The sequence below is a fragment of the Brassica napus genome, chromosome C9 (genome assembly GCF_020379485.1).
Source record: "Brassica napus cultivar Da-Ae chromosome C9, Da-Ae, whole genome shotgun sequence".
NCBI classification, from domain to species: Eukaryota; Viridiplantae; Streptophyta; class Magnoliopsida; order Brassicales; family Brassicaceae; genus Brassica; species Brassica napus.
This window is the reverse complement of record NC_063452.1, coordinates 46,790,610-46,862,223: the sequence shown is the minus strand read 5'-3', so window position 1 is coordinate 46,862,223 and position 71,614 is coordinate 46,790,610. Positions and strand designations below refer to the sequence as shown.

Genomic DNA, 71,614 nt, shown 5'->3' with positions numbered 1-71,614 from the left:
CTTCCAGAACACCAAGTGCAGAAGAAGTGGATGAGATAATTTCAGCCGAGCTCCCAAACAAAGAGAAAGACTCAGATGCTTACAATTTAGTCACAAAACACATGATCCATGGTCCATGTGGTCTCATTAATCCGAAGTCACCGTGTATGGAAAATAATATGTGCACGAAAAAGTATCCTCGGCCGTATAATGACAACACTTCGATTGACAAATCAGGATATGTATTATATCGTCGGCGCCGAAACGACAATGCGTATGCGGTAAAGGCTGGGGCAATCCTAGACAACACCTTTGTTGTACCTCATAACATTAAGCTTCTAAAAAAATACGAAGCTCATATTAATGTTGAATTGTGTAATCGTACAAGCGCGGTGAAGTACTTATTTAAGTACATAACCACGTGTGTTGACCGAGCAACAGTTGTTATTGAGAAAGGAAATACAGAACCTACATGTGACACCATGGCCTCTGGCGAATCAAAGGAGAGAGTCATCAGGCAACGCAATGAGATCCAAGACTACGTCGATGCTCGATATTTATCAGCTTGTGAGTCTATGTGGTGGACTTTCGTATTCCACATACACAAAAGAAAGTCATCAGTTGAGAAGCTTATCATTCACTTAGAAGGCGAACATAATATCACGGTTAAAAAAACTGATAACCTCGGCCGTGTAATCTGCAAAGCAGATATCAAGAAGACCATGTTCACTGAATGTATGGTTTTATGCAGAAGGTCAGAGTTTGCACGGACATTAACGTATGTGCAAATACCAGAATATTTTGTATGGAACAACAATGCTAAGGTGTGGACTGAACGTAAGAAAGGCAAAACCATTGGGAGAATCGTAGCTGTTCATCCATCAGCAGGTGATCGTTACTATCTAAGGATCCTCATTAATAAGATTAAGGGTCCTAGAAGTTATGACGAGCTCAAAACATACAACAGTGTGAAATATCATGACTTCAATTCAGTTTGCTACGCACGCGGCTATTTAGACAACGATGTTGAATGGCATGAGAGTATGTCAGAGGGTGCTAGATGGGCTACCCCATACCAACTCCGCGATATGTTTGTCACGTTCCAAAACAACTGCTTCGTTACGAGTCCTAAAAACCTACGGGAAAACTCATGGAGATCAATGAGCGAGGACATACTTCACAAGAGGCAAAGAATTTTAGGTCATACAAATCTGGAGCTGGATGATGATACCCTTGAGCAATACACGTTAATCGAAGTAGAAAAGTTGATGCGCATGCATGACCGCTCATTGGGTGATATTAAAGAGATGCCAAAGATTAAACATGTTTTGCTAAACGAACTGGGAAACAATTTTTGGAACCAAGAACTGGATTACGATATTGCCGAGGAAACACTAAGACATGACATGCAATTCAACAAACTTAATGCTGATCAACGTGCGATTTACGAATCAGTCTTAGACTCAGTTGATAAAATGGATGGGAAGCTATTCTTTGTATATGGCACAAGTGACACACGGAAAACATTCCTATACCAAACCATTATATCAAGGATTCGATCAAGAAAACAGATAGTTCTGCTGGTTGCCTCTTCAGGAATAGCCGCACTGTTGCTACCTAACGGTAGAACAGCGCATTCACGCTTCAATATCCCTTTAAAGCTCACCGAAGATAAGCTCTGCAACATCAAACTAAGAACAATGCTGGCTGAGCTAATCGAGAAAACGGATCTTATAATATGGGGCGAAGCACCTATGACACATAAGCATGCTTTTGAGGCCCTCGACAAAACGTTGAGAGACATAATGTCTAGAAAAAATCCTTCTACAAAGGATAAGACTTTTGACGGCAAGACAGTTCTATTAGGAGGTGATTGTAGACAGATACTACCAGTGAATCCACAAGGTAACAGAGCTGATATTGTCTTAGCTTCAATAAGTCACTCATACCTATGGGATAGTTGCCACAAGTTCTCTTTAAAAACAAATATGAGAGTCAATCAGGAAGAAAAAGAGTTCTCCGATTGGCTCCTTCTGGTTGGGGAAGGTCATCCACAATTAGAATCGCGATATGAGTGTGAAGACTACCATAAACAAATGATAACTGTCGATAAATCATTGATTCGTCAGAGTTATGTTGACCCATTAAAAGAAGTTGTTGATGCCGCATATGGAGAAGTCAACAAACATACAAATTCCCAGACCTCCTACACTGATAAAGCTATACTCACACCATGTAATGAAACCGTCGAGGAAATCAATGCTTATACCATCTCACAGACCGACGGGGTGTCAAGAGATTACTTCAGCTCAAACAGCTTTGAGATATCAGACACTAAATCAGATCAAAATGATACATTATACGCCGTTGAGTATCTCAATTCATTGGAATTCTCAGGGTTGCCTTCGCACAAACTAACTCTGAAAGTTGGTGCCCCAGTTTTTCTTCTGCGAAACATAAATAAAAAAAAAAGGGATTATGCAATGGCACCCGTATGATCCTAACCCACATTGGTGACCGCGTGCTCAACGCCGAAATTATCACTGGCTCACACATTGGAGAGGAAGTCTTGATCCCAAGGATTGTTCTTTTGTATGATGAAACAAAACTATCGTTCACATTACGTCGGCGGCAATTTCCTATCAGATTGTGTTATGCAATGACAATCAACAAAAGTCAAGCCAAAGTTTAAAAGAGATCATCTTATATCTGCCTAAACCGGTCTTCGCTCATGGTCAACTTTATGTGGCCCTCTCACGTGGACTTACACATGGTTTTTACCCAGCTATGCTAGGTATGAATCTTTTTATATAAATAACCATAGCTTGGTATTTACTTAAATTTAAGTTAGCTAACTTATTCTTAACCAATTTCAGGCTATTTCTTTCTTATGGTCCACAACGCAGCTTCTGATCTTCAAAAGACTTGATCTCTTTCTGACATTATTTATGATTACTTAGCTACTCTTTTTGTTTTTAAACAATTGCATAAACTCGATATTCACTAATTTTCCAAACATTTTGGAAAATACAATGCTTCCATTCCGAACAAAAACATTGAAACTTATAATCAAAAGTCGACTATCAACACACTTTTCCGCGCATCGCAGGGTGAGGATATGGTATCAATAATAAATTGTAAATTTTTGCATATATTGTGTATAAATTGGATTGCTCATTAGTTAGTAATATTTAAATATTTTTAGAGTTGTGTAACGTAAAACCATATGAATACATCTTGTAATATTGAAAAATTGAACCAATATGTAATGTACAATCTCACACGTAATAGTTTTTAAATATTCACAATATGTTGGATTATTCAATTTACATGGCCGTATTGAGACACAAAAAAATATTTGGACATGATTTATTTGACATGGACCATGCTTGTTGGTTAATCTTTGTAGGCCTAATAATTGATGGGTTTATCGTCGACGACATGTTATTGGCTCTAAACAATTGAGAACGAAAAAAATATCCAATTTCTTAGTTCTAATCTATCAGCAAGCAAAACAAAATAAAACTACTCATCTTGTCTATGTGATTAAGAAAAATGGATTAGGGTTTACAACGTAAAAATTCAACATGTTTGACGTTTCCAGAATCTTCTAATCAAATCTTACCCAGATGATTCTTCTATTAACAATTTGTGTTTCCTTGCTGTTGCTTCTTCATCGACATCAACCATCATCTCCTCCGACAGTCTATCAAGTGAATTAGCTTCTCCCACAATTTTTGGGTTCTAACCTTGTCTTATATAGGTTGAAGAACATACTCCGAGAATATATGCCTAAGATTTGCCAATTATTGGCATATATTTAGCTTGTCAATCACTCAAACAATTAATATTTTTATAAAGCATTACAAATTAATCCTAGTCATACATTCGTTCTTGACTTTAAAGCATTGTAAAGGTATGAAATATATTTAGGAATCACCCTAATATCATTGCCATATATAAAGATTATCGTTCAGTTGAAGTATTTCATATAGTTAATACTATATATATGTTTTCCTAAAATAAAAGATGACGGCTTACACTGTATTAACGGGATGAATACACAGTATTAGGCTATATTTATTTTTACCTTTCTTGCATACATCTGTATCAAATAGTAAACCAATTTCTATTCGGTATGTTTAACGGTTAACCACATTGTTCACATTACAATTCGGTTTGTGATAACCGTTTTTCAAATTTATGAATGTGACATTTACTGCATTTTTGTCTAAATTTTATCAATATAATTTTCCATTGAGTTTATGTGTTTACATAAAATGGTTTAATGGTCTTCTGTGGTCTCGGCAGGTTCTGATATCGTTGCACATAGTATGTAAAAAAATGTTTACAATAGTTTCTTATATACCCATATTTAAGTCTATCTACGGTTTAGATAGGTGCTCTTTTTATAATCTCATATGGATATGTTGCTTTAACTGCATGTGAAAGAGGACGAGTATGTATGGGAAATATGAAGTTTACGTGTTTGTAACGTGCGCAATGTTGGGTTTATTAGAAAATCTTGTAAAATTTAAATGTTTAATATTTAATTTTAATGTACATGGGGAAGACAATAGTAGGTTGAATGGTAGTGACATATTTTGTAAATATTGTAGTAAAGAAAGAGAAACTAGTTATTTAGGTTGAGAATCATTGTGAGATTGACACCTAAGCATGGCATGTATGTAGATAAAATTAAATACTAAATGTTACTCTTCCAAAATGTAAAGAGATTTTTTTTATCAAGACCAAAATCCAACCAATTTAATTTCCGTTGAACAATATTTACATACAGTCAAATCTAAAAAATGTTTCCAACAATAAAAAAGTTATAAAGCTATAAATAGGGATTGTTCATAGTAACTAGAGATATCAAAAAGAGACAAACATAGAAGATACACAAGACTAAAAAATAAAAGATGGAGAAGAAGTGCATGTGCATGTTGATGATTATGTTCATTGCATTGGCGTTGATGCCATTACCAGCAATGAGTGAATCATATGAAGCTTGTTATGAAAGGTGCATTCACTCGTGCCAAATATTTTTTTGAGGGAGTTGAAAAATGCATTCATGATTGTGTTGGTATCAAATGTCATAAAACACATGTACTCCCTCGGTATGTATAATTCATGTATCATATGTATATACGTAATGTGTGAGTATGTATGTATGCATGTCTAAATGAGTTTTGGTGGTAATGGATTTACAGGATGGCGACTAAAGAGATGTTTCAAGAAATTCATACATAGAGAGATATGTTATTAAACACACATGATGTTTAAATTTACTACTTTTTGAATTATATAATTTTGAATAATAAAATTCCATCATTTTTAGAATTCAGTTGTTTTCACAACATCTTCTATTGCACATTTTTAATTGTTGTGTTGTATCATAGATCTTTTTGGTTCATAGTATGTCTAAATTTACATATGGGCATGTACCATTTAGAGTTTCAGGCCATCCAAACATTAGATAACTCATTGCACCCAATCTAAGAATATAAAAGATTAAGAGTTTGATTGGTAGAATGTGACTTTATTTTTTCTTTATCTAGAAAGAGGCTATAAATTTTTGTGTTGTAATTGTTGCTGTAGCTGTAATTTCTATTGCTATATGTTCTAATTTAACTTTTATAACTTTTAATTATTTATTTAAAGCATGATTTGTAAATTGAAGTTGTAGAAAGCACTGAGATCAGTTACCAATAATCTCCTAAAAATGTGAAAATTGTTTTGTTTTATGTGATACTAGAAATCTTCTCTATTAAAAAAGAATTACAAAAAATCTAATGTACCAAAATCATAGGAAAATAATTTCATTAATCATTTAATATAACATATTTGATAGCGTAAGAATCATGTAAATGTTACGGTGTGTAACTTTATTAATATAGCACATATAATATAGTATAACTTTTATGAAGATTCTGCTATAAAGATTATAAATGCTTTGACCAATGTTGGCTAATTTTCATGACATAGACAAAATGGTTTATAGTTTTATATTATACTGTTTCGATCAATTTGATTATCTTAATTGCAACAAAATGTCATAACATGTGATATACCAAGCTTTTATATTTGTTTGGTAGATTTTTATTACAAAATAAGTTTAGTAAAAAGTTAAAAAATTCCATGAACATATGTCGTAAATCACATATATCTGGTTAGATAGATGGGCTTAGTAAAAATAAAATAAATTATAATTATATTTAATTAGATAGAAGTATAAGTTAGGTACAATTTTCCACAAAAATAGGATAAAACAACAGTGACTTTAATATTAATAACTGCATATTAATAGTCACGTATATGTATATTTTCTTTAATTTGTTAACTTTCTAATAAATAGGTTTAACAACATTTTAAAGTAGATTTTTAAGAATGCTTTTTTTTAATAGTATAGATATTTTGTTATGTGTTTTTCATAATTAATAGTTTTAAATTTTTATTATAATATTTATATGAATAAATACATAAAAGGTATAATATTTTTAAACCGAAAAATATAAATGTAAATAAATTTTAAAAATATAAATTGCAAAAATATTTATTAGTTACAAATAATAAAATATAAAAATTATTAAAAATGAAAATATTAAATAATATATAATATTACTTTTGTGTAATATTTGGTGTTATAGTTGGAAATGATAAAAAAAATATAACACCAAAACACCAAATTTGATGTAATTTTAACATGGGAAAATTTTATGTTTACCACTTTCATACTACCACTTTTCATATTAACCATCACTAAATGGACATTTTCAAAAATACATTCTTCATTAAATGGCAAAAGACTCTTATATCCTTGTTCTTCATATATATAATAAATAAATATTTAAATATATAAAAAATATTTAAAAAGAAAAATTATATTTTTAATTTTTTTCGAATTATACTATTTCAAAATTCGAACCCTAAACCCTAAAACTCAACTCTAAACCCTAAACCATCAATCCTAAACCCTATATTTTTTTTGAAATACGAACTCTAAACCCCGAAACATCAGCTCTAAACCCCGAAACATCAGCTCTAAACCCTAAAACCTAAACCTTCAACTCTAAGCCCTAAAACATCTAACTCTAAACCCTAAACCCTAAACTTCAAATCTAAACCCTAAAACATCAACACTAAACCCTAAAAATTAAACTCTAAAACCTAAACCCTCAAAAATTAACCCTAAACCCTAAAACATCAACTCTAAACCCTAAATCCTAAACTCTAAACCCTAAAACCCTAGAGTTGATGTTTTAGGGTTTAGATTTGAAGGTTTATGGTTTAGGGTTTTGGGGTTACGTTTAGGGTTTAGAGTTGATGTTTTAGGGTCTAGATTTGAAGGTTTAAGGTTTTAGGGTTTAGGGTTCGAATTTCAGAAAAATATAGGGTTTAGGGTTTACGTTTAGGGTTTAGAGTTGATGTTTTAGGGTTTAGATTTGAAGGTTTAGGGTTTAGGGTTTAGAATTGATGTTTCGGGGTTTAGGGTTTAGAGTTGATGTTTCATGGTTTAGGGTTTAGAGTTGATGATTTAGGGTTTAGAGTTGATGTTTTAAGTTTAGATTTAGGGTTGGGTTTAGGGTTTACGTTTAGGGTTTAGAGTTGATCTTTTAGGGTTTAGATTTGAAGGTTTAGGGTTTAGAGTTGATGTTTCGGGGTTTAGGGTTTAGAGTTGATGATTTAGGGTTTAGAATTGATTTTTTAAGTTTAAATTTAGGGTTTAGGGTTTAGGGTTTACGTTTAGGGTTTACAGTTGATGTTTTAGGGTTTAGATTTGAAGGTTTAGGGTTTAGAGTTGATGTTTCATGGTTTAGAGTTGATGTTTTAAATTTAGATTAGTTAACCATATGTTTTTTTGTCAAATGAGAGAACACAAATCTTTGTTGTAAACTAGAGAACACACTGCCCTTCACAAACTTAGAGCATGTTTATTGTATGTCTTTTAGGTTGGGGTTCTTAGCGTAATATAAGATACGGTCTATTAGCTTTTAACTAAAAAAGCTAAGAGACGTCTCTTAGAGCATCCTTATTGCTAGGACCAAGATGAAGTTTCTTAGGATAGTTTATTAATATATGTAGATTAAGAGATGAAGTTAAGATACTTGCGTAAAAGTGGAGATTATTGGTAGATACTTTTGTTGGTTCTTAGTTAAATAAAAAATTTATTTTTTTTATAGTAAGTTATTTGTGTTTAAAATAAAACATATAACATTAAAATAGAAAACATAAGAAATGTTTTGGATTTGGGCATGAAATCGCCGGCGAACTTTTGGGATGACGGAAGAAGAATGAGAAGAACGATTGGGATTTCGATTTTGCCATCTAGTCGGCGTCGAGAGAATTCGAGAGAAGAAGAAATGAGAAGAACGAGAGAGAGAGACACTCCTTTCCCGTACACAAACCCTAGACCCAACTAACATGTGACACCTGCCCCTGAAGGATGAGCCCGAGAACTTCTTAACTAAGAAATGAGATGGCCCATTTGCAAACGTTTTCAGTATTTTTCATTTTTATTTCGATCCATAATAGCTAAGAAATGGGCTTAAGATATGGCGATAACCATGCTCTTATATCACTTATTTAAGAGACGTCTCTTAGCTTTTTTAGTTAAAAGCTAAGAGATCGTATCTTATATTACGTTAAGAATCTCGATATAAAAGACCCGCAGTAAACGAGAAGTAGTCTCCTTTTAAAGAAAAGTAGAGTTAATTTCTTCAAGCTTGTACCATTAAAAAGAATTTAAAGAGAGCGATGGTAAGAAAGAGTGTGATCCTAGGATTTTTACTTACTGTTTTAACGACAGTAATAAAAGCTGAGGATCCTTACTTATTTTTTACGTGGAAAGTAACGTATGGCACGATTTCACCCCTCGGAATTCCTCAGAAAGCTATTATGATCAACGATAAATTTCCCGGCCCCAATCTTAACACAACTACCAACAATAACATCGTCATTAATGTCATCAACAATCTCGACGAGCCTTTCCTCTTCACGTGGTGAGCAAAAGCATATTTATATATTGTTTCTTGCACAAGTTAGGTATTGATATATATTAGTTTCTTGTGTAGCAAGCTAGGTTAAAAGAAAAGTATCTACAGATAGATTTGAGAATGTTTAACGAAGGTTTCCGGTTTTATGTAGGAGCGGAATGCAACATAGGAAGAATTCTTGGCAAGACGGCATGCCGGGAACAACATGTCCCATCCCGCCGGGTAAAAACTTTACGTACCATTTCCAAGCTAAGGACCAGATCGGTAGTTACTTCTACTACCCAAGTTTAGGTCTTCAACGTGCGGCCGGTGGATTCGGTGGCCTCCGAATCAACAGTAGAGCGCTCATTCCTGTGCCATATGCTGATCCTGAGGATGACTACACCGTTCTTATAGGCGATTGGTACACTAAAACACATGTAGCTCTAAAGGACAATCTTGATAGCGGTCGGTCAATCGGGCGGCCTGAAGGAGTTTTGATCAATGGGAAAGCAGGAAAACCGGATGGAACCGGTGAACCGATTTTCACGATGAAACCTGGAAAAACATACAAATATAGGATTTGCAATGTGGGTTTGAAGATGGCGTTAAATTTTAGGATTCAGAACCATAAGATAAAGCTTGTGGAGTTAGAAGGATCTCACACTCTGCAAAACTTATATGACTCACTTGATCTTCATGTTGGTCAGTGTTTTGGTGTTCTTGTGACCGCTGATCAAGAACCTAAAGACTATTACATGGTGGCCTCCACACGGTTCCTCAAAACCGTCCTCACGTCCACAGCTCTTCTCCGCTATGAGGGAGGTAAGGTTATGTGAACTCAATCTAGATGTCGCACTTTAAATTTAATCGGTCCTTGGCACTATCAAATGAAACATTCTTCTAGTTATAAGCTCTTAATTCTAGAAACTCTACGTGTCTACATAAAATAGTTGCATCTAAATGTTCTCATTAACACAAACATAGTTTGCCTAGAGAGAATAATTGACCATGCTACAAACGTAAAACAGAAGCTTGGGCCGACTTTACTACTTTAGTTATAAAAGAACTAAAAATCATTTTACAGTTTTAAGATCTAGCAAGTACAGTTACTGACGTTTCAATGGATTTTTAGCTGAGTTTATTCACAGTTCATATAAGTAGTATCTTGTATCATACTATAACTGAGTAGTATCTTGTATCATACTATAACTGATTAAAAATTTATTCGTTTATTTGAAAGTAATCTCTTCCATGGCATCTTGTTGAAATTTTCACTGAGTAAAAAAACTACTAGAAGTAGGTGTTATATCTATTATTAACCTTGTTGTACTTTTTTGTTGTTGAAATATTGGATTTATGGTTCAAATCCTAATAGGATCATATAAGACCCTAATAAGTTTCTGGATTATATCTCTGTGCCGTGCAGGCAAAGGTGCAGCATCTCCAGAGCTTCCTAAACCTCCGGTGGGTTGGGCCTGGTCACTAAACCAATTCCGATCATTCAGATGGAACCTAACCGCAAGTGCAGCTAGACCAAACCCTCAAGGCTCATACCACTACGGTAAAATCAACATCACACGGTCAATAAAACTAGTCAACACCGTAGGGAAAATAGAGGGAAAGAAGCTCAGGTACGCGCTTAGCGGAGTGTCACACGTGGAAACCGAAACGCCGATTAAGCTGGCTCAGTATTTTGGTGTAGCCGACAAGGTGTTCAAGTACGATACTATTAAGGACGAGCCGACCAAGGTTGACACTAGTAATATTTTGGTGCAGCCAAACGTTTTGAAAATCGAGCACCGTTCATTCGTGGAGATTGTGTTCGAAAATCAGGAAAGGACTACACAGTCTTGGCATCTTGATGGATACTCTTTCTTTGCTGTCGCGTAAGTATATATATCTACTATCTCTCCCGCGCGCGCACACACACACACACACAATTTTGAAAATGTTTTTTTATCAAATGCATATTAGGTAAAACTTAAAAAAAAAAAAAAAAAAAATATTAGGTAAAACTTCAGATAGTATATACAGATTTAAGTACATGATCATATATATATATATATATATATCTAAATTTACACAATATTCATCATTTTAAAATATAAACCGCAAGTAACACGTGTACGACTATATATCATTTTTTTTGGGTAAAATACGACTATCATTCTTCTTGCTTCTAATATAGAATATGACATATAAAACTGTATCATTCTTATTGCTTCTAATATAGAATATGACAGAAATTATAATTTATGTTAAAGAACACACACACGCACATATATTTATATTCTGCAGAAATTTCATATTTTAGAATCTGTTTCAGTATATGATATGATAAAATAACAAAGGACTAGAGAAAACGTAGCGAATTTGGACTAACATTTGCAAGTTAATTAGTTTTGGTAAGAACATTTGGTTCAAAGAGGACTAATGTGTGTGTGTAGGGTTGAGCCAGGGAAGTGGACGCCGGCGAAGAGGAAGAACTATAATCTATTAGACGCAGTATACCGACACACAATCCAAGTTTATCCCAAATGTTGGGGAGCCATCTTATTGACTTTCGACAACTGTGGCATGTGGAATATTCGGTCTGAGATTCTCGAGAAACGTTACTTAGGTCAACAGCTTTATGTTAATGTCGGCCCGCCAGACTATCCCAGAGGGATGAGTACAGCTTTCCAGCAAACGGTCTCCGTTGTGGCATTATCCAGGGCTTGCCTGATCCTCAGCCTCCCAGAGACTCGCTTTAATTTGGTTTGGCGTGGTTCAGCCTGGAGACTTGTAGCTCAAGGTTTTTTACATTCTTATATACGTATGTCCTTAAAATTTGGTTTCTGTAGGTCGATGGTGAAAGTGTTATGAGATGTCTGTAATCCATTACACGTTTATGATGCATGCTATTTTTCTGATTTGTTTAAGCCAGACGTTGCGCTGAATTCGAATATAGAAGTGATATGCTTTTGAAGCATGGTAAACATATACGTCAATTGGGCATATTCTACAACATTACGAACTATTCTATAAGAGCAACCATATTTCATACGGAGGTTCTGGAAAAATAATATTCGTATTTAAATAATAAATGAATTACCGAAATATATTTTATTGTTGCAATTTGCAAAAAAAAAAAAAAAATTGAGCCATTTAAAGGTTTGCATGTGATATGAATCATCACCAATAACAACCTTCAACTGCATGAAGAACCACTCTCATGAATAACTCCTACTTTTTTTCTACAGATCGGAAACTTCTGAAATATAATAAAAACATATAGTATATTTTTAATTATTTCCACTTTATCGAGTAGAATTAGAACAAAAAAAACTTTTAAGAACAAAAAATGCGTGAGATGCGGAAACGAACAAACAAGAGGAACACCTAACGAGCCCGTTCTCATTGCAAGTCGAGCATGTTCTGAACCCTAGCTTCTCCGTATGCACCTTATGGCTACCGTGACACACGTTGCACGGCACGAACCTGTGACCGCCGCACATCTCACACACACGTGGCTCAATCCTCGGCAACTCTTGCACGAGCTTCTTCAGCTCTCCGATCTCGTGAAGCTGTTTCACCTCCTCCGAGTACCGTCCGCCGATAAACACGCGCGGCAGCTTCGGCGCCTTCGTCTTGCTCTGGAGATCCTTCTTGTCGCCGTCGAAGATCCGCTCCAGCTCCGCCGCGAATGACGCGTCCATCGAGAGATCTCGCTCGTCAGCTAAGGAGGATCGCTGTGACGGCTCGGCATTCTTCTAACGTAGTACGAACCCCGCGGAGGCTGGTGAAGTAGACGACGATGCTGCTCTCGGCGCCAGGGAGAGAAATCCGTACGACATCTGGCTCGGCTTTGGATTGCTTCGGTTCAGGTTCCGGATTGCGGCGTAGATTGACAGGTGCGGAATCTGCGCGGAGGAGCTGGTTAGACGGACGAGTTGGCCAGGATCGGAGGATAAGCAGTTTTTTTAAGTGAAAAATGATAATATTACACGTAGTTTTTCCATTTTTTTTACGTTGTATGTTTACATATTATTGTTATTTTTAAATGTAAAATGGTAATCTTACATATGTTTAATGTAGTATTTCCATTTTTTATGTTGTATGTTTACATATTATTTATTATTTTCGAAATTATATATAATGTTTTTTTTTACAAAATAGTATTGTTACATTATGGAGATAAGCCGTCTTTTTTTAGTGAAAATGGTAATCTTACATATGTTTAATGTAGTTTTTCTATTTTTTATGTTGTATGTTTACATATTATTTTTTAAAAATAAAAATGTAAAATGGTAATCTTACATATGTTTAATGTAGTATTTCTATTTTTTATGTTGTATGTTTACATATATTATTATTTTCGAAATTATATATAATGTTTTTTGTTGTTTTTTTATAAAACGGTAATGTTATATTATGGAGATAAGCCGTCTTTTTTTAAGTGAAAAATGGTAATTTTACATATGTTTAATGTAGTTTTTCCATTTTTTATGTTGTATGTTTACATATTATTTATAATTTTTGAAAATTAGTAATATTAAAATGTAAAACTATATTTTATGTCATGTGTCATCTTTCGGGACTCCGTCTTTTTTTAGTGAAAAATGGTAATCTCACATATGTTTAATGTAGTTTTTCTATTTTTTATGTTGTATGTTTACATATTATTTTTTAAAAATAAAAATGCAAAATGGTAATCTTACATATGTTTAGTGTAGTATTTTCATTTTTTATGTTGTATGTTTACATATATTTATTATTTTTGAAATTATATATAATTTTTTTGTTTTTTTTAATAAAACGGTAATGTTACATTATGGAGATAAGCCGTCTTTTTTTCAAGTGAAAAATAGTAATTTTACATATGTTTAATGTAATTTTTCTATTTTTTATGCTGTATGTTTACATATTATTTATAATTTTCGAAAATTAGTAATATTAAAATATAAAACTATATTTTATGCCACGTGTCATCTTTTGGTTTGTTTTTTTTTATAAAACGGTAATGTTACATTATGGAGATAAGCCGTCTTTTTTTTAAGTGAAAAATGGTAATTTTACATATATTTAATGTAGTTTTTCCATTTTTTATGCGGTATGTTTACATATTATTTATAATTTTCGAAAATTAGTAATATTTAAATGTAAAACTATATTTTATGCCATGTGTCATCTTTCGGGACTCCGTCTTTTTTAGTGAAAAATGGTAATCTTACATATGTTTAATGTAGTTTTTCTATTTTTTATGTTGTATGTTTACATATTATTTTTTAAAAATAAAAATGTAAAATGGTAATCTTACATATGTTTAATGTAGTATTTCTATTTTTTATGTTTTATGTTTACATATATTTATTATTTTTGAAATTATATATAATGCTTTTTGTTTTTTTTATAAAACGGTAATGTTACATTATGGAGATAAGCCGTCTTTTTTTTAAGTGAAAAATGGTAATTTTACATATATTTAATGTAGTTTTTCCATTTTTTATGCGGTATGTTTACATATTATTTATAATTTTCGAAAATTAGTAATATTTAAATGTAAAACTATATTTTATGCCATGTGTCATCTTTCGGGACTCCGTCTTTTTTAGTGAAAAATGGTAATCAATGTAGTTTTTCTATTTTTTATGTTGTATGTTTACATATTATTTTTTAAAAATAAAAATGTAAAATGGTAATCTTACATATGTTTAATGTAGTATTTCTATTTTTTATGTTTTATGTTTACATATATTTATTATTTTTGAAATTATATATAATGCTTTTTGTTTTTTTTAATAAAACGGTAATGTTACATTATAGAGATAAGCCGTCTTTTTTTAAAATGAAAAATGGTAATTTTACAAATGTTTAATGTAGTTTTTCCATTTTTATGTTGTATGTTTACATATTATTTATAATTTTCGAAAATTAGTAATATGAAAATGTAAAACTATATTTTATGCAACGTGTCATCTTTCGTTTTTTTTTTTTTATAAAACGGTAATGTTACAATATGGAGATAAGCCGTCTTTTTTTAAAGTGAAAAATAGTAATTTTACATATGTTTATATGTTTAATGTAGTTTTTCTATTTTTTATGTTGTATGTTTACATATTATTTATAATTTTCAAAAATTAGTAATATTAAAATGTAAAACTATATTTTATGCCACGTGTCATCTTTCGGGAGAAGTTTTTTTCGCTGATGTGGACGCTCTATGGAGCCTCAAAAGGTCTCTTTTATTAGTATAAAATGGTAATCTTACTTATGTTTAATGTAGTATTTCTATTTTTTATGTTGTATGTTTACATATATTTATTATTTTCGAAATTATATATAATGTTTTTTTTTTAATAAAACGGTAATGTTACATTATGGAGATAAGCCGTCTTTTTTTTAAGTGAAAAATGGTAATTTTACAAATGTTTAATGTATTTTTTCCATTTTTATGATGTATGTTTACATATTATTTATAATTTTCGAAAATTAGTAATATTAAAATGTAAAACTATATTTTATGCCACGTGTCATCTTTCGGTTTTTTTTTTATAAAACGGTAATGTTACATTATGGAGATAAGCAGTCTTTTTTTAAGTGAAAATGGTAATTTTACATATGTTTATATGTTTAATGTAGTTTTTCCATTTTTTATGCTGTATGTTTACATATTATTTATAATTTTCGAAAATTAGTAATATTAAAATGTAAAACTATATTTTATGTCACGTGTCATCTTTCGGGAGAAGTTTTTTTCGATGATGTGGACGCTCTATGGAGCCTCAAAAGGTCCCTTTTATTAGTATTGATTCACAACAAGGAAGGATCCAAACCGTCTTCATCGCCATCTCTAGCGCTTTCTTATTTCCTGTTCACTTTGTCTCAAAACTTTCCGTCTTCCTTATAACACGCTCACACGAAATACCACACGGTGTTATTTCTACGCACGGCACGTGTCATTCTTAACGTCTGACATGGTTTAAGTCTTTTGATAACCAAGCTTTTTATAATTTGTTTGGTCCGCTTCCGGTTTATGCCGGTTTGCCTTTCTAATAGCGAAAACCAGTTTTTCTCTTACCGACATCTTTTTTTGTCACTCTCGTACCCAAAAAAATAACATTTGTATTACTGTTATATATCATATTGTGGATGTCCATAACCGGTCCGGTTCATAACCGGCTCAATGCTAGAGAGAGAGAATCAGCATTTTGCATTTTCCTTATTAGATTATGATTTGTACTCTTTCCATATCTGTATTTCCTTTCTTTAGTTTTTCCATTATTCTAAGACAGTGTAATTCCCTATATATAAAATTATCTCGAAGGTTTTATGCCAGCGGCTGAAAATTTATTTTCCATTGCTCATTTCCGAAACTCAGTCGGCTTTTGTGGCAGGAAGGTTGATCTCTGATAATATTCTTATCGCTCAGGAGATGTTTCGGAAATGATCTTAGCTGTTTCATGTTGGCTGTTTTTTCATATTTCGTTCCAACATAAACTTGTATCAAAATTTATAAAAGAAAAGATTAAGAACGATAAAATATTTAAATGGATCCAACTATTACAGGATACATAAATTTTTAGCTAGAGAGTTTTTCTTTGAAAATATAACAAATTATAAAATTTATTGTAATAGTTAAAAATTACAAAATAATATATAAACACACGATAAGAATAAATTTAGTGCTTTCTAATAGGTTAATTTTTTTCGGAAAAGAGAAGACGGTGACTCAAGAAGCGATCTAGGGTTTTGATGTTCTCTCGGCGATGGATCCCGGAATCGGTGAGGAGGTTTGGATTGGAATAGGAAATCATTAAGATAAGATTCATGGAGATACGGAAAAGAGATTTCTTTCAGATCTCGGGAGATTTGAAGTGATAAGAGGAAAAGGGGAATTGGGGACACTAAGGAAAATCAGGATAATAGCGAAGCTGATCTCGATTTTGGTCATCATCAAGACGAAATTGCAGGATAATAAAGGTATAACCTCTGATTACTTCACTACTACGACTTTCTTTTGTTTGGAAAGAATAGGGAGAATCAATCACGGATCTGGTTTCATTGGGGTATGGAGAATTGGGATCCATTGTGGAATTGGTAATGAAATATTATGGACGATAACGGATTCGCGATACAATTACGAGATTGAGTTTGAAAGTATCAATTCGGAAAGATATAGTATTATCGGGAAAATTCTCTGGTGTGGAGAAAGGGAAATTTGAGATCAATATAAAAGGTTGTGTTGGTTTTCTCTTTGTTGTTTGTTCTTTGGGGTTATGGGTATTATGGTTTTAGTTATTTCTTGGTCCTTAAGAGTCTTTGCGAAGCTTGATATTTTGTTTAACCGGTGGAATAATAATGGGCGTTTGGTTTGCTGGCACTTCGGGTCTTTAGAGATGGCTTTCATAATTGTCTATGTTATATATTCTGGCGTTTTTATTTTATATGGGATGTGTGGAAAGGTATTTGTGGCTATGTGGGTTGATAGCTTTAATCTCATGTGGACGTTGCTTTCTGTATGGGGAAGATGGTTATGTTATTTTTGTTTATACCAGGCACAGACTAAGCTAGTGTATAGTTATTTTAATTACAGGGTTGACCAAGTGCTCAGGCAGGAGTGGACAAGTAATGTAGTGATTATGGAATGGAGAAAAAGGCTACAAAAGTATGGCATTCTGGTCTACAGACAGAAGGACATGACAATTATTGATGACTTAATGAAGCTAAGGGATTACACTCTCTATGAAGATCGGGGGTGTGTAAACTTCAGTGGTTTGGATCTGTTATTATCGGTGATTTTGGTTGACAGTGGGGCTGTTACGTTTGGATTTACGGTGGATACTAAAAATGTTCTTTTATACTATCTTGGTGCGAATTTTTGTAATCATAGTAGTCTATTGGTAAGTGTGTGTAATGTTGGTGTGTTTATGTGTGGGACTAAACTGGATTCAGCTGAGTTTTACTATGTTTGTAATATGTTTTTTTCAAGAACATATATCCAGTGGTACTCTTGGTCATTGTATAATATTACAAATACAGGTACGTCCTATTCTTTTGGTCAAAATGGGAGAATGGGGTTTTCATTGGTGCTGCTGATGCAATGGCTGCATTTGGTCTCTTTAAACCAAATACAGTTTAGTTTGGGATGTACGGAAAGGAACATTACAAAGTGGTATAGAGGTGACTGGTGGCTCTCTCCGAGTTTTTATGGTGTTTTATGGAATGGTTACAAAGAATGGAATATATTTGGATGGGAGAAAGAGGGTATCATTACACCCGTAGTTTTGGCTCTCCGGATTATTTAAAAGATTATTTTCTTAAATGAGAGTTTTAAGTTGGAATTGTCGAGGAATGGGCAGCAAGTGGACTATAAGCTATTTGAGCGAGATAAGACATAAACATAAGCCGGATTTTCTGTTTTTAGCAGAAACAAAGCAAGAACCAGAATTTGTCCAAAAATTTCAAGCTCACTTTGGATATGATAATTTGGTCACAGTAGATCCATTGGGGAGAAGTGGGGGACTAGAACTTTTTTATAATAACAAGTATCAGGTGAGGGTATTATATTCTAGCAATCGAATGATTGATGTAGAAGCGGAGGCTCTTGGTAAAAAGGTTTATATTACCTTAGTTTATGGGGATCCAGTTCAAAAGATGCGAGAGCAAGTGTGGGAACGTTTAACTAGGTATGGACTAGCGCGTTCTGAGCCCTGGTTTATTATTGGTGATCTTAATGAGATTACAGGTAATCATGAAAAAGATGGAGGATCTTTGAGGAGTTCGGATTCTTTTATTCCTTTTAATAATATGATACAAAATAGTGGCTTACTCAAGTTCCCGGCACGGGGGAACAAAATGTCATGGCAAGGGAGAAGAGGAAAAGGCAAAGGGGCAGTGACAGTTAGATGTCGTCTAGATCGCGCTTTGGCGAATGAAGAGTGGCACACCTTATTTCCATGTTCTTTTACAGAGTATTTAGGATTGGTGGCTTCTGATCATCGGCCAGTGGTGGCTTATCTTGAGGATAAAGTCACTAGGAGGAAAGGACAATTTCGGTTTGATAAGAGGTGGATTGGACAGGCGGGTCTCATGGAATCAATTACAATGGGTTGGATAGACTATAACGAAAGACGAGATGAAGGAAGATCACAGAACATCGTGGAAAAAATTAGTAATTGTCGTCACAAAATTGCTAAGTGGCGGAAAGATAATCCCCCTTATGGAAAGGAAAAAATAAGTGAATTACAACAAGCTCTTGAAGCGGTCCAAACAGATAATTCTAGGTCTCAAGAGGATATTCTGGAGGTTTCTAGGAAATTACAAGATGCATATAAGGACGAGGAAGATTACTGGCACCAGAAAAGTCGGAACATGTGGTATTCATCTGGGGATCTTAATACAATATTTTATCATGCTCTAACTAGGTAACGAAGGGGTAATAGAATTGTTGGATTACATGATGTGGATGGGAATTAGATTACAGAGGATACTGGCATGGAAAAGGTGGCAATTGATTATTTTGAGGATCTATTTAGTACCACCTCCCCATCGGAATTCGATAGTTTTCTTACAGAGGTTACACCGGGAATTACTCCTCAGATGAATCAACATTTCTTGAGGATAGCGACGGAGGAGGAGGTTAAAGAGGCTTTGTTTATGATGCACCCAGAAAAGGCGCCAGGGCCGGATGGCATGACAGCTCTGTTCTTCCAACACTCATGGCATATTATTAAGAATGATTTAGTAGAGATGGTGAATAATTTTTTGGTCTCGGGAGAAATGGATACATGATTAAATATTACTAATATATGTATGATTTCAAAAACAGAGAGACCCACAAGGATGACGGAATTGAGGCCTATTAGTCTTTGTAATGTAGGGTATAAAATTATCTCGAAGGTTTTATGCCAGCGGCTGAAAATTTATTTTCCATTGCTCATTTCCGAAACTCAGTCGGCTTTTGTGGCAGGAAGGTTGATCTCTGATAATATTCTTATCGCTCAGGAGATGCTTCGGAAATGATCTTAGCTGTTTCATGTTGGCTGTTTTTTCATATTTTGTTGTAACATAAACTTGTATCAAAATTTATAAAAGAAAAGATTAAGATCGATAAAATATTTTAATGGATCCAACTATTACACGATACATAATTTTTTAGCTAGAGAGTTTTTCTTTGAAAATATAACAAATTATAAAATTTATTGTAATAGTTAAAAATTACAAAATAATATATAAACACACAATAAGATTAAATTTAGTGCTTTCTAATAAGAACCACTAAAGAGAAATTACATTCTTAAAAAATTATATTCTTACTAAAGCCATATATTTACTTACAGAACTTAAATCTACTGAAGTCAGAGAAACACTGGTAAAGAATTACTTAAAAACCAAGGCTTGTGGTCTGGTGGTGATTAACATGAGGAAAAAAGTCCAATACGGTGAAGCCACCAGGGTTCGAGTCTCGGCCACTGGGGAATTAACATTTCGGCATCGCCAGGGATAGGGGACCGACATGTGGCAGCACGTGACTAATCTGGACCACTTCTGTGGGGTCAGGATACCCTGTATAATTCAAAAAAAAAAAAGAATTACTTAAAAGTTTTATTTAACGTTTGTCAAGAACATTGTACCAACTATATAAATGTCTTTTAGACCAAAAAAAAAACTATATAAATGTCTTCAATTTAGGTAAACATTGTACCAACTATATAAATGTTTTCAATTCATGGGAAGAGATCATTCAAATATTAAAATAGATATGTATCTTTCTCGGATATTAGATTCTCTATGGACCTAAGATGACCGTAGAGAATAATCATCAAAGTAGGAAGAAGGAAAAAGGTAGGGGACCATAAGCATAATGAAAATAATAGGGACACATTTTTATAAAAGACGTAGGAGAAGATAACAAGCTTGGCTTTTGAGTGGAACTATGGAAAGAGACGTCCATAAATAACCGTGGCTTGTATGAAAATGGGGTATCTCGGACACCACAATAACGATATGTCATCGTCACAAACCTAAGAACTGATAAGAGTCTTCGAGTTTTAACCCGGAAACCAATTGATATATAATAATAAGTTTGTTAGCTCAAACATTTTATATACTATATATTGTTTGTCTATTCAAAATTTTGATGTGAAATCCTAACACATTCATTCACCTTAAACTGAGCCCCATTGGTAATAAGCATTTTTAGCAACTTTGGCTAAGTTAAAAAAGAAATTCTGATTAAAATTCTGATTTTTGTGAATATATAACAACAATATAAGTTTATTTTGAGTTTGCAAAAAGATATGTTTATTTTGATAATAGTTAGTGTGATAGTGAAGTAGTGTTATTATGCTACTATTAGTTATTTTATAATAATTTTTACTATGCGTGATTATATATGTGGTAGAAGATTTATATTAATGTAAAAAGCAGTTTCAAAATTTACAAACCTAAATTTTCATAGGATTCATTCAATTTTTTTTTATCTTTATTCATCTGTTTTATTTATTTTTAAAATATAAAAATTTCTATAGTGAATCATATAATATATGAATGACTGAAAATTGTATTTTTCTTTTAACTAATAGTATAAGTACTTCAAAAATATAGACATAATATTAATATTTTTAAAGAAAACTTTCAGTTTTTCAGTGATGAAAATGCTGTCCTACATGGTACAAGACGTATGACATATATTATGACTTGTCACATTAGTTTCATATCTTACTAGTATATCATCCCGTGCTAAGCACGGGTGAGGTTTTGTTTGCATTTAAATTATCAATTTTTGTTTGTCAATATATATATATATATATATATATATATATATATTTCTTTTTGCTTGCATATAAAATATCATACGTGATATAATTAGTTTTAACTATATTTTAATAAGTCGTTCCTGAAATATAAATTTCTTTAGGATTAAAGTAATAAAACAATAATATTAAACATGTATGTAATAGTCAAATTTAGATTAGATAACTTAGGAAAAAAATAGTTGTTGATACCTTTTTGTATCATCATAGTTGTTGATATCTTTTTCTTCGGTAGAGTTTAGCGTTTTCTGTTTTTCCACATCTTTGAAAGCAGCATCACATCTGTTAGCCACAAGATAAGATTTTTTCAAGGCTACAGAAACAAAATAGAAAAGTTTATAGGTTAACATAAGAGAGGTAATCAGAGAAGAAATAATGATACACTTGTTTTCAGATTATATATTACTAGGGGTTGGTCCGCCCTACGGACGGGTGAGTTTATATTAAAATATGTTTTAATTTTATAAAAAAATGAAAATTACTTTAAATTGAATATAATAAATATAATTTATTTTCTAATTAGATCATATATTTATTTTGTTAACATTTGACATTTGTTTATAATTCTTACATGTTTGAATTTTTATTTGTTATCAACTATATTTTAAGATATTGTACTATTTAATTTTCAGTATTCATTTCAGTTATTTTTTAATACAAATATGCTCTCTTTCTTTTTTTGCATTTGCATGAGATTATATATGTGTAGTATTTTTTAATACATTTTTAAATTGTGTGTTAAAGTTTTATGTTTGATTATGGTATATCTGAATGAATTCTATCACTGATTATGAGTGTCTCTAACAATGTTTTTATTTAAAAATTTCCTTTAACCAAATACTAAAATCCCATTGTCTTTGGCTAATCTACCAAATACTAAAATCACATTTTATTTTTTGGGTTTATACTCTTGTTTTTGTTTTTCAAAATAATTTTCAAAATATTTCTCAATTTTTATTTAATTCTCAGTTTACCAACCAAAAAGAAACAAATTCATTAAAATTCACTATTTTTTTAACATTTCGTTCATCTGGGTCTAATGAAATCTAGAAAATAATCTATGTAATAATCTTTGATTGTGGTTTTTCATCATTTTCAGTTTTTCCAATTTTATGTTTAATAACCAAAAAGAGAAATATTTTCACCAAATTCACTATTTTATCTCTTTGGCATGAGTTTAATAAAATCTGAAAAATATTGTAAGTACACTTTCTCCATCCTCTTTTGTTTTCCTTGAAATATATTTATTATTAAATTATATCATCTAATTTAACTAAATTATTATTGTATAATGTGTTCTTTCATCTGGAATCATATTTGTGGATGGTTGACCCCTTAGCGCTTTCCTCCTATTGTCTAATTCATTGTTTCCCGTCAACTGGTAAAAGGGAGCCGACTTGGTGGTAGTTATGGCCATGAATCCTGCAACTAAAAGGGCCCCGTGTCATGTGACTGTTTATCAACTTCAGCACCCATAGATCAAAGCTAGCATACCGTTGGCAACATGGATGTTGATTTGGAAGCTAGGAGTCTCGAGAAGCTCTTTCAAGGGTGATGGTGGCTCATGGACTTTCCATAGTAAACATCCCTAACCAGCTCCCATTTCCCTGCTTTTGTTGTTTGAGTGATTCATGCAAAGGAATGTAATTAAAATTTTGTTACTAACGTAGAGCTGGGAAGTCAAACAAAAGATGGGTGTCAGTGTTGTCTTAAAGATAGCAGTATTTCAATATTTTACTAAATTCTGGGGAAGTTAATCTAACTTGAGATTTTGGAAGCATATGCATTGAAGGCACGAATTGGAAGCCGCGTTGCTCGTTATCGCGTGCCGTACCTAAGAAGTAAATTTAAAGTAGTCAAATTTTATACACACATCAAGTTCAGTTAATTTACCCGTTTGTTTAGGTTTCTACCGTGTCTAGTGGCAAGATCGATCTGCTATAACAATGCGGGAACCATGTGATTAGGTGAGGACCAGAAGCAAATACCGGGGTGCAGTCATTTGATACACCGCCTGTTAAGACAGTCGAGAGTTTGTATTGTTTAAGTAAGATATGTTTCAAAAATAGTTCTGTAAGTATTACTTAAGAGAAAGAGAGAGAGAGATGGTAATTTACCTTGCGCAGCTGAGTTATGATGTCTCATTGATGTGTGTTCCTCAGCATGTTTAACTGCAACAGTTTTATTGTTGTTAAAAGGTTGAATGCATGCCTGCAGCCTGCAGGGGACTGGGTTTGTGAATGAATGGGAAATTTCTCTTTTTTGGAAACACAACTAACCTTATGTTGCGTTTTAGAAGCTTGGCGTTGCGCGAAAGCATCCTGTTGGTGCGGGGGAACTTGCTCAAAGCATCTACATAGTAAGACCGTAAATTTTATGAGACGGTGGTGAAAACCATAAATTTTCTACACTGACCTGATTATTGTTTGAACTTACTCATCGCTGATATAGTAGCTTTTGTGACATTTACAACTGGAGTGCCAGTGCTGCTCAGATAGTTCTCGTATAACCACGGCCGAGTAATATCAGAACCTGCGTTGTAATGTTTTTGAAGCAAGACAAATGTAAGTGTTCTCTGAAACCCGTAAGACTAAAAAACAAAGTAGTTATGCACCTTGTTCTGTTTTTTTTTCAGAGAGAGATGAAGAGGGGCGACAGAGCAATGCAGTTTTATACTCACCAGCTTCATTATAATTTTTCACTGAGTGTGTGCCTCAGCCTGTTCACCTGGAAAAGATTTTGGTTAATTTTAATGTTCAGTGTCTGCAATGAATGGGGGTCTGGATGAAGGGAATTTGTTGTTTGTTTTGGAAACACAACTCACCTTTCATATTGAGTGTAAGAAGCTTGGATTTGCACAACCACATCATGTTCCTTCGGGCCATCTTTCTCAAAGGATCTACATAGTTAGACGTTAATTTATGATATGGATGCGAGAACCATCAAATTCTACACTGTCCTCTGTGGCGTGTGAACTAAGTGATGAGTACCTTTTGGGACATTTACAACTTGAGTGCTGCTACTGCTCAAAACGTTATTGTTTAACCATGGCCGACTGACATCACAACCTGCATGTTATGTTGGCAAAGCTAGAATAATTTAGCTGTTCTCTAGTATCCGTAAGAATCAACAACGAAGTAGAAACATACCTGGGTCTGGTTTGTCGGAGCGTGATAAAGAGGAGATTTTGTTAGACAATCTCGAACTTTAAAACTTTGGAGTCTGTTATACAGGAGCTCTGATTTGGGAAGACGAATCAGATTTGGTTGCGGCTTTCAGACGATGTTTCTATATGCTATATGTCCATCAAACCGCTGGGATTAAAGGAGGAAATCAATGGGATTTGCAGACTGCTTACGGTGATATTAATTTTCTTAGCTTTCGCTTCCTCCTCTATTGTGCCTTTCAACAAATGCATTGTGGCATGTGTTGTTGTTGTTTGCAGGAGCTGATGGTATAATCTGCAAGGCTGGAAGTAAGCATGCGATTATAAGCACGACGGGATTAAAGTTGTTTCATATAGTCCTTCAGATGTAGCGTTACATGTAGTAAGCAAGAGCTGTGAGACCACTGTTTTCTTACTTGGTTTGCAGGAGAGACCTTACTATAAGATCACTTCACTATCTTCCCCAGGAGCTTCACCAAGTGTTGGAACCATCATAGTTCCTTTTTTGGGAGTTTTGATGGTTGGTTGCAGGTCCAGGGAGAGTGTAAAAGTAAACCAAACAGAGATCATTAAACTTTGTCATTCTGATTCTATTTTACAGGAAATTTGCTAACTTTTTCATCAACGTATAAATAAAATAAAAAGATTACCTTGGCTGTGCTTCTCATGTCCATTCCAGTACCACCAATCCTGTTCTGAAAGATCGTAGACACCCCAAATTAAAAAGTAAAAAAAAAACAGAACACATAACTCTTTTCTTTGTTGTTCAAGATGAAATTATCAAGCAACAAACCAGTGAGAATGACAAAACATTGTCTTTTAAATCTGAACTACATAAAGAGAGATGAGGAAGAAAAAGTTACTGATATTTTGAGTACAAAAGCCAAGAAATGACAAAACTAATTCATATCACCAAGAAAAGAGTAGGAAGTTTCCATTTTTGGAGTTAGTAATCACCAGAGACAATACTTCTAGATTTCACAGAGATGGAGCTGTATAACGCTCGGAGCGTTGAAATTTATAGGAGGAGCCCTCCCGTCTGTTGCATATGAAGATGGTGAGGTCGATTAAATGCTATAGAGTGGGAGGCGTGGACTAAAGCTAGTTAATGAATGGATTTAAGGTATAAATCAATGGAGAAAGAAGGCGTTACAGGAAGTTCATCGAAGGAGGCTTCAGGTAAGGGAAGGGTCGGCGACGATAATCTATTTTGATATTCCTAATGGGTCTAAGCACTAAGCAATGATACGTTGGGCCTGAATAAAAAAAGAGAACAGAAGTGTATACATAACCTGGTTTGGGTTAAAAGTCAGAAATTGCAATGACCCACTTAGCGTTCGTTAACGAAAAAATTGGAGAATAATTAAAGTGTGACACGTGTCCAAAAATGCCACATCCTGAAAAATGATGTGGAGGGCTGTGAAGACAGACAAGTCTCTTTTATATATATAAGATTCACTATGTTTGTTGCAGAGAGAGAAAGCTCTTTCATTCTCATTAAATCTTAGTTTTTTTCTTTTATCTTCTTCCTTCTCTGTTTCAGTTTTGGTGAATGCAAAAGCAAGATAACAGTTAATTTCTTAAAGATAAGCCATATAAAGAACATATTTGTAAATACTAAATACCAATGTTACCTTGATTGTTGACGATTAAAACAGGAGTATATTCACATGTCATATTCAACCTGAAATTAACAATTAAAAGATTATTACTTGTATGATATTTGCATCAGTCGAAGCTTTGAACAGAGAGAAAATAAAAAATATGATGCATTGGAGAAGAAGAGATAAATGCAGTTTTAAATCTGATTATATCACTGAACGTGGTGGTGATACCGGGAGAAAAATTAGGAATGTAGTTATTTGAATTTATTATTTTTTAAAATTGGATCGAATTTTTTTTTAGGCAATTAGTTTGTTTTGATATTTATTATTATTGTTAAAGTATTCTATGTGTCAAAATCTAATTGTTAAAGTATTCTATGTGTCAAAATCTGTATTTATTTAAAGCGCAAGTCATATAATTTTTAGATTAACCAAATGATAGTGATTTATTTATTTTTATATCAAAACTATATACCATTTTAGTCACATTTGGTAGCTGGATAAAATAGAGACCAGAAATTAGGCGTGTAACATTTGAAGCAAAACATTTAGAAGGGTAAAACAATTACGGTTTACAAAAAAAATACAATTATTATGAGTTTTCCAAAAAGAGATATCTATGGAAACAACAATTTCGTTGATAATGATAACCCTTTTTTCAAAAAAAAAAAAACTTCATTGAAGTTACATTTTGGGTTTCTTCTCCATAGCTTCCTTCTTTAGTCATCACTAACCTTGAAATTCAAGGGTAAAACAAAGACAAATATATAATAGTTAGTTGAGTATATTCTGTTATAGAAAACATATTTGTAAAAAACAAACTGATTAGTATATTTACTGTTGTGAAACAATAGATTTAGAGCTGAATGTTTCTGTTCTTTCATTAATCATAAAGTGTTCCCTTACATAGGGGTTTACAAGATAAGTAAAAAGAAAAGTATCCAAAACCTAAATCCACTAGGATTAGGAAAAACTACTAATACATAATAATGAAAAGATTACAAAGAAAGAAAATCATAATCATACAAGGAAAAGAAAAACATGATATGACCGCCTCTCTTTCTCTTCAATAGGCCGGCTCTCTCTCCTCTCTCTCTCTCCTGCGGATGACCCGGTTTATGGACCGGGCCGGTTATGGACATCCATCAATTGATTTATAACACTCTCTCTTGGATGCCATAACCATACAAGGATTGTAATACGCTTAATGTTGCCTCATTAAAACCTTATCATGAAAAACCCAGTGGGACAAAAACATGATGAAGGAAAAAGAGTACAACACGTACTACTCCCCCTGATGAGAACTTCAGTGGAGGTCATTCAGCTTACGCATCCCAATCTGATGCGTGAGCTTCCTGAATGTACAGGTCGGAAGTGCTTTAGTAAATAAATCGGCCGAGTTATCACTAGACTGTACTTGGATCACTTTGACCTCTCCAGTCTTTTGCAAATCGTGGGTAAATAAGAACTTAGGCAAAATATGTTTTGTCCTGTCTCCTTTGATATAACCATCTTTGAGCTGAGCAATGCAAGCTGCATTGTCCTCAAAGATAATGGTCGGTTCTTTACACTCGACCATCCCACAATCTGATCGGATATGTTGGATCATCGATCTCAACCAAACAACCTCGCGGCTAGCCTCATGAATGGCCAATATTTCCGAATGATTGGATGATGTGGCCACGATGGTTTGTTTCATGGAACGCCATGATACGGCCGTTCCTCCATGTGTAAAAACATATCCTGTCTGTGATCGAGCTTGATGTGGATCTGATAGATATCCAGCATCAGCAAAGCCAACTAAACCATCCTTATTATGGTTAGTATAAAACAGACCCAAGTCTTTCGTTCCTTGTAGGTAACGAAGAATATGTTTGATCCCGTTCCAGTGCCTAAGGGTCGGACAGGAGCTGAACCTGGACAGGAGATTCACGGCAAAGGCTATATCAGACCGTGTATGAGTTGCCAAATACATCAAAGCTCCAATGGCACTGAGATAAGGCATTTCGGGACCAAGGACATCCTCATCGTCCATCTTGGGACGGAATGGGTCAATGTCCAGGCCGAGTGATCTCACGACCATGGGACTGGCCAGAGGATGGCAATCGGCCATATTAAACCTCTTGAGTACTTTCTCTGTGTATGCCTTCTGATGCACAAGGATACCATCACTTATGTACTTAAGCTGTAATCCCAAACAGAATTTTGTTTTCCCGATATCTTTCATCTCAAATTCTTTCTTAAGGTATTCAACGGTTTGGGAAATCTCTCCAGAGGTTCCAAGGATGTTCAGATCATCAACATACACAGCTATGATCACGAACCCTTGATTTTCGAATTTCTTTATGAAAATACATGGACTGATAGGGTCATTTCCATATCCCTCTTTTACTAGGTACTCACTGAGTCTATTGTACCACATTCGTCCGGATTGTTTCAGTCCATAAAGAGATTTTTCCAACTTAATACAATGTTGGTCTCGAGAACTCTATTTGTTTCTCAATTCTATACCCTCTGGGACTTTCATATAAATGTCATTATCCAGTGGACCATAAAGATATGCGGTTACAACATTCATTAACCGCAAATTCAGACCCTCTCTCACGGCCAGACTTATTAAAAATCTGAAGGTCGTAGCATCCACCACAGGGGAGTATGTCTCCTCATAATCTATTCCAGGTCTCTGTGAGAATCCTTGTGCAACAAGTCGGGCTTTATACCTCACGACTTCACCATTCTCATTTCTCTTCCTCACAAAGACCCATTTGTATCCCACTGGTTTAATATCATGAGGTGTTCGGATTATTGGACCAAACACACCTCTCTTTCTCAGTGATTCTAACTCCACGTTTATGGCTTCTTTCCACTTAAGCCAATCTGATCTTTGCATGCATGCATATATAGACGTGGGTTCTTGATCCACATTATCCATAAGTTCAAGTGCTACTTTATAAGCAAATAAATCATCCATGTCGACATGTTTTCTGTTCCACTGTTTTCCAGACAAGACATAATTAATTGAGATCTCATTATTATCTGCACCATCAGTACCATGAATCTTGGCGTCCCAAGAATCATTGTTTGGCACATCAGGGCCGGCCACATCAGTGGCATCAGGTCCGGCCATGTCTAAAGCCGGGTTGGTCGCGGCCACATCACGGGCTTTATCGGCCGCGGCCGTGTCTGGTATCTTATGAACCTCGGTTGCACCTTTCTTTATTTTCCGAGGGTTCTTATCTTTGGAACCTATTGGTCTACCACGTTTCACACGCTTCACACGCTGGCTAGACTCTGTAGCAACTTGATTGTGTCCCTCTTGAACATCAATTCTTATTGGTGCATTAGCAGCAGGTATGTATGACTTGGTCACACTTTTCGGGTCAGCAAAGGAATCTGGCAATTGATTAGCTAGCTTTTGTAAATGTATAATCTTTTGAACTTCAAGATCACACACTTGAGTTCGAGGATTTTGCCAAGAAATGGATGTTTGATTCCATGAAATTTCTTTTATCATTTTGCTGTTATCTCCCCCTAAGGTCGAATGTTCGGATTCATTAAAATGACAATCCGCATATATGGCCTTAAACAAATCACTCGTAGTTGGCTCAAGATATTTTAAAATCGTGGGGGAATCAAATCCGACATATATCCCCATCCTCCTTTGAGGTCCCATCTTTGTTCTCTGTGGTGGAGCTATAGGAACATAAACGGCACAGCCGAATGTCTTAAGATGAGATACGTCTGGCTCATGACCCGTAAGTAATTGTAATGGGGAATACTTATGTTCACTTGATGGCCTGATGCGTATGAGCTCGGCCGCATGCAGGACGGCGTGTCCCCATGCTGAAACCGGAAGCCTCGACCTCATGAGTAATGGTCGGGCTATAAGCTGTATGCGTTTAATAAATGACTCGGCCAAGCCGTTTTGTGTATGTACATGTGCCACGGAGTGTTCCACACTTACCCCCATGGACATACAGTAGTCATTAAACGCTTGGGAAGTGAACTCACCAGCATTATCAAGACGTATAGTCTTTAATGGAAAATCTGGAAAGTGTGCTCGTGATCGAATTATCTGAGCAAGCAACCTGGCAAAGGCCAAGTTCCTGGTCGACAGGAGACAGACATGCGACCATCTAGTGGACGCATCTATGAGAACCATGAAATATCGAAATGTTCCACTAGGTGGGTGAATTGGTCCACAGATGTCTCCTTGAATTCTTTCCAGAAAGTTTATAGTCTCTTTAGTGACTTTAACTGGTGATGACCTAGAAATGAGTTTCCCTTGGGAACAAGCAACACAAGATAGGTGCTTAGGGATGACTCGTTTCTCTTTAAGGGAATGACCGTTCGAGTTCATAATCAGCTTACGCATCATGGACGACCCAGGATGACTCAGCCGGTCGTGCCACAAAGTGAAGTTATCGATTGCCTCTTTATTAAAAATGACATTAGCTTCGATCATCCTGACTTTAGTGTGATAAAGACCAGTTGATAGTGCGGGGATGCATTCTAAGACTTTCTTATTGCCATGGACGAGTTCAAAGATTTGAAGAGATTCTTTGTTTCCCTCGCCCTTGGTTTCGATATGAAATCCATTCATTCGAATGTCTTTAAAGCTTAGTAAACTTCTCTTAGATTTGGGTGAATACAAGGCATCTGATATCTCAAGATGTGTACCCATAGGCAACAGGATATTTGTCTGCATGTGCCCCTCTATGAGGCTAGCAATACCTGCAATGGTTGAGATGTTGGCGTTTTTAAGAGTTAGATTTATGAAGTATCTCTTATCTTTAAGAATCGTGTGGCTTGAGCCACTGTCCACAACGAGTACATCCTTGTTCTCGTTCATCTCTTTTGTTTGCAGATTGTAGAAACCGGACCACCAAGAGAACCTCGAACGGACGCGAGCTGGAACGGGCTGGAACGATCGCGTGCTGAGGCTGGCCGCGTCTGGTCGGGAACACGAGCAGTCTGTCTCCTATCGGGTTCGGTTCGTCGGATCGTGAGCGCTTCTCGCGAATGGGCTGAGGCTGAACGTCTGATCGGGATCGGACGGTATGCTTCAGTCGGGTAACGTTTAGGGGCTGAGCTAATCGGATGGACACAAGCCGGAACGCGAACAAGAACGGATTAGGGTTCGTCGGGTTAGGGTTTAAGGTCGCCGGCTGGGTTTTAGGTTTAGGGGTTTTTCGATTTAGGGTTTTTGGCTCAGAGTGTTTCAGAGACTCGTGCTGATAACGTGCTGTGAAACAATATATTTAGAGCTGAATGTTTCTGTTCTTTCATTAATCATAAAGTGTTCCCTTATATAGGGGTTTACAAGATAAGTAAAAAGAAAAGTATTCAAAACCTAAATCCACTAGGATTAGGAAAAACTACTAATACATAATAATAGAAAGATTACAAAGAAAAGAAATCCTAATCATACAAGGAAAAGAAAAACATGATATGGCCACCTCTCTCTCTCTCTTCAATAGGCCGGCTCTCTCTCTCTCTTCAATAGGCCGGCTCTCTCTCTCCTCTCTCTCTCTCCTGCGGATGACCCGGTTTGTGGACCGGACCGGTTATTGACATCCATCAATTGATTTATAACATTTACCTCTTTAATGAAACATTTTGGTCATTTTAAACCTTAGAGTCTATATTTGTGACAGAAACATTTTTTGTGCAATCTTAGCGTATTTCCCTCGTTAAATATTTCAACTTTTTATTCTTCAAATTATAGTTTTAACTTTACAACAACAAAAACTAAAAGTGAAAAAGAGGTACTCGGTACCTTGTAAGATTTCCATTTGCCATTCAATAAAACAAATGAATCGTTTAACCGGGAAGGACTTGCTTGAATCGTAGCTTCTACTCACAGCGGGAATTCTTTCTGCAAGAGATCGAGATTCCTTGACTCACAAGCTTCAATCATGTCTTGCCTCGGGGCACAGCTGCAAAAAGTTAAGCAAAAGTAGGAAAAGAAAATCAACGGACATTGGTGGATTGAATGGATTTTTCTTCTTCTTCTTCACAAGCTACAAGGGATGTACCTTAACGAGATCCTCAAGTATTGCCATGCGTTATCGGCTTTAGGATTCATCGAAAGGGCACGCACATAATAAGGGATTGACTCTTTGTACAACCCCTGTTACAATTAGAAACGCACAATAGCATACCAACATTAAGTTAGTTCCAGTGCAAAACAATCAGATACTTGCTTTTAACACGAACTCTAACCTGGTTTGCGTAACTGATTCCCATGTTTGCCCAAGCACGAACGTAGTTAGGTTTTAAATCTAGAGCCTGCCCGTACCAAAAAAAAAAAACAGAACACGACAGTCAGAAAGAAGCAGAAACAATGATACTTGGAGAAATGTTGATATCTGTGCATCGAACAGTTAACCTGTTGATAAGCAGATATGGCATCGGCGCTCTGGACACTATTGGCTTGTGTAGCTCCAAGCTTATTCCAAAACGAATAATCGTTTGGTTTTAATTGTAACGCTGTCTGGAAGGAAGTCATAGCTCTATCGAATTCCCTTGACAGATTGAAGAGAACACCCAACACTATATGCACATCAGCGTCCTCGGGGTTCATCTGAGAAGCTTCAGTGAATAATCTAGCAATCTGTTTATACACAGAGAAGGAATAAAGTTTCAATACAAGTATGAGGTGAGATTTAGATTTTACAAGAGGAAGAGAGCTTACATCAGCATGGTATAGGGAATCAGCAAGCTCTGGAGGCGCGATTGCTCCATACTTGGGGTGATTCCGCAGCCATCCGTATAAATATTTCAAAGCAGTTGCTTGCTCCAACTCTGTAATTACAGAGGATAAGATATTAGTCACCTAACTGATTACCAAAAATGTATAGCCATATTGAGCAACAAGATAATGTCATAAAAACAAGGCACTGACCATTGGTATGGCTCACACCAAGCGCAAGAAGCACCTCTAGATTTGAGTGATCGGCCTCATGTGCCCGCATCATTGCAGCTATTGCCTGCATCCACAATATTGAAAGATGTTAGCAATCTCTTTGTGTTTTTATAAGTCGAGTGTAATCTGAGTAACCTGTTGATCATCATCGTTCTCTGCGTGCGTGACCCCAAGTAATCTCCAACCTTCAGCATTCTCAGGATTTTTCATAACCTCAGCTTCCAGTGCAAGCGCTGCTTCACTCAGGAGTCCTTTGCGAAACAATTCCTGCCCTTCTTTCATAGGATCAGGGTGGCCCACATAAGGATTCATGTCAGAGAAGACGTAGACACCACTCGCTTGTTTTTCAGCATTTCTTTCAGTCAGAAACCTGGCGAGGCAGAGACTTTTATTAGATGGATTTTAAAAGTCGAAAATGCATGTTAGTAAAACATTGTTCATGTCTTCAATGAAGGTAAAAACTAGAAGGTAATCAAATATAATCCCTTGACTAACCAGGCAAAGCATCACTGTAAAAATAAAACCTGAAATTTAGTGATAGAAAAGAAGAGCATAGTTGCAAATTTTTCGCCTAAGGAACCAGAGAAAATTGCATAGGAGAAATGTAACAAAAGAGTTTAAATGATTAAGGAATGGAACTGGACATACTCATCATAAGCATTTGCCCATGCATCAGCTGAGTTCTCACCCAGGGGCCCTTCAGCAAATTCATCAACCCAGTCATCAACATTCAACTTCGAAAACTCATTAACCCATTGGTCCTCTGCCGATTCTTGCTGTCCTCTCCCGGAAGCAAACTCATCAGCCCACTGCTCTGGTCCATGTGAAAGCTACACACACACACCAAATCAAAAAAAAAGCTTACAGTAGATTCACGAAGATGCTTCTTATCGAAAAGAAAAAGACGATATGTTGTCACTAAACTTTCTACCATGTCAAAGATTTCATATTGTGTAAGTATAAGGAACCATTTCACTGAAAAAATGTGGACAGAAAATGCAGGAGATTCACTACAATAGCTAAACCTATCATCAGATGCTTCAACTGCGAAATAAAGGCTATGCAAGAAAGGCATAACATTAAATCAATTTGCACAAGCATGCTATCAGTAGCGAGTGAGACCCTAAAGCGAAAACATACTTTATTAATCAGCACATACATACTTTCTCATTTCCAAACTGATCAGCCCAACTTGGCGGCCCCAAATACTGCTGTTCATATTCAGTAGCCCATTCCCCAGGGGCTGATCCTGGTTTGACCTGATTCTCATCAATGATGAGCTCACCGCGGCTCATCTTTGAAACAAACTGGAGGAATTTTGAATTCTGCATTCACCAAGCATTTTGCCAAAGTTTTAGATAAATCTCAAGAAAACAGCTGAGCAAATTGGAATTTACAATTTTGTGATAAAATTTCGGAGATCTTCAAACTCTAGGTCACAAATCAACACATCAGCCCAAAAGAAACATTTATCATGTGCAGTACAAGTTCTCAGCAATGGAAATAAGGGAACAGAACAGCCTATAGAAAAAGTCAAAAAGATAACTCGTCCAACAATACAGTTGACTGCATATTTATTTACTGAAACTAGGATCAAAGGCCTTTTAAAAAATGAAGGAGTTTACTGTGAAAGCAAATGTCTATTAAAGGGAGGTTACACCAACCTGAAATTTAGGATTGCCATCCTGAGAGAGTGTATGGGCAAGCTTACGAGTCTGCTCCATTGCAGCTAAATTTTGCATATCCATATTTCTCATCTGGTTTGACATCAATTGAGATTGACCCTACGAAAAAAAAAAAGAATGAAAAAAGCTTAGACGCCAACGATTTTCAGAAAACTTGAAAAATTTATATCAGAAAGCTAAAGGCTGTTGGCCAATTAAATACGAGTTAAACCCTGATGACTGTTTACATCACAAAAAGACACAACAGATTCAGGCTTTTGAACAACTATGCTCTGGGAACTAGGGAATCAAAGACTATACTCAACCTAAAGTATATGTCCTAGAAATTCTAACATACTAAATGAAAGCTTGTCAAACATGTGTCTCGGATGGACATTCGAATAGAGTATATCAAACAACTGAAGGGAAAAGTATCTACCAATATACCTGCTCAAACTCGGTGGCCCACCCATTCACACCATGTTGTTGCTCAAAAGACTGGACCCATCCGTCAGGACCACCATGATCCATTCCGTGCTGGTTAAATTCGGCCGCCCAACCATCCGCAGGATGAAAACCAGGTTTCGTGACAGCTTGAGACTCATTCCAATAATTATGTAGCTCTCGAAACCTCCCGGGAATATGACCTCTGGCTTGAATGCCATCATCAATTTCCAAAGATGACAATAATGCGTTTACCTATAAAACAACATATAACAATTAATTCATCCAACGACACAGAGAGAAGAAGCTGCAAACAAACAAACAAACAAAAACGAGAACATAAAAGGCTTAGGCATATCAGAAACATACACGGCTTAAACCCAAATTGAAAGCATATAACACAATGATACTGCTACATAAAACTATCAGACAAACAGCAAACCTGAGAATTGATGAATTCCTCTCCCCTATCGGCAAAAAAATGGCCGGCCATTATGCTACTACGATCACGTATGCATTGTTTGTCACTTTGCGACAACCCCAGCACAGGGACAGGTGCTGGACGAAAGGGAATGCCACCACGACTACTCTCAACAAATGAGTGCAGAAAGTTTGACAAGACTCTTTGTGGGGGTCCTGCAATGGAAAAAGAAAATTCAAGCAAGCAAAAGAGAACGCATTGGTGAAGAAGTTGCTTCAACTATGGCCGAGCTACTTATTTCATGTAGCTATACTACTTTTAACACTTTCACTCCTTTTGTTCCAACAAAACTAATGCTGTTTACTTGGCAATTGAAGAAGTTACAATTTATTCAATTTATAAAACCACTAATATGTCTATCCCCTTTGTACCCAGCTCTAAATACAAGTGGCAGAGTGAAATTTAGATCACAAACCCTCAAATGTAGGATGGACTGGCTCATACATAGGTCCCATTGGAGGCATAGGTCCACCACGCTGTACTTCATCCATTCTGCTCTACAGAGCTAAAGCCACGGAAGAACTCTGCCCCCTGATGAAATAATTAGCAGACCAATCAGTTATCACAAAGGATATGTAATCAGAATCAATACCACCATTGTGAAAAATCAAAACTTTACACAGCATTAACCTGAGCACCAGGTTGCAGAAGAGGCTGATCTAACTCAGAACCAGGAAGTGAGCTTAGGTGTTGGTCTTGAGAGTAAAACTGTGGCCCAGGACCTGCGCGGGTGGCATTAGGTATCTCCCTGAGCCTTTCCTGCCCACCAAACCATCAATAAAAATTGACAATTTTAAGGAAACAATCAGAAGATGCCACAAGTTTGTGACACGACATAAGAGAATAACTACATATTGTAATTACAAAACCCAGCCCCACGATGAGGAATGCTAACCTGGGTTTTGGAAGAGGAACCAAGAAGAGCGTTGGTGAGAGCTCCGAGAGGGTTGGAAGTAGAAGAAGAAGAAGAAGAGCCGGGAACAGCGCAGGCGGCTCCGCCGTTAACAAGGTCTCTCATAGCCATGTTTTTAACTCCGTCGTAGTTATTATTGGCTCCTTCGCCTGCTGGAATTGATCATTACCTTCCAAATCCCAATCTATACTTCTCGTGGCCGTGTTTTATTTTTGTATTTAAATTTATGAGATTAAATATGCTTTTCAACATCCAGATTGGTTTATTTTTCACCCCAACAAATATTAATTTTAATATTGCATGATTTTTTTTTCTTTTTTTTTTTTCAAAAAATATTGCATGATTTTTTAGTGGTCGTACATGTTTGTAAATGAAAGATGTATTAACATTTCTTTATTAGTTTGTAGTCTTATAGTTATATTATATTTTTAATCATCTAAATTTTTAGAATACTAATACAATATTACATGAATTTCTTGATTGTAAATCCTACTAAAAAATACAATATAAATGTAGGACTTATTATTTCTAAATATATATCGTCTTATCTTTTTATATCATCAAATTACTACATAAACTTAAAAAAAATATCAATTCAATATTGAATGTATTCTAAATGCAGAATATATTATTTTATATTAAAATATCATATATTTTTTTTACTATTGAGTGTATTTGGAGACAAATACATATCAGTTTAAAATTATATATTGTATGTAATATTGGGTTGTTTGTCAACTGGTGTAAGTTTTTTTTAGTTTAATTTCTCTTTTTAGATTTGAATTAAATAAACTTTGTGAATAAAAACATCAAAAAGGTTAAATTATCTGTTTTGAGAGGTAAAAGATATGCAAGAAAAAATCACAAAATTGAATTTTCTTTTAATATATAATAGAATTTATAAAAATTGATTGGGAGAATATAATTACAAATTTAATTAGTAGTATAGTAACATGAACTTGAAATCTTCAACTTATGTTTTATCTCTCATCGTAGAATTGTTAATTGTTATATTATCGAACCTTTTAAAATCCAAGCTGGACCACATTTTCACCGCTTGTTAGATCTCATCATGACATCATCCCAGGCTTTCCAAGGTAGACCTTCAAATGTGTTATCTAATCAAATATTCTATCTATCTTTTAAAAAGTGTTGCTTGACATTTAACTAATAATAATATTGAGCAAATTAGGGAAATATACTAAAAGAAGTCGAATACCATAGAAAGGGAGAGAAATGGTAATATTGGGGGGGGGGGGAATTAAGAGAAATAGGGTATAGGGTACAAATATAGGAAACATGGTAGGTAGGAAGTACAAATACTCTAATATTTAAGATAAATAAAAATATTTATAAATGTATAAGTTCTAATTAATATTAAATTAAAAATAATTATAATTTTGCATTGAAATTATAAAATAACACTTTTTGTGTAACTAAATAATAAAAAATATATTAGAATAACACTTTTTAAGAAACAGAGAAATTACATAGATTTTAAAAATTAAAATGACCATATTGAGTTAACAACCCAACCAAGTTACTTGACTCAACTTATCCCCTAACACCATAAATAAACTTTACATTCTCAAGGCAACCGACATGTTTAACAGGATTGATCATGTTTCTTTATCAATAATGTTATGTTGCTTCACACCCTCCTAATTTAGACACACAATAGCTGCAGCATGGAGATTCAAGCTCCTTGGTATCTTTCTATTCTGCATGAAACAATGATATTATTTTTTTCCTTTGTTATAGTTAATCCATCAACAAGAATACATGGATTACCTTAAAATCTAAAACTTGCCTCAACATCGTGAAACACACCGGTTCCATCCTCAAGTCCAACCAGCTGTGGATTTACCCTCAGAATGCCAACATAAAGAAGCAACAGAGGGTCCTATAAGCCAAAAGGGGAAAATTATTGCCAAGATTTTAAGAACTGAATATTCCTATTTCACATTGTATTTGACTTTTAGTTTCATGCAAAAATAAATAAAGAGATCTTATCAGGCAAAATAGTTCACAACTTCTACCAATGGTAGAGGTCGAGCAAAACCTCCCAGTAATCTTACATAGATTGAACAGCGTGAAGCATTGAAAAACATGAATTCATCTCTAAATTCCTTTTACCCTCATCCCTTTCCATTCCTGAAAGTTAGATGTTTTACAAAGTAAATAATGATTAGGAAAATTAGAATTTTGTAGAGGTATCAGATTTTTTGGTGATACTATGAAACATTACGTCATCGGCAAAAGTAATGTGAAGCGTCATGGTTACACAGAACCGATGCTAGATTGATTCAGTAATGAAGCTCTAGGGGTAACTAAGGGAATTACTTAATGGGCCAATTAGACCAGAAAAAAAAGCTAAGCTCATGACCACGTTTGTTTTAGGAGAAATACCTAATTCCTAGATAATTGAGATCCCACTGAAGTCCATTTTGTTTCACGAAATCAACTCAACTAACGCGGAAGGAGGTGATGAGGTGGCGTAATGAAAGAGAAGCAAAGATGACATGGCGCATTCAGAAGACTATCGACAATAATTCCAGTTTCAACACTCTCCTTTTGATCTTTTAACCTTTATACATTATTATCTTCTATTTCTTACTTCTGATCATTCAATGAACAATCAGTTTTTAGACATTAGAACGGTTTGTTTAATAAAAATCAATACCCTATTTTACTAATTAATAATTATTTTCTATATACAAATTAAATAAACATAATTTTTATTTATTTGTAATTTGAAATAATAAAGTTTTGTATAGTAAATAAATAATTATATATTTTATAATAAAATAATTGGTTTTAAATAATTAGAAGGATATGAAAATATCAAAAATTTCAACATGTTAGAATATAAATAATTGGGTTTTCTCTTATTTAACATGTTGAATATTTTCAACACCAAATAATCAACATAATCAAATTTTATTTTTCAACAACATCATTTTAATAATATAAAATTAAATCTTTTATTCAATACCCCCATTTTAAATGGTCGAAGGGAGGATGGTGTAGCTTTATTAGTTAAGATGTTTGATATTTTAATGAATTCTGCATGTGTCTACAATATTATACATATATGATATAGAATCAAAACTCAAATACCAGTTAGATGTATAATTAAACTAAGAAAATAGTTTTCTTCTAGAAACATCATTAAATTAACATAGTAAATATAAAGATCTATCTTTATAAAATAAAAAATACTGGAAAGTTGAGATTTTATCTTCAAAATGATGAAAAAAATTAAAAGACAAGAATTGACCGTGGAAAAAAAATACAATTTTCTTAATTCATAATTACAAAAGTTTGATACACTATAAATATAGAGAAAATAAATTAAGTAATTTTTACTTTCTTTTTTGTTTTGTAACATTTGTACTGAGAAATTTTTATATTCAAATATTATCTATATAAGTCATATATCTTTTATACCTATATAAGTTATGTATCTGTTATACACATAGTCATTGTTTACCTTTCTGTAATATATATATATGTATTTATTTTTTTATTGTTAAAGTTCAACTTTTTCATAAGAGGTGTTATACGGTGAGAAGATTTTTAGAACTAGTGTTTTTTGTTTGGAATTCGAATATGGTGGGTTGCTTCTGGTCAAAGAGATCACCACCAGTATATAATTCAAATAGGTACAGTGACTTATATCTCTACATTTTATGTAATTTGAATAAGAGTTTTTTAATACTCTTCTTGCATACTAACTGGCACACTTTTTCTCCCTTGAAAATTTTTCTAGTGTTGTTGTCAATGCTGAATTGAAGATCGGGATGCATTGTAAGAACTGCGCAAAACGTGTCAGAGAAGTAGTTTTCTACTTGAATGGCAAGAAATAAGATTTTTTGTTCACAATATATATTTACTCATTTGATGGTAATTATATAGCATTGACGTTATAATAATCGCTTTATTGATATGTTATAATATATTAGGAGTTCGACAATGTGATGTGGATCTGGATACTCAAAAGGTTATGGTCGCTGGTGATTTTAATTTAGATGAGGTGGTGGAAACTGTTAAGAGAAAACTTGGTAAAAGAGTAGAAGTTTTGACATCGACTAAGAAATCTGATGTAGTTTCAAATGAAGATGGTGAATCTGAAATAGTTCCAGAGAAAAATGAAGAAGCTGAAATAGTTCTGGTCCTGGCGAAGAATGAAGAATCTGAAATAATTCCAGAGAAGAATGAAGAAGTTGAAATAGTTCCAGAGAAAAATGAAGAACCTGAAATAGTTCTAGAGAAGAATGAAGAATCTAATATAGTCCCTCAAAAGGAAGCAAATCCTAATGGATGCACTATCCAGTAAATCTAGTCGAAACCATAAAGAACTTGGCATGGTGATATGGAACTTGTCGATCTTGAGAAAGTTTAAGTGTTTGATTCACCGTGTTATATATAATAAGACAAATGGAACATGATTTCTTTTTTATTACTTCTTTAGTATTTTTTTATTAATGATGCAATTAGAAGATTTCATTGTCAGTATAGTGTGATTTAGTTTGAGTAGACAGAAAAGTCATCATCATTAAAAAGCATTCTAAAAAAAGTGTGGTAAGAATATCATATAAGAAATTGGTCTAATAAAAATCTAATCCAACAAGTAACAAATCCTGGTGAGAGAGAGAGAGAGAAAAGTAAAAACTCAGAGGGGTGCGGCGGTCGGCCGGCGCGTGAGCGTCCGTGCCGCCGCCGGAACCCGTTTTCTTTTAGAAATAATGATAAGTTTCTTGCCTTCTCCTCGCCTCCTCTGGTTTCCGTCTGTCTGAGCTCTGGTCAGCCACCATCCGGTGTGGTTTTTTGGACCTGGAGTCACGATGCGGTTGCGGAAAAGATGGCGGGGTTAAGACTTTAGTAGATCGAGTAATATTTCCGGGAGATGGAGGCTACCACAGATCCGTCGCCGCCGGCCTTTTGTCTCCGTGGCGGGGAAGCTTCTTCAGTTCCGCCGTCATCGGCTATGGTTTCCGGGGGCTGAAGGCTTCCACAGCCTTGCGTCGCCGGCTTTAGGTCCCTTGTCTTTTAGGGTTTAGTTTTATCTCGGTTTTATTATGATTCGGTTGTTTGTGGTTCGTCGGAGGAGAGGGAAGTTCTCCGGCGGAAAGAGTGGCGATGCATGCGACGCTTCTTCTTGGGGGTCTGCGGCGAACGGTGTTGGATGAGATCTCGCCTCGGCGATTGATTCTCTCCGGTTTTTAGAGACCCAAAGATGGTTGAGGAGAAGATTGACGGAGCTTTTGAGTTCCGGGGTGGTCGGCAGATCAGATGTTTCGATCTCCGGCGAAAACGAGAAGCGGTGGTGACACGATGTCCTCGCAACACATGTACCCTCGACGGCGAGGATGGCAACACGTGTCCAAGCAGCAGAGAGGTTGATCTGCGAGGCGGCGAAGTCAATCGCGTGAAGGGTCTAGGGTTTTCCTCAAGTTGGCCAAGAGGGTTTGGCCCAATTGAGAAACGAGTTTGCCCCTTTGGTGCAGTTGGGCTTTTGTATGTTCGTAATTTGGTACTGGGCTTGGCCCGTTTTTTTAATACTAAAAACATTTCGACGGAAAAAAAAAAAAATATCATATAAGAAATTATGACATATAGTAGATAATGTGAGAATGGTCAGCAATCATTAAAGATGGGTTATTTTAATTCGATGAGTTATTATTAAAATTGAAGCACAAATGTAGATTTGTCTATACCAAATATGAATTTAGAGGTAAGAGCTAATTTGTGACTACCAAAACTATCAAGGGGGTTACACCAAATGTGAGATCAGTTGCTCCTAGTATTTATGTCATTGTATTAGATATTTTGATTTCTCAATTAAATAAACCCGTGTAAGTGGGCTAGTGGTAGGACGATGTCCGGCTGAGGGCTAGTGTGATGCTATGATGCCCAATACTCCGGCTTCGAATCCCTGCGGCTGCAAACAATTACACGGGCCACCGGGGCTTTCACATTCTCTCTCCGGGGATGGTAGTGGGCTTGCCCACTCGAACTACCATTTTTTTTTTTTTCTCAATTAAATAGATCTATGAGTGTAACTGAAGAGGGAGATGGACGATACATAGATAAAGAGAGGTGAAGAGACAATTGCATTTCAAAGAAAATAGAGAATTGGTAGAGAAGAAGAGACTTAGTAGAGATGACATGGCAACATGCCAGAAATCTGATTGAATGAAATATTTTTGTCCAATGTGGACAAGTGAAAGACATCTAAATTAGTCCATTTTATTTAGTATAGATTTGAAATTGTATGACTTTGACAACCCTCTTGAATGGGATCAGAAAAACAGTTTTATATAAATTATGATGAGTAATTTCAAATATTTTTTTAAAAAAAAATTCAGATATTTTTTAACGTTGACGTCTTTTTAGAATAAATGGCTTGTTGGATCCACAATCCGGATCAACAACATACAAAGAGACATATAATATTAAAGAAAAAGTTAAATAAAAATGTCGGCAAGTACTATAAAAGCTTCGGCTATAAATCTTATTATATAAAACTTGGTTTTTCAAAGTTGCTAATTAACATAATCGCGGCATATGTCAATTAATTTATTAAGATTCTGACATGTGTCAAAAATATGTTACAATTCTCTTTTATTATGATTTAAAAATATTTAGAAAAATATAATTTTAAAAGATTATGTAATATTAATTTCTTTTTCTAAAATCCTATAAAACTGTAAAATAATATTTGATAGTTGTTTTTCTTTTTTATATAAAAATTTCTAAACAAAATAAATTTGTATAATATTTTTAAGTCCTAACCAAAAGAGAATTGTAAAAATTTATTTGATAATATTTTTAAGAGAGTGTTTGATGATGAATATGATACTAAAAATTATTTAGGTAACAAAAGAAGTGTAAAAATTAGTATTGATACGAATGGTAAAAATAGAAATTTTAAAAATATTTATTAATAACTAAAATAATTATTTTATAGCAATATATTTTTTCCTGAAATTCTAAACAGAAAATAATTGTAATAGGTTATATGACAATAATTTACCTTTTCTAAAATCTTAAACAAATTGTAAAAGAGTATTTATAAAATAGAATGTTTTCCTTTTTTTAAAATCCTAGCAAAATAAAAATTTTAAGACTTATTTAATAAAACATTAAATTAGTAGATAAGAATACGTATAATGTTGTCATTGATTCGATTGTTGTATTTAACTTTCATTTCTTTTTACTTTTCATTTTTTATTTCGGATTGTGTTCAATTTAAATGTTTATGTATGGTATTTTCTCTAATCCTTAGTATACCGTTTATAACAACTCATCTATGCACCATGATTATAAAATAAAAATATTAACTTGAACTTATGTGTGAAAACGAGTTTTAATTATAAAATAAATTTCAAACAACATATGCAAAAAACAATCATAATACTATAATAAAATGATTTATTATTTTATGGTTTTTATTAAATTAAAACATCAAACAAAACCCGTTGCAACGGAGTTGGAAAGGGTCCTTCTGTATAAGAGAAAGGTCCAGAGAGAGAAAGTAGATCCGATCTTGGGTCCGGCGTATGACCGGCGCGTGAGCGAGCGTGCCGTCGCTGGAACCCTTCGCTTTACCGTTGAGAAAACTCCCCTGCTTCTCCCTCGCCTCCTTTCCCTATCGCCTTGTCGGAGCTCTGGTCCAGGCCTCATCTGTCGTCGTCACCTCGGGGAGTGAACCGACATCATTGGTGGCGCTGCGTCTGGAGTAACGACGCGATCGTGTGAAGGGTGGGTGTGGTGAAGTCGGTTTGTTAGATTAGGTTTCGATTCCGGGAGGTAGAGGCATCTAAAGCTCCATCGCCGCCGGCCTTGTTTCCGGGAAGTGGAGGCTTCCTCAGCTCTGCTTTCGCCGGCTTTAGTCTCCGGGGGGTGAAGGTGTTTTTTGCCTTGCGTCGCCGGCTCTTGGTCCCCTATTTCCGTTTTAGGGTTTTTTATCTTTGTTTTGGCGGTTTCGGGTTGGTTTTGATGGAGGAGCTCTCGTCGGAGGATGATTGACACTCTCCGGTGGTTTATGGTGATGGTTTGTGCGAAATCTTCTTCTCGGTGTTGGTGATTAATGGTGGCGGGTGAGATCTCGTCCTTGCGATTGATGCTCTCCGATAATAGAAGCACCTGATTTGAAGGCGTTTGCGGTGATGATGGGGTGGAGCTGACGAGCTCTGATGTGTCCCGGTGGATCGATCGATGGATGTTTCACAGGGGGTGGCTTGAAGGGGGGCGACGTCGTGGCTCGAAGCGATGGTTCACGGATACGGCGGCGTCCTTTTCGGTTTCTAGGGTTTTTTTAGTTGGGCTTGTGGGCCTTGTGTGTGTGTTTTAAGTTTGCCTTTACCGATGGGCTTTGTATCTGTTGAGTTTGTCTCATTAATTAAAGAAATTATTGATGGCAAAAAAAAAAAAACCTGTTGCAACGCAACGAACTCATATCTTGTAAAAGATAAACTTGACGTCCCAGGATGTCACTAATATGCAGTGCTACTGCAGTCGCAGCAATGTTACTATCCAGTAAAACATGTCAAGGCTCCATTTCTCAATATTAAGGAGCAAAGCATAGATTGCAGTGGCGAGATAAATTGTGGGGACCAAAGAAGAGGACAAAATTTCTATACTCAAGACATATGATGCCTCAAAAACTTATTGCAACTCACAACACCAAACCTACAAGAGGACAATGCATGTGGTACAAAGAAGTGAAACAACCACGCACACCGGTAGAGACTATGGTAATGCATCAAAAACCGACCAAAAAATTGTCAACCATATAATGTGTGTCCAATACGTCTTGATAAGAAAGATGAATTTTAATCCATAACATAACTCAGCTTCCAGATGAAGCAATGATATTACGAAGAAGGAGAACGAAAAAACACGATAGTTAGAGAAGTCATACTGTTGACCTTCCAATCCGGTTAAACACAAAGACAAATCCTGTAAATAATATTGAAACTTACGTCAACACAGAAGCACTATCAGATTTGAGCTAATAGCCTTGAAATCAAACATATCGAAAAATGAAAAGGTAAAAAATGAAGGGATTGGCTTTGGAAGCTATTATCAAAAAAAAAAAAGAACTTACCGGCTAGAGTTTATGGAGAGAAAACCTTAAATCCAATGAAGTAAAAAGAAAAAAAAAATCATGGAAAGTATAGAGACCTATAACTTCCAGGTAAGCTCGGCTCGTACAGTAAACCCAATAACCATTTCTTTAACCGGTTCGATATCTCTTGAACCTGATCTAGGATCCGAATTTAGACCGGGTCTAAAACCAATAAGAATTTCATCGAAAGAGACCAACGAGGAGTCGAGAGAGAGGGAGAGAGCAATGGCACCTTCGTCGTCGAGCGGTTTGACCTTCAAGCTCCATCCTCTAGTAATCGTCAACATATCGGATCACTACACCAGGGTCAAGACTCAGCTAAACCCTCCGCCTTCAGTCTGCGCAACCGAGAACGCCTCCTCCAACAACGGCGAAGCAATGTTGCAGCCGAACCCTAGGGTTTACGGATGCGTGATCGGCGTCCAGAGAGGCCGCACTGTGGAGATCTTCAACAGCTTCGAGCTTTTGTTCGATCCTTCGACTGAAACCCTCGATAGGTCCTTCCTCGAGAAGAAGCAAGAGCTCTGTGAGCTCTCTCTCACTCTCTCTATTCTCTTGTCCTTTGGATAATTTTATGGGGTTTTGATTGATTATTCTTGTTGTTTATCAGACAAGAAAGTGTTCCCTGACTTCTACGTGTTGGGATGGTACTCTACGGGGAGTGACGCTGAGGAGTCTGATATGCTTATCCACAAAGCCGTGAGTTTTCAAAGTGTTTTTGTAGGATTAAGATTTGATCTGAATGTACTGAAAAGTGCGTGGCTTTCGTGTCGTGACAGTTGATGGATATCAATGAGTCTCCCGTTTATGTGCTTCTTAACCCGGCAATCAATCACGCACAGAAGGATCTCCCAGTTACCATTTATGAAAGTGGTATGCTTTCAGTTACTCTTATCTTCCTTTTACTGGTTTAGAAGTTACTGTGACGTACGTGATTATGTAATGCCACACTGTTAGCTTGTTACTGTAGGTATATGTTGTGTGTAGTTCAGAGTTACCTCCATCTTTGTTCACTTCCAGATTTAAAGTTCCTAACTTTTCTAATTGATTGGAAGAGTTGCATGTCATTGATGGAATCCCACAGCTCATTTTTGCTCATACAAGCTACACAATCGAGGTCTGTGCTTAATTTTGATTCTGCTGTTAACCTATGGTGTGAACTTGACTGAGATTCTTGAGATGTTAACCCAAACAGACAGTTGAAGCTGAACGGATATCAGTCGATCATGTTGCACATCTCAAACCGTCTGATGGAGGCTCAGCAGCAACCCAGTGTGAGCCTTTATACCTCTCTCATACTTATCATAATCCATTTGTTTCAGTGACACTGAAGCTTGACTGATTACTTGTTAATATGCAGTGGCTGCTCATCTTACTGGGATACATAGTGCCATCAAAATGCTTAATAGCAGAATCAGAGTGCTCCACCAGTACCTTGCAGCTATGGAGAAAGGTACCTTCTATTTTTCCCTTCCTTAAGTGCTTTAGGTGACACGGATAATGACTCGTGGGTTCTTATTTCTAGGTGATATTCCTTGTGAAAACTCACTTCTGAGACAAGTATCTAGCCTGCTAAGAAGGTTGCCTGCCATGGAATCAGAGAGGTTTCATGATAACTTTTTGATGGTGAGTTACATTTGCATCATATTCTTTCTAAGTATGGCTTGTTTTCTCAAATATCTCTCAAACTTATGTAATTCTCTCCTTTTGCAGGAGTACAACGACAAATTGCTAGTAACTTACCTAGCAATGATTACAAATTGTACCAGGTCTGTACCATATATAACATTCTATATAAAGTATTCGACTGCAGAGTCATATGCAGGCCAACGTTTACAAAACATGTGGCAATCATGCTACGCCTTTATGTTCTGTTATCATCATTAGTAACTATGAAAGGTGTAATTGTCATTGGACTGATGACTCTGTTTTATCTGTAAACTTCTTTTTTTTTTGGTTCAATCTGCAGCACCATGAACGAGATGGTGGACAAATTCAACATTGCGTATGACAGAAACGCTCGAAGAGGTGGAAGAACTGCGTTCATGTAAAAGTGTTTTTTTTCCAGCAGATTCAAGCTGAAAAATATCTTCTTCTTTTTTTTTGCGTTTGCCTCGGAGTTAATCTATAAATGAGTCTTAGTCTTCCTCGTGATTGTTTCTATCTATGTACGAAGCTTCTCCGTACTGAAAACTCTTGTTTGATTTTTTCCAAATTTCCATTGTTAGTAAAAAGATTTTTACGGTTGAAGCTTTGTAAACTTTTGTTACACTTGGGTTATGTGTTGAATTATGTTATGTCTAATATAAAAAAGACATCCAAAAAAGCTCAAGCAAAATAAAAAGAAGACAAAAACTAAGGAATGAAAATAGAAATAGCCTTGACCTTCCTCCCCAAGGTTTCAAACAAATATAATAAAGAAAATGAAACAGAAATAGAAATTAAAAGTTATTGTAACTTGTAAGCCCCCAAGCAAATGCAAAAGAAAAGGAGAAGAGAGTAAGTAAATCTTCAAATCTGTGGTAATCTACTCATGATCTGGTTATAAACCGATTGTCCCGTCTCCGAAACCGGTTCCACCTTCGGCTCCATCCCTCTATGCATCATCGCTTCACTCATCCCACCCGGTTGAGTCATATACGGGTGAGGCAAACCCGGTAATTTCCCTTGACCAAACCCTAAACCAGGTAGCGAAAGATTAGCCAAACCGGTTTGTCCTAAACCGAACGAGTAACCGGAAGGAGGTCCCAAATGCGGCTGGAAGCTAAACGGACGTCCAAACGGAGACTGATGATTGCTGGCCGTGAGCTGTCTCTCGTATCTGCCACGCGGCTGCTCATGGTAATGGTGGGGCTGAGCGGCTGAACCGCCGCTGTTACCGTTTCCACCGCCGCCGTGGCTGCTGTTGCGTGCGGCGGGGACGTCGTGGTTGTGTTTGCCTTCGTAAGTGGTTATAACGGATTTGAGATCATGAGAAGCTCTCTCCACGTGTTTTCTCACTGTACATCCAGGAGCTGTGCATTTGTAGTAACTCCTGCAAAATAAAACATAAACGATTCAGATGTTTAGAGTTGTAATAAGAAGAGAGGAGAGACACAACAAGAAGTCCATAAAGAACCTTGGGTTTGGGTTTCCTTTGACAACTTTCTGTCCGTATTTTCTCCAGCGGTAGCCATCGTCGAGAATGTCAACATCACTCGCTGTCTGAACAACGACTCTTGGCTCACGTATAGCTCTTGTTGCTCCACTCATCTCTGCAGCGTATGCTTCAAGTTTCCTGAAACAACCGCAACATTTTTGAGTCCGAGCATGCAAAATTTACTGATTTATAACAATGTTTAGAATCGTTAAAGAAACCTTCTTTTGGATTCGGATTCATCTCCTTCTCCTCCACCACCACCACCACCACCTCCATCATAACCCAAGGAAGCACTCCCATGAGTCCCTCTATCATCTTCGTCTTCTTCATTAGAGAATGTCGATGAAGCATCCACCACAACCACACCACCATTACCATCACCTGACTCGAACTGACCTCCACCAGTTTGAGCTTGAACCGATCCAGATTGGTTTCCATATTCGAATCCCTCTTGAACATTGTTCTCATTGCTCTCAACTTGTTGTTGAGTGTTATTACAATTAACCCACGTTGGAGCAGAATCTCTCTGCTGCTGCTGCTGTTGTTCAGCTTGGTCAGTTCCATCTACTTGCATTCCAGAGCGGCGATTAGGTGGAGGTTTGGAGTGATTATGAGCTCCTTTGTATATAATCTCAGTAATGTGACCTTCTCTTGATCTCTCAACCTTCTTCTTCACCGGACAATTCGGGTTAGTACACTTGTAATAGCTTCGTGGATACTCACTTCCTTTAACTAACTTTTGTCCGTACTTCCTCCAGTTGTATCCATCCTCTGCAGGTGCACCACCAACCATCGAATCACCACCACGTCTTTGCTCCTCTTCGACTTCTTCTTCTTCTTCTTGGTGATCAACGGTCTCAGACGTCTTCCTCTTCTGGCCAGTGTAACCTACGTTTTTAGTTACATCTTCCGGGGTCTGATGAGAAGATCTGTTGTTGTAGCTACCATAATCAACTGGCACCATCTCCGTCGCTCCGCCTTGGAAGAAAGAGGAAGAGGATCTTGACACAGGTTGGAAGGTGAATGATGCTCCAATGTTATCAAAGAACTCGTCCTTCGCCTTATCAGAGAACAATCCATTACTGTTAACACCGGGAAGAAATGGAAACTTCCCTGTAGTTGGAGAAGGTTGAGCCTGCAAAGGTCACACAAAGATTCTCAGAAACAACATTGAAAAGGAGCACAACTTTGCAGCATCTTACCAATGGGTTAGAGAGGAAGACAGGAGACTCCAGGAGCGTTGCAGGGCTAAGACCAGGAGAAGAGATGGTTAAGCAAGGAGAACGAAGACTAGAAGAGTCCATGGAAAAGCCGGCGTTAGAGCGGATGTTCTCAGTGTTAAGCTTGGGAGTATTGAAACCAGCACGAGCAGCGATTCTTTCTCTTAAACCACCTCTTGAAACGTTGTTGTTCTGTGAAGAATCATTGTTGTTATCATTATTGCCAGTAATGTCTTCTTGTAAACCGGTGACTTGACCGTGGTTCAAAGATAGCTCTCTTTCGAGAACACGTTTAGAGGTCTTGTCTTCTCCAATGGACGAGGAGAAAAGCGTTCCCGGAGTAGGGTTACAAGGAACCCATTCTCCCATTACAGCGACGTTTTCATCAAAACCAGACATTTAAGATCCGAGAAGTTGACTGAGTCTTTGCTTAAACTGTGATGAAACTCCTGAAAAGAAGAGTAAAAGTCAGTCACAATCAGAATCAGAATCAGAATCTTCTGAAGACATGAGCATAATAAAACTATTAAACAATAATTAATCTAGCTAAGTAACACAAAAAGATGATTTGAGACAATTATAACTGAACTAGTGAGCGTAAAACACAAATAGAAAGAAAAAAAGAAAGGATATTTTAAAGTTCAAACCTTTTCTCGGCGTCGACAAAAAAAAATCATAGACAAAACAAAATAATGTAAGAAGAAGAACAACAAGATATTTTTCTCTTTCACACGTTAAACAGCTTTTATGGAATTGGAATATTTGATTTTACGATAATAACGAAATTAGATCGAGAAATATTTGGAAATGAATCATTAGCAGAAAGAAGTGATCGAATCACGGAGGTTAAAAATAAGAGGAAACAAAAAAACAATAAGACAACGTCAAGTTATAGATTAAACCAGACGGTAAGCAAAAAAAACACAAGAGGTGATTAAACAAATCATGTCTTTTTTAACAAATCCTGAATTTAAGTTAAAGATTAAAAAAAAACATTTTAAACGTATGTAAGGATTAAATCACAAAAACAAAAACGGAAAATCGATGGAGACAATTCACCTGATTGATTGAAGACGAGGAACCACAAACACCGTCACAGCCGCCGTAGCCGCAAACGGAAGTCGCTAGTTCCGTCGCTAACATCCACCCGCGTCTCTGATCCGACACCACAAACCAAAACCCACCCGACCCGGATCCGAATTTAGCACTCTTTTATGATAGAGATGTTATTTGTTCTCTTCCGTTCTCTGTTCCTCTGGGTTTCACAACAAACCCCGAAAACAAAAGACGATTTTTTATCTTAAAAAATTATAATCTTGACCTTTGACACAAAACAAAATGATGATGATGATTGTTAGCAAAAGAACAAAGATTTCTACAGTATGATTAGATTAATCACTGTGACTTTCTCACCATCGTTAACAGAAGAAAAAAAGGAAGAGAGAGAGAATTATGAAACCATTTTGATATTTTTCTGTGATTGTTGTTACTGAGAAGGAGGATGAGGAGGAGGAATAAAGTTTTGTTTGCAGAGAATGGTGAAGACGATGGTGAATAACATACACAAAGAGCGTTTTTTCTCCCTACTTAACTCTCCTCTTAGAACACGCCACCTGGAATAATCAAGGTGAAGAGAATAAGATCCTCGGCTGATAGGTGCGATGCACCGTGAGGTGTAGAGCAGGTGATCACTAACGAATTACAGTATCTGCCAACTTTTCACATTTATTTCTCTTCCTTATTCATTTTTTCCGGGTTTGGCTATTAATAGGAATACAAATTTATTAAAAAACGGATATTTATTGCCAAAAGCTCCTATTCTGCCACATGTTGAATTAAGAAAAAAACTTATAATTACTCTATTACAGTGAACATAGTCTGAATCACATGAAATTCAAAAAAAAAAAACTGAATTATCCTTTGTGGACGAGAACAAATAAAAGTTAAAAATAAAGCAGGTTGTTGTTGTTTTTACTATAAGAGTCACATTGGTTAGAAAATTATGGAACAGAAAATCTAATATCTGCAGTGCTATTTATAGTCTAAAATATTCAGTAAAAGGGAGAAAATATTGTCAAAACATTGTCACTCCAGAGGTTCTTTTTACATTGCAAATTTGCAATGTTATAAAAACGTAACTTATAAAAACGTAACTATTAAACTTAATAATAATTTCCGCAGTGCTATTTATAATCTACGTATGTAAGTTATACTACGCTAGAAAAAAAAATCATTGTGACATCGTCACCCTAGAGGGCCTTATACGCACTGTTTTGATCTAATATACATTCATAATTTTAAACAATTAAACTTAGTGATATAGTAAAATCTCTTTTTGGTCTTGTAAAATCATTGTCGCAAACGTTGGTTTGGCAGTACTTTCACCATTTTAAAGTTAATAATTGGAAACTCCAACTTTTATCCTTTCCAGTATGTGTTTTTGTTTACTGTTTAATGATTTCATTAAGACTTGTTACATGGCAGAATGACATCCAAAAGTGAAAATGTGTTTGTGTCACTCTCAGTTTTACAACAATGATACATATTTGAAGTACCCAAATCATCGTTTAGTCTAAGTTCGAACTATTAACATATGAAATTAATTAGAGACACGCAACATATATAGATCTATATGGCAACCAAATATTTCTACCTCAATCAATAAGACGTATAACTGTTTTATTTTGAATTTGACACCTTCTCATACATGCATGTGATTATTATTTTTATTTTCATATTGGTATATTTTACATGCATGCATGTGATTTACACGACACCTTTTAGATGAAATGTATCAACCTAAATTACATCAGTATAGCTAGGAGATACTTGTTGCGCAAAAAAATAAAAATAAAAAAAATAAAGCTTGGAGATACTTTTAATCCATTGTAAATTTCAGATGCTGCTTACTTGCTTTCATAGAGAAAAAGAAAAAGATATTACATAATTCATGTTGCTAGTTACATCAGATCTAATCGTGCTAAATAGTAAATATATATTCAAATGTAGATGAAATCTAATATACATTGTAATAAACGGATCAAGAAAACCGAAAATAAAAATCTGAAAAATCATTAAACGAACGAAACTACTCTGGACAAAGATTTTTTACAAAAATTTAACATACGAATTCCCTAAAAATTATAACCTCGTAATCCCTAAATACAAAATTTTAATAATACTCTTTTGAAAATTATAGAATACACATCATTTTGAAATAAAAAGAATATTATTTAAATTGTGTATTTAGAGATTACGATATGGGTGTTCAATACGGTAAAATCGAACCAAACCGAAATAGCGAAAGTGGTTAGGATTTGGTAATACCGAATATACCAAATGAATGTTATTTTTAAGAAATCGCGGTATATGGATATACATTGTTATATAAACCAATCAAACTGAATAAACCGATTAATTAAAATATAGTAGTATAATTATATGTAAATTATATAATATAGTTAATAATTATATATAGACATAATTTTTTTATTGATATGATCTTCATACTTAAAATGTTGTTTTTAGTATTTAATATATTGTTTTAATTTAAAAGTTATGTTTTCATTTTTATCAGATTAAACATAACATAATTTTTACTTTTTTGTTGATAAATATGTGCGCTAATATTTAGTTATTTTATAATATTATGGATTACTATTTTTCTTATTTTTATTCATTAAAACTATTATTATTATTATTAACTTAATATATTTACTAATTATTTTAAATAGTAAAAGAAAAAAAAATTAAAAAGTAGTCTATTTAAAAACCAAAATATCTTAATGTTTTATTAAAGTCGATATCTAATCATATAAAGTAATTCACAAAAAAAAGATTAATATATTTATGGTTTTTGGTACAAAGCTGAATAAACCGAAAACCGACGATATATAAACCGAACCAAACCAAAGTTGGTATGGTTTTAATATGGTAGCTATTTTATATGAACCGAAATACCGAAAATCCGATAAAATAAAAACATCCCTAACACATACTAATAAACATACTAAATTTTAGCTATAGATACATAATCTCTATAATATTATTTGAGAAGTCAGTTTTCTACGCGTCACGCTCACGTTAACTTTCACGGTGGTTGATTACGATGATACCCTTAATAAATTAAATATATTTAATTATCATTATTAAAATTTTCTTTTATTTATTTTATTTTTCCTTTTTATTTAGTTTTCCTTTTTTCAAATAAGCTATGTAATAAGAAAATTTATAAATTTTAAAAACGAAAATATATTTTATACATAGTGTAATTCATAGAAAGGAAAGTTTATAAAATAATCTTGATTTTAAAGTAAAGAAATAATCTTCTCTCCTAGAAGATAATCTTAAACAATATAATATATATTTTAAAGGTATTAAGCGTTTTATTTAAATCAATCTATTTTTCAAATTATTACAATATAATTTAAATAACATAAACTAAGATATCTTTAATAAATAAAATTTAATTTAAAATTTTTATTTAAGTTCCCTTTTATATTTTTCAAATAGCATATATGATAAAGAAAATATTTATAAATTTTAAAACGAAAATATTATATATATATATATATATATGATATGATTTTATAAAAAGGAAAGCTTAGAAAACTAAATTTGATATTAAAGTAAGGAAATAATCTTCTTTTTAAAAATATATCGATTATGTTTTATGCAACCTTATTTTTATAATTTTATTTTTGAAAATTAACATATAACAAATTAATAAAAAATCAAAAATATATTTACACATCTATAATGAAGAACCAAACTAATATACATAAGGTTTCAAAATACTATCATTGTTATATTTTTTTATGCAATTTTGAATCGATCAACACTTTAGTTTATATATTTTTACTATTTGATTTTTAAAATAACAAATATTAAATTGTACATAATCTTACTAAAATATATTTACCAATCTAAGAAAAAAATCAAACACATGAAAATAAAAAAATTAATCGAAATTTAAATCTGTACAACAAAAATATTATAGTTGGATCGGAAAAGTAAATGTTATCTAAAATATTCAAATAATAACCAAACATTCGAGATATTTTATATCCAAAGTTATGCGTCTAATTAAAATAATAAAATGTTATTTAAATAAACTATGCATATTAATTACAATATAAATAACATAATAACTAAAATAAAAAATAAAATATTAAAAAATATTATAATGTATTTACTTTTTAAAATATTATATCTGTGCATGAGCACAGAAAAATCAACTAGTGTTGTGATTAATTATTAAAATTATATAGGAATTCAATAAATGTAATTGTTTTTCTTAAATTGCAATTAATTATTAGCAGTTCATAAAAGATGCATTGAAAATTTTAAAAAAACATTGTTTTGAAACATATTGTTTTCTAAAACATGTATTTTTGTGAAACAGGAGGGAGTATCCATAGTACAAGACGAAAAAAAAAAGGAGTAATTGACGTACGTTAAACGTTACATAATTAATATGATTGCATATGTAGACATTAATAAAATATAATCGGTAGAATGCCTTTATAATGGCTTTAATTATACCTTAAATCGAATATTTAATTGGAAATTGTGGAGGCAGTTTTTCACCCAAAAAACAGTCAAAAAGGAACATTGACCAAGCCTTTAATAATTGTTTTTCCTTTTTTCCTTTTGTCTCTTTAACAAGAGCCTCAAATAATCCCGTTACGGGGCTGTGACACAACACTCATGTGACAGCCAAAGCACGGTAGTGGCGTGGTGTACCTTTCTTTTCTCTTACAGATATTGTTCCTTTTCTCTAGTGGGGCCCGCAAAACGAACTTTGAAAGGACAGAGGATCGACGGCTCTGATTTTTTGTCAGTTTTTTCCTCTATAGTAGGCCCCAGTGTGTAATATGGACCCATACTATTGGAAAGGAACAGACGTGAGTTTAAAATGTTATTTCACTCGGCCCAGTAGGCCCATTACTCGTAATAAGATAAAATATTTAGGATTGACCCAATGGACATTGTTTTGACTCTCTAATGAGCAAACCAAAAAGTCAAATACTGAAGTCAATGACCCGACCCGTCTGAAAATACCCGCCCCCACGTTCATGTTGTTGAAGTAGAAAAGTCTCTTGTTTATGTTTTGTTTTTCTTGGCCTAGGCAGCCCTGATACGGGTACATGGACTGGAAACGAGTACATGAAACGGCAAGATCAAAATTTATAGATACGGGTACAACAATAATATATATATATATATATGTAATATATTATTTATCTATTATTATAAAACAAGGTTTCTTCCCACCTGTTGCGCCACGTCGGATTCCACGTAAATAAGTCGGCTTCCATAGGCTGTCTTATCACTCAGAACACGTCGTTTCATTAAAACTGTCTGATTCATATTTGCGGGCTTCTTTTCTGGGCTTCACGTTTCACTCAAATAATTCCAGCCCGATAGCAAGAATAAATTGGCCCCTTCACCTTCGTAACGAAAAGCTTCCATCCTTTCTAGGGTTCATCTGTGCCATGATGCAATGCCGACCACCCTCTATTCGAAGCTGCCGCCTCTAATTAATCGTTTGACATTCTTGCTACTGGTTCTCACAATCTAACACCATTACATAATCCAGTGCATCCAATCGTCGTGATTAAGCCTCTCAGTAATAGTATTCCCACTCTTCATACGATTTCACATTCAATACATCCACTCATAACTTCTACAGTGTGAATCTATAATCTATAAACATGTGAGCGTTTCCTCTTTTTCTTAATCTTCCTAAAACTTTTGTAAAACTTCAGAGTCGTCACCGTAGAGTATCGCGTTTTTTCGAGCGGGAAGAGAGCTTTGCGGCGTAGTTTGTCAAACACTTCATCGTCACTGAGAAGGAATATGACAGAGGAGAGAGATGAAAAGGCCGATGATTGCTTTTCTGATGATCGTAAAAGATGCGCTTGGATCGCTCCGAAATCTGGTAAGATTCATTGTCTTTCTTATGATGGTGATCTCGAGTAGTTTAAAAGATCGGGTATTAAGGTTGGAAGTAAGTGTTTGAATGTAGAGCTCATATCTTGAGTATTGATTTGTGATCACGAGATCTATATTGTACAATGACCACATAAACATGATTCGTTTCTTTGTCATTTCCTTACATTGATGGGCTTATTCCTTAACTTTATCTCGCTTTGAATATTTTCCTCTGCTATGCCTTGACCTGATGGTTTTTTTTTTTTTGGTTGTTTCATGTTAAAGACCAATCTTGCATTGCTTTCCATAATGAAGAGTGGGGAGTTCCTGTCCATGATGACAAGTACGTGATGATATATCTTTTACTGATTATTTTTGATTTGTCTGGGAGATGCTATTTGTTTATTATAAACGCTCTTATTTGTCAAACTGCTTACATGAAAATTTCCGAGTTATTAAGCCTCCCTGTTGTTCTCCCGGAACTATCCTGGAAATACATTCGTTTCAAAAGGCAATCATTCAGGTAACTATGACCAATGCGTTTTTGTAACATGATCTTCTTATGAGACAAATTTCAAAGTTCTTAATTTTTGTTTAAACAGGAAATTTTTCAAGGAGTTTGATTCAATTCCTACATCTGAACTAACAAACAAAAAAAGAGAACACCCCCTCAGACGTTGCTACCACCCCCATTACTATCCATGATCCAAGGCTTAATGGTTTGCGTTTTTTTTTTCCTTTGCAGTAATTCTCTGGTTACTACGAACTTTGTCACTATATTTTAAAAGCTTTAGTAAGTTTTATAATAAATAAATATAAATGATTATGCCTTAAGTAACTGTGCAACCGTTCTTAAGATCTTAGTGGATAGTGATAGACTTATCAAGTTAAGAATTCTTCAGTTGGTACAGCCATTTGAACGTATTTGACACAGTATCGTGTGCATGTAATCTTTGTGCAATCAATTTGCTTCGTTGGCTGTTAGCAGAACTGAGACATGATTCACTCACAGCGACTTGGGACGTTTATTGATCAGAATTCTCTCTTAACAGGTTTAAACACAGTTATAGAGTTGCATATTCCCATCATTTTGGCTTCCCACAGGAGAATCTATTTGGTAACATCGTCTGGAAAACATAGAGTTCTTTCTTTACATGCACCTAAAACAAACAGATATGAAAGGAGTGTTCAGAAAAATGTCCAGATTAATACAGAGTTAGCCAGAAGACTTTGAACGCACATGAGGCAGAAGCAGCTGCAGAACAGACAGTTTCAAAGGTAGAAGCTGCCATGACAGCGGCTGAAGAAGCTGCAAAGGAAGCAGATGCAGCAGAAGCTGCTCGAGCTTATGCCGAAGAAGCTTCAAAGACACTGAAAGGAAAAAAACATCTGCAAAGTGGTAAACACACTCTTCTTATATCACACCACACATGATAAAGAGAATACTTTTTCATGGTCGTATTGAAAATTTGATTAAACAGATGGTTTGTACGTGAGGTGACATAGAAGAATAAGAAGCTAAATGTGTTACAGGTGATGAGAGAGAGAGAAGCGCAGAAGTAGTGTTTGTTGTTGAAGATTTTCGACTTAGAAACTCTTTTTAGTTATTTCGTGACAAAAAAAATTCTTTTTAGTTGTAAAGCAGTAAATCTCAGATGCTAAAGCCATTGTATTATTGTTCACACTTTACTCTACGGCCAAAATAAGATAAAAACTGAAAACATAAAAGACTACAATTTTCTTTGGTCGATATTACCATAATCTAAATTTAGCTTCCTCCTCGATTCAACCATACCAAAAAACGACATAAGTGTGAGTTTACAACTTTATATACTTTCAACCAATAAAATGGAACTCTTATCGTACGGCAAGACATATTAATTCCTTTCTCGCATGACCAATAAGTTAATAATAATATTCAGAATATCACATGTTTTAAAAAAGCAACCAAAGAGTCATCATTGTTATTTTCCCGACATCCCACAAAACAGTCCTCTAATCCAAATACCCAAAAAAAGAAAACAATTCATTTTGAGAAGCCTATTGAAACAAAGTTATTTCACGAGATTAAATTTCTTTCTCAGAACCTTTTCAAATATGCTTCTCCTTCCACTATTTCCCTTAGCATGCACATGAAATTGATCATCGTTCTAAAATATATAGAAACCACACTAACAACATTGAAAATTACTCTTTCAGTAGTCCTCTATAACATCTATATGCGGCCACATGTTGAAAAATAGCAAATGTATGTATACATTCATTACTTCCAAAGACTAATTTATCTAATAAACAATAATATCATGCAAGAAATACTTACATACACCAAAACAACTGGCCTATCCCGCGCTACATAACACATTCATTATTTATATATAGATAACTTGCAAAATAATAATAAAATAAATAGTGTAAGTTGTATAAATAGTGAAAATTAATGTTACATATAATTGTGAATAAATGAAACATTTTTAAAAGATTACATTAAATTGGTTTTTAGGGCAAAATAAGTATATGTTTTATAGGTATTGTGAATACAAAATGTAAGGTTATTTTATTGAATTAAATGTGATTTTTTTTAAAAAAAATGCTAAAATAAAAAGATCAACCATAATTTTAATACTGATATGAAACTAAATATATATAGACTGGCATAGTCCAACAACAGACATAATGTAAAATAACCGGGTAACAAACAAAACATAACAAAAATGAAATTAGATAACTTATACTAAAACAAACATATTAAAATATATATACCGACATAATAAAAATAGAACACAACTTCATTAATAATTGCAACAACTGTGGTAAAGGTAACTATCTCTATGCCATAATTTTGCTACGCACATGAGGAATGCATGAAATTTATGGATTTCCATGAACATCAAACCGACATGTCTGGAGCTGACAAATGCTGAGATAGATCAAGCGTTCCTTATGTGACGTCTATATATTGAAAAAAAGTGATATGAAACTAATATGATTTTTACAATGCCACCAAGAAAGTGTCATCTCAATAATTTCGAAAATCGATATAGTGATTGTTATTACCATAAACAAATGGAGAAGTTCTTGGTGTTGGTCACTATTTAGTCTTCATACTTTCCAGTTTTAATGTTTTCTTACTTTGATTAGCTTTGCATTACTACCTTCTTCTCATTCCATATAACATTTTACTTTTAATAAGAAATGCAACTTTAAATAATCACCACTTCCACTCCAATAGCATGTCGAAAGACTAAGATTTCAACATAAAAAGTAAATACTCTTAAAACATACACACAAAAATTTACCCACAACTCAATCCTTCCGAACCTAAATATTACAAACCATAAATAACACATCAAATACGGAATCAAATTTTTGTAAAAAAAAAATAACATGAAGACCATTTGAAGCCGTTACAGCATACCAATACCACAACTCTTTAATAAAGAAACAACTATTGCAAATAAGAAAAATATATCTTATCACATATAATCTCTCCTCACCTAAATCTTTCTAAAAACAAAAATCATTATCATACACATCTCTTGCAAATGCAAACCAAAAATATTTTTTTTTGAGCAACGCAAACCAAAAACATAAACCAGAAAATCTTACAAAAAATAATAACTTAGATCACAAGTAAAGCATATCCCGTCCGTAGGGCGGACCGACCCTAGTATATATATATATAAGTAAACTTAAGTGCAATATAAAATCTACAATTTTAAATTTAACACTTTTTGATATATTTTATTTTTATTTTTAATTATACATGGGTATCCTGGTCCTATGGAAGTGGGTCCAGACTAGCCGTGTGTTATGAGCCTACGTTTTCAGCCCACATGTCGTTCTCATGTCCCTAACGATGCTGAAATGCTAATTTTCCAGTGGTCGGAACTCGAACTCTGGTGACTACGGCTTTGCCTTCAAGTTAATCATCACCATACCACAAGCCCTGTATTTTTAGTTACAATCCTAAATTTTAACCATAAAATTTAAGTTTAGTCTGATATTTAAAACTATAGTTCTCAGGTTTAGAAACGCTTAGTGGATGCGCTGTGCATCTTGAATATTTAATCCCCAAAACCAAACCGGTTTATATTTGGTTATTAATTGAACTGGATTAGACCCGGTTCATGATTCCGGTGAATGATATCGCCATTTCGACGAAGTCGACGACAACAACGAGAATATTACACAAAAGCCAGTCGCAAGCTCTTTTGATCCCATGATTAACAACAACTGGAAACGCCAAATTTTAAACTCCCACGTCCATGAAACGTCCCCATATCCAACCGTCACGTCCCCATGAAATTCTTGCCGTCCCGTCTATGTTGGAAAGCCGTCCCCGTGAAGTTCCCGTTTCCGAAATGTCCAACATCCCCAGTACACGAGAGGCTGCTAAGTGACGTATCTATGCAATCTAGGTTTTGGCTAAGTATCATCCTTCTTTTCAATTACTTACTCTGACCCCTTGTGATTCACAATCCTTTCTATATTAATTGAGGAATTGGTAAGAAAGTAATCTTTGTTGTGAATAGAGAGAAAAATGAAATCAGTTATTCTTATTATTAGTCCGTAGACAACGATATCTTATATAGGAATACAAAGTTAGGGTTTAAAACCTTCTATAACATAGGCTTATGGGCCTACGATGGACATCCACATTAATATTCATAACATTCCCCCTTGGATGTCCATTATACAAAATAAGTCCTAAAGCGCGTATGCTGCTGTCTCGTTAAAAACCTTACCAGGAAAACCAGTGGAAAAAACTGTGGTGAAGGGAAAAAGAGTGCAGCGCGCATCTACTCCCCCTGATGAAAACATAACTTGAGATATCTGATAGGACACAATCTAATGTGATGAATTAACTCCTTCTTCTTGGGGATGGACCGGTTTAATTCTCTTGACAGATTTAACACTCCTCACTAAACATGAATATCTTGGTGACCGTAGGGCAAAATGACTTCAAACCACTTGGAAATCGAAGCTAACATCCATGTCTAACTTTAGGCACCGATCTGGCTTTGTTAAGATGGAAATATTGAGCGGTATTTTGAATATCATACGATATTAGGTATTCTGAGACAGCTTGTATATGTCCCACGAAAACAGCCTGTACATGTCCCACGAAAACAGCCATATCTCGAGTTCTATCATGGTGAATGACTTGATTAAAATTGGAGATGAAAATAGATTCAAAGATATTTCTCTGGACACCAATTTCATATTTTAATTTCATCTAGAAGGTCTCCTTTGAGTGGAAAACTTTTGACCTTCGATTCTGTCTCAAGAATGGAATGTGTTCATACATTGATTCTTCTTAAGTATGATTGATCTATCTCATTTCTCCTGCTTCTTAAATCTCGAAAAATACTTTGGAAGATTGATGAAATTCCTCTTTAGGTGTCTATCATTAGCGTGTTATTTGTTGTCTCGTTAAAACCTAGACATGGAAAACCCTGTGGGACAAACCCAATGATAAGGAAAAAGAGTACAACCACACACATCATCATATTCTCCCCCTGGAAGCATCATCTTTGGGAGATGTATTCTCATCATATATATCATCCTTTTAGGAATTGCTATAAGCATATCCTTAGTCAATAAACTCGTTTGATTGTCAGATAATCTCTTAGACCATTGGACTTATGGTTCGTGCAAAATATCATATTTTGGTCTATTTGGATTCAATGTCCAAATTTCGTTTTTATAGACAATCTTTTAAACATTCATATTGTACATACTTGTACATACGAGTTATTCTCCCTCTTATAAAATTTATTAGTATGATCATTCTTCTTGTCATACAAAATCACATCTTTCAATCATGAAAGAGATCAATAAATTTCCAATATTATGGTACTTCATGACCAATACTTTTTCTTTCTTTTATATGCTCAATATACTCGCGCGGTAATGTTCTCGAGAACTAGCATTTACTGCTTCTAGCAGTCCAAATCTTTATGGGGTTTACTGCTTCTTGCAGTTTATACATTTTGGATCATTGATATAATTGTCATTTCCAGTGGCTTTCAATTCTTGCCAGATTAAAGAAAGTTGATGCTTCCACCACATGATGGTGTGTTTCTTATAACTATTTCGGGAATTTGTGAGAACTCTTGTGCAACTACTCTTTTGCATCTCACAACTTTTCATCATCTCATTCATTCTTTCACATAAAGACCCATTTATGTGCCATTGGTTTTGCACTATTAGGTGTACGGACTATCGGTCCGAATTCTCTTCTCTTTGCAAGAGATTAAATCCTTCATCTATTGCTTATTTCCATTTTGGCCTATCATTTTCTTTGTGTACACTTTCCAATAGTTGGTTCATGATCCTCATTCTCATCAACTGCTACATTGCATGCATAAGTTTTCACGCCGTCGATTTGATATCGGTTCCATATCGTTCCAGACATGACATAGCTATTTGAGATTTCTTTATTCTCAAGTACCTGAATTCCTTCTTGTCGTGTTTTCTATCTCTTTTCGAGATCCTTAATCTTTCATCCCTCGATTCTGTCATTCTCATTCAAGCTCCTTTTCTTTTATAAGGCTTATTATATTCAGAACCGATAAGTCTTTCACGCTTCAAGCGCTCTTTAGACTCATTAGCAGTTTGATACTGTCCTTCTAGGACATCAATTTTATTTGGAGCATTTATAGCTGGTACTTGTGACTTAATCACTTTCTTAGGGTCAGTAAATGAGTCTGGCAACTCATATGCTAGTCTTTGTACTAGAATTATCTCTATACATTCATTTTTGGACTTCTATTCACACTCATTAGTCTGAGGATCAATGATAATTCATTCAACTCATTCATTCTCTGCTGTTTATTTTCTCTCCTTAATGTTGGATAGACTAACTTTTGAGTCTTTAAATAAATATTATATTAAAGGAGATTATATCCAACATATTCATAACCTCCTCTGAGGTCCCATCTTTTATAGTGTGGTGGAGCAACTACAACTTGTGCAAATTTTCTAGATGGGTATCTTTGGTTTCTGACCCAAAACCAATTTAATAGGGAGAGTTGTTAATTACTCTTTGACATTATGCGAATCATTGATGTTGCATCTTAAGTATGAACATTAGCTACAATATGTTCATCATGTATCTCCATATGAATAAAATAACCATTAAAGGCCTGTTAATTCACCAATTTTACCAATCTCGCAAACATCTGGTTGCGATTTATGACAAGGATACATACGACTTTCTTGTCGATGCATTAACATATGATGGATGATCAGTCCACCAGTGGGTGATCAAGCCCACAAACATGTCATTGTTTAAATAGGTTTTAAATCTATTTGACTGGTAAAAACCGTATTCTTATATTGCTTTATAAGCAAGCAGCATATAACGGATCATTCGTAAGAATCGCCTGTATTTTTTTTTAACGAATATCCATATGATTATCTTTCGCATCATTACTAAACCGGGATGGCATAACCGGTTTGCCAAACATTACATTTTTGGTAAACTTCTGGTTTACTATTACATTTATCTCCATTTTCTAATCATTGTGTAGTACGATACAATAGTGTCTTGCGTAATACTTTTGTTCGAAGGTATTCAACATTTCTCTTTACTTATTGTCTCAACTAGATTATAAATCATGTGGTGGAGTCTATTTCCAGTGTGAACATACTTCTGGATGTTCCAGTTACTAGGGATGTGGGATTCTTTAATTCTCCTCCTCGAGATAATGATACTCCAAGTTCATATATCTTGAATTGAATCCCACTTTAGAATCAACGACATATCAAACTTAATGTCATGTGTTATATCTTAGATCATTTTGACCTTTGAGACTTGGAAAAATATACACATTAATGATTTTAAGTTGCATTCTCATAGGCAAGCATGTATCTGCTCCTCTAGAGCTTCCAATAATCTTGATACTACAAGACATTGTACTCACAATAATTTTCTTTCAACTTTAGATGAATGAATCATATCTCTTCTTTGTTACCATCTTTATTTTCTCAACTTCAAGTGAGAGTATGAGTTCTAAAAAGAAATCTTTGGATTTTGACCTTATTTATATCCACATTCACATCTACAACCACTTTTATGTCCACTTTCTTGACCAATGTTGATTTTCTTTCTCAATATAAAATGTCAGATTCTCTTCAAGAGAATGATCATAATGAACTAGACGTGATTTATCATCTTACATCGATGGCTCATTATTTTTTTTTCTTGGTCTTAAGGAGACAAAATATAGTTATAAACTTCTTTAATCTCTTTTCTCAATCGTGTGTATATTAGACAACATTACTTGTGTGAAAAATATATTTTTCAAATATATATTCATCATTAAAGTAAATTTCGAGAAATTTAATTTTTAAACTTAACATCTAACATAGTTGAGAATTATTACGGACTTGTAATCTTTAGATGCAAAATACATAATAAGCTTTAGGTAATCACATTCAGGTGATAATACTTTTCTTTAGATTGTTTTCCAAAACTTATACGGTGAGGTCTTAAACTTAAAGCTCTCATATATATAATGGTAATGAAATATAATAATCAAAAATATTTCAAAGTATAGAAATATGTATTATTTTAAACGTTTTTATTATATTAGGAAATAAATAATATTCCTATAGTAATTATCATATGTAATATTCTTTACGTCTTGACAATTCTATATTGACTAGTTTTAATTGTTTAAACAAAAAAAATTCGATATGTACATATTGAATTAACTAATCAAAATTCGATTGACCATATATACAAGACATGAAAAAGGTAATAATAATACTTATCTCAATAAGAAGAGAACGGAGTGGAGATTGGAGACCTGACAACGAGATGCTCAAAGTACTTTGCAAAACTCTTGTCTTGTATATAAATATATTTAAACCTGAAACTCCAAATATTTGCTCATGAAGTATGGCCACATATTAGCAAACATCAATATAAAAGATGTATGCACTTAAACTAATAATCATCTAAAACAATTCGAATCATTTTTATTTTTTTTTCAAACTAGATAATCAGCAGGTATATGGTCTCTATTGTAGCATAAGTTGATAATCAGTAATTAACCAAACAGAAAAGTAAGCAACATGCCAACAGGTCCAATACACAATGAAGCGATTTAAACTATTAACATTTATGATTATCTATTCACAGATTGGTCATTAAATTTTGATCAAACCAACTCAAACCAATATTTTTTTTTTCTCTAACAATTTCGATATCAAAAGGTTTGGTAAAGCGTTTAGAATTATTACGCACAATCTCTGGTACAAGAATTTATAAACAATAAAGCATCTGTTTACGTGCACATATATATGTCTCCTTCAATAAATCGTATTAAGTAAAATTTTATTCATCAAATCAATGTTCTAGACAATCACACTAAAGGAATCCAGAGATACACAATAAAATATGTAACCATGTCATATCTGATACATGTATTATAAATCATTACAGTTATACTGATTCAGCTGCTTACCTATTAGAAGCAATGATGGTGAATATATTATCAAATTCTTTTAGTGTTGGCGATTTTAAAACCAACCAGTCAAACAAGCATATTGGTGACCTAGTGTGCATGTGTATGGGTCATGTACAAGCATGGATCATGAAACAATAACTATACGAACATACAAAATATTATCAGAAACAAATATGTTATCAATCAAATCAATAAACCAATAAGTATTTGTGAGCAATTCAATTATAAATCACGAGTTTACTTATCTCAATGGTGTTGGTTAATGATTGGAGATTAGATTCAAACCACTAAACCAATAGCTGTCGTTGACTCAATCTCGTACTGCTTTCGATCTTAGTTCCTTAACAACTAAGTCCACATAAAAATAAATACGGTCTTCACGTTAGTTACGGAGATATAAATCGAATCATAATCAATGATTCTTAAGCAAAAAAGATCATCCATTAAGGCGATTCAAATAACAAACATTACTAACAATTACAAGACTTATCTTAATAAGGGCTGATGGTGTCGAATAGATTAGTTTGACAAAGATATAGACGTGGAGATGGTGCAAGCTAGTTGACTAGGGTTAGAGTTTCGTCTAGATAACTTGTTGTGAATAGAGAGAAAGAGGAAATCAGTTATTCTTATTATTAGTCGGTAGACAACGATACCTTATATAGGAATACAGAGTTAGAGTTTAGAACCTTCTATAAGATAGGCTTATGGGCCTATGATGGACATCCACATTAATATTCATAACAATCTTAGTTTTGTAAATTATTTACATAGTATCACTACAAGAAAACATCAAGGATTCTGAGGGAAAAAATCGTCGGAATTTCGTCGGAATATCGTTATTCCGACGCAATTCCGACGAAACACGTCGTCGGAAATAATTCCTCGGAATTTCTTTTTTCCTCTGAAATCCCTCGGAATTTTCCGACGGAATTCCGAGGAAATAAATTTCCGAGGAAATTCCGAGGATCCCTTGTTTGTCGGAAAAGTCCTCGGAATATACCGAGGTAGAACTTCGTCGGGATAATTCCTCGGAAGTTCATCGATCGATGCGTGTTTGGACATATATACATCGATCGATAGGAGTATACCGACGAACTTTTTCCTCGGTTTATTCCGAGGAACTGTTCCCTCGGTATATTCCGAGGGATCCGTTCCTCGGAATTTTCCGAGGGAGTTGTCCCTCGGAAAATTCCGAGGGAAATGTCCCTCGCTATATTTTTTAAAAAAAACGGATCGATCGATGCGTTTTTGTTCAAAAACGCATCGATCGATGTAGTGAAAAATATAATTAATTTCCTCGGAATGTAAAAAATATTAATTTTTTTGAAAAAATAAAATTTCTGAAATTTAAATTCGAAAATATGAAATTAAAAGTAAAATTGAAATCATACTAATTAATATTCAAAGTTTCACAAATAAAAATAAAACATTCCGAGATTGGGGAAAAAAAAACTACGGGTCTGGCACGTCCGGGAACACCTCGTTCGGGTACATCCTCTGCATCATCTCCATCATTTGCTGGTTCAGCCTCCTCTGTGCCTCATAGCCCGCCTGTTGAGCCGCCATCTGGGTCTCCAACAAAGATATTCGATCATCTTTGTCCTTCAACTGAGCCGTAAGTACTTCTGGATCAACAAAGGGCGGTGGTGCAGAAGAAGGAGGAACCGACCGGGTGCGACGACCCAAACCGAACAAACGTCCCTTCTTCTTTGGAACCGACTGAATAGAAAAAAGCCAAATTTAGAAATTTAAACCAAGAAATAAATGAATTGAACTTAAAAAAAAAGAACTTACGGATTCAACGATTTCGTTGATTCGAAACCGGGACAAGTTGGTCGAAGCCGTCGAAGCGTCATCCTCGGTTTGAAGCTGAGACACTTCGTCTACCACCTGAGTTTGGACCAGGTCGACCACGTCCCTCACAAGACCGTCATCAATCTGGCCGGTCTTCTTGTTGGTATACGCCCTCCTCATTAGGGCGAGATCATCGACCGGCTCGCCATCATTTTCTTCCGCCTTGAAAAAAACATAAAATTAAAGAAACATTAGAAATTAGAAGAAATGCACAATAAATTTAAATTCTGAAACTCAAATAATTGAAGAAAAACGGTTGAACTTACCATGCGATCTCCGAGAGTGGCAATAGATTGAGCACCCAAGTTATGCTTGTAGATGCCCTTCCCTTTACGGTCGCTCCTGCGGTTGGTGGAGTTGGTGGAAGAAGTTTCTTTCGTCTCCTCCTTATCCCAATGCGCACACAACTCCTTCCAGACCGTGTCGTTCATCGACTTTGGGACCTTTTAATTAAAAAAAAAGAAAAAGTTTAATAAATTAAAAAATAGTTTAATAAATTAAAAAATTGTTTAATAAATTAAATCGAACCTTATTGATTTCCCACTTCTTCTTCCACTCGTGGATCTGCTTCCCATAGTTGTCCATTACTTTATGGACGAAGTGGTGATAGATAAAGAGCGTCTCATCGGAATTCCAGTTGAACTCTTGCTGAAAAAAAAAACACAATTAGTAGAAAATTTATATTAAAGATTAAAATATAAGTAAAAAATTAGAATACTTACCGCAAACTGACGAAACCACAGAACCTGCTTGTCGGTTGGGAAGTGAGTGAAAGTCGGATGTCCACTGTCGAGGGCCGAGTACATCATACGGTTGATCCATGCGCTGATCCCGTTCCCGGATCGGTTGAACCTTATTAAAAGAACAAACGGTTAATAATGAATCCAAATTTAAAGAAAAAAAAATGTTTAATTACCATGTTTGACCCCGTCCATGTGGATACGGAGTGAGATACGGAAGATGGTCACGACCGGGCTGTTGAACCAACTCCGCAACCCTCATCACTCCCGGAGGACCCGGAGGAACAGGAGCGGATGCAGCAGCGGGAGCGAGAGGAGCATGAGCGGGTGCAGCAGAGGGAGATGTATGGTTGGAGCTGTGGGGCGATGGGGAATCCTGAAAATGGCTGGAATCCCGAGACTGGCTCCCCGTACCACCACGACCACGACGCTGTCGAGGCCGGGTCTGATCATCATGAGACCTGTAAATTAAAAAAATATATTTAATAAATACAGAAATAAATAAATTAATTTTTTTTATTAAAAAAAATCCCTAATAATTTAATCACAGAAAAAGATTTATATATATTAAATTTTTTTAATAAATATATAAAAATAGTTCTAATAAACAAAAATAGTTTTTAATAAATAAAAATTGTTTAATAATTAAAATGTTTTGTAAAATCCAAAAAATCGAATTTATATAGAAATTTTTTTTTGTAAAATCCAAAAATCGAAGTTATATAGAAAAATCGTTTTGTAAAATACAAAAATCGATTTTATATACAAAAATCGATTTTATAAATACAAAAAATAAAAAATTATAAAAAAATTCTAAATCAATTCAACAAAACAAATTATTCAACCAAATCACAATTCTAAACCTATTATACAACCAAATCACAATCCTAACCAATCACCCTAACAAAAATCTATCAAAACTACACAAAAACCTAACAAATAGAACCTAAAGAGTGGATAGGGTCCTTACATGATTTGTGTAAGAGAAGAGGGAGATCGCCGGAGATATCGTCGGATTTCAGGGGGAAATCGCCGGAGAGAAAGAGAGGAGTCGCGCAGAGGAAGAAGAGAGAAATGGGGAAGAAGAAGGGGCTCGTGGTTATAAAACCTAGGGTCCGACGGACATTATCCGTCGGAATTCCGTCGGAATTCTAATTTCAATTTTCGCGAAATATTTGCCCGGTAAAATGAAAATATTCCGAGGAAATTCCGACAGATAGTAAAATATCCGTCGGAATTTCCTCGGAATATTCCGAGGAAAACCGAGGAACTAGTGTTTGGGGTTTCAAAACATCAATTTTTTTTGCCGTATTTCATTTCTTATACAATTGTAATGCATACCATTGAGGATTCTTTGTATACATGAGCATAAACCATGAAATAACAAATTTCAAAACTAATTGAAAGTATTCCCTTTACCGTTCGTTAAAAGGTATAAGTGTTTCTCTTATGTTGCGAGATTTCGTTCATACAATCGGAAAAGTGTTAATTATACGGTAAGGAACAAATTTTTGACTTCATAATGAACGTAAGACACTTAATAAGGGTTATATAGGTGTTATTCAAACGGCAAAACGTTGTTTTCGGTTTAAAAACCCTATTTCCTCGGAATTTCCTCGGATTATTCCGAGGGAACTCCGACGAAACCCTCTTCTTCCTCGAATTTCCTCGGAATATTCCGAGGAAATTCCGACGAACTAGTGTTTGGGGTTTCAAAACGTAATTTTTTTAAAAAAAACGCATCGATCGATGCGTTTTTGAACAAAAACAAATCGATCGATTACTAAGATGGCCGGGCCGTAAGATTGTGATCGATCGATGAGAGTATCCCATCGATCTATCGACAATCTGAATTGTTCCTCGGAATTTCCTCGAAAATCTTGTATGTTTTTTAAAAATGCATCGATCGATGCGTTATAGAACAAAAACGCATCGATCGATTACTAGGATGGACCGGGCCGTAAGATTGTGATCGATCGATGAGATTAACCCATCGATCTATCGACAATCTGAATTGTTCCTCGGAATTTCATCGGAAAATCTTGTATGTTTTTTTTAAAATGCATCGATCGATGCGTTATAGAACAAAAACGCATCGATCGATTACTAGGATGGACGGGGCCGTAAGATTGTGATCGATCGATGAGAGTAAC

At 34.7% G+C, this 71,614-nt stretch overlaps 5 protein-coding genes, 1 long non-coding RNA gene and 3 pseudogenes across 18 annotated transcripts; 5 read left to right on the top strand and 4 right to left on the bottom strand.

Moving 5' to 3' along the window:
* The first annotated feature begins 461 nt into the window (after positions 1–461).
* LOC106416902 lies at positions 462–2,908 on the top strand. The gene is made up of 2 exons (XM_013857782.1): positions 462–2,409; positions 2,856–2,908. Exons 1-2 carry the CDS (start codon positions 462–464, stop codon positions 2,906–2,908), a joined length of 2,001 nt encoding a protein of 666 aa, XP_013713236.1.
* Positions 2,909–8,642: 5,734 nt separating this feature from the next.
* LOC106418004 lies at positions 8,643–11,926 on the top strand (annotated as a pseudogene).
* A 290-nt stretch (positions 11,927–12,216) lies between these two features.
* On the bottom strand, positions 12,217–12,977 carry LOC106416901 (annotated as a pseudogene).
* A 9,913-nt stretch (positions 12,978–22,890) lies between these two features.
* Positions 22,891–26,154, bottom strand: LOC106418560. Of its 5 annotated transcripts, none has more exons than XR_001283697.3 (14): positions 26,074–26,154; positions 25,878–25,959; positions 25,337–25,615; positions 24,904–25,223; positions 24,745–24,822; positions 24,579–24,653; positions 24,369–24,481; positions 24,191–24,286; positions 24,034–24,106; positions 23,872–23,925; positions 23,668–23,768; positions 23,518–23,588; positions 23,249–23,426; positions 22,891–23,182 (listed from the first exon to the last, which is right to left on the bottom strand). It is a non-coding gene; the product is annotated as an uncharacterized LOC106418560 (long non-coding RNA). The 5 variants fall into 5 exon arrangements; XR_002662181.2 differs by having other exon boundaries at positions 25,890–25,959; positions 26,074–26,088; XR_002662179.2 differs by having other exon boundaries at positions 25,878–26,152.
* A 6,060-nt stretch (positions 26,155–32,214) lies between these two features.
* On the bottom strand, positions 32,215–37,177 carry LOC106418559 (annotated as a pseudogene).
* A 3,389-nt stretch (positions 37,178–40,566) lies between these two features.
* LOC111212987 (heavy metal-associated isoprenylated plant protein 17-like) lies at positions 40,567–41,293 on the top strand. The gene is made up of 3 exons (XM_022714642.1): positions 40,567–40,619; positions 40,727–40,812; positions 40,920–41,293. The coding sequence occupies exons 1-3, from the start codon at positions 40,567–40,569 to the stop codon at positions 41,291–41,293; spliced, it is 513 nt and encodes a 170-aa protein (XP_022570363.1).
* Positions 41,294–46,247: 4,954 nt separating this feature from the next.
* On the top strand, positions 46,248–48,340 carry LOC111212985 (COP9 signalosome complex subunit 6a-like). The gene is made up of 9 exons (XM_022714641.2): positions 46,248–46,616; positions 46,701–46,789; positions 46,870–46,963; positions 47,146–47,207; positions 47,286–47,364; positions 47,451–47,543; positions 47,616–47,716; positions 47,804–47,859; positions 48,060–48,340. Exons 1-9 carry the CDS (start codon positions 46,316–46,318, stop codon positions 48,139–48,141), a joined length of 957 nt encoding a protein of 318 aa, XP_022570362.1. The 5' UTR covers positions 46,248–46,315; the 3' UTR covers positions 48,142–48,340.
* Positions 48,341–48,446: 106 nt separating this feature from the next.
* LOC106418234 (probable WRKY transcription factor 2) lies at positions 48,447–52,038 on the bottom strand. 3 transcript variants are annotated; one of them, XM_048768714.1, is made up of 6 exons: positions 51,863–52,038; positions 51,509–51,770; positions 50,432–50,898; positions 49,448–50,364; positions 49,209–49,367; positions 48,447–49,124 (listed from the first exon to the last, which is right to left on the bottom strand). In XM_048768714.1, the coding sequence occupies exons 3-6, from the start codon at positions 50,846–50,848 to the stop codon at positions 48,602–48,604; spliced, it is 2,016 nt and encodes a 671-aa protein (XP_048624671.1). In that variant the 5' UTR covers positions 50,849–50,898; positions 51,509–51,770; positions 51,863–52,038; the 3' UTR covers positions 48,447–48,601. The 3 variants fall into 3 exon arrangements, with proteins under 3 accessions (XP_048624671.1, XP_048624672.1, XP_048624670.1); XM_048768715.1 differs by having other exon boundaries at positions 51,509–51,704; positions 51,863–52,025; XM_048768713.1 differs by having other exon boundaries at positions 51,509–52,008.
* A 4,807-nt stretch (positions 52,039–56,845) lies between these two features.
* On the top strand, positions 56,846–59,137 carry LOC106418531. Of its 7 annotated transcripts, XR_007328800.1 has the most exons (8): positions 56,847–57,086; positions 57,220–57,392; positions 57,671–57,728; positions 57,838–57,908; positions 57,988–58,104; positions 58,438–58,502; positions 58,590–58,784; positions 58,867–59,137. XR_007328800.1 is itself a non-coding variant. In XM_048768712.1 (4 exons), the coding sequence occupies exons 2-4, from the start codon at positions 57,311–57,313 to the stop codon at positions 58,088–58,090; spliced, it is 423 nt and encodes a 140-aa protein (XP_048624669.1). In that variant the 5' UTR covers positions 56,859–57,080; positions 57,220–57,310; the 3' UTR covers positions 58,091–58,108. The 7 variants fall into 7 exon arrangements, 1 of the variants encoding a protein (XP_048624669.1); XR_007328798.1 differs by having other exon boundaries at positions 56,860–57,086; positions 58,438–58,784; XR_007328799.1 differs by having other exon boundaries at positions 56,865–57,080; positions 58,438–58,784.
* The last annotated feature ends 12,477 nt before the right edge of the window (positions 59,138–71,614 follow it).

Excerpts from the sequence above, each read along its gene's own strand:
- LOC106416902 (XM_013857782.1), top strand. The coding sequence starts at position 462 with ATGGCCTCTGGCGAATCAAAGGAGAGAGTCATCAGGCAACGCAATGAG. Across the intron at positions 2,410-2,855 it reads CAAACTAACTCTGAAAGTTG|GCTATTTCTTTCTTATGGTC; the intron begins GTGCCCCAGTTT and ends AACCAATTTCAG.
- LOC111212987 (XM_022714642.1), top strand. The coding sequence starts at position 40,567 with ATGGTGGGTTGCTTCTGGTCAAAGAGATCACCACCAGTATATAATTCA. Across the intron at positions 40,620-40,726 it reads CCAGTATATAATTCAAATAG|TGTTGTTGTCAATGCTGAAT; the intron begins GTACAGTGACTT and ends AAATTTTTCTAG. Across the intron at positions 40,813-40,919 it reads AGTAGTTTTCTACTTGAATG|GAGTTCGACAATGTGATGTG; the intron begins GCAAGAAATAAG and ends ATAATATATTAG.
- LOC111212985 (XM_022714641.2), top strand. The coding sequence starts at position 46,316 with ATGGCACCTTCGTCGTCGAGCGGTTTGACCTTCAAGCTCCATCCTCTA. Across the intron at positions 46,790-46,869 it reads ATATGCTTATCCACAAAGCC|TTGATGGATATCAATGAGTC; the intron begins GTGAGTTTTCAA and ends GTGTCGTGACAG. Across the intron at positions 47,365-47,450 it reads AGGCTCAGCAGCAACCCAGT|TGGCTGCTCATCTTACTGGG; the intron begins GTGAGCCTTTAT and ends GTTAATATGCAG.
- LOC106418234 (XM_048768714.1), bottom strand. The coding sequence starts at position 50,848 with ATGTCTGGTTTTGATGAAAACGTCGCTGTAATGGGAGAATGGGTTCCT. Across the intron at positions 50,365-50,431 it reads TCTTCCTCTCTAACCCATTG|GCTCAACCTTCTCCAACTAC; the intron begins GTAAGATGCTGC and ends TGACCTTTGCAG. Across the intron at positions 49,368-49,447 it reads GAATCCGAATCCAAAAGAAG|GAAACTTGAAGCATACGCTG; the intron begins GTTTCTTTAACG and ends CGGTTGTTTCAG.
- LOC106418531 (XM_048768712.1), top strand. The coding sequence starts at position 57,311 with ATGACAGAGGAGAGAGATGAAAAGGCCGATGATTGCTTTTCTGATGAT. Across the intron at positions 57,393-57,670 it reads TTGGATCGCTCCGAAATCTG|ACCAATCTTGCATTGCTTTC; the intron begins GTAAGATTCATT and ends TTCATGTTAAAG. Across the intron at positions 57,909-57,987 it reads TTCAAAAGGCAATCATTCAG|GAAATTTTTCAAGGAGTTTG; the intron begins GTAACTATGACC and ends TTGTTTAAACAG.